Genomic DNA, 69,642 nt, shown 5'->3' with positions numbered 1-69,642 from the left:
AGAATATACTTGGTGTCAATAAAGAGAGAGACAGACTCATTCCCAGTCTGGAGAGTATCTTCTCCAAACTGATTAAGAGTGAGGATTGGGAAGAGCCCCTGCCCCTGGCAATTGGAAGGACACTGGAAAGACCCACCAGAGGGCTAACGTCTGTCTACTGGAGTGCTTAAATTTGTAACAATGTTTAAAAAACTGTCTTTTAATGCCCTGGTTCTTTGCAATAATAATAAAAACTAGAAGGTTTGAGGGACTTCATTTGCCAGAGTTGAAAATTGAGAATTTTTAGTGACCTTCCTTTTAGAGGACTCATCTAGGATGTGAGTGAGCCAGTCTAAATCTGGAATGGTCAGTTTTCCATTTCACCTTGGTCCTTCTTCTAACTGAAACAGAAAGATCCTGGTTCAGCTGTTAATAAATGTAGAGTTAAAATTTCCCCAGGTGGACTTAACATCTAAAGGGAGACCAGAATACTCGTTTTTTTTTTGTTTTGTTTTGTTTTGTTTTTTAAAGCCCAATGTGGGGCTTGAACTCACTACTCTGAGATCAAGACTTGAGCTGAAATCAAGTCAGATGCTTCATGGACTCAGCCACCCAGGTCCCCCCAGAATATCCTTAAAGGACAATTTGGAGTTGACTGTAATAGTTATGAACAGATTTTTGTGTGCAAGCCTGAATCTTGTTTCAGTCTGCAGGTGGCCACTATAATTGCTTGGTGGGGATTTCCGGCAGAATGTTCTGGCATCTTGCCAAAAGTTGGGGGTTTCTGTCTCGAAATCCCCTTCAGGATGTTACTTTCCAGTTTGTTTTATCCAGTGATTGGCCTGGTCCTCACCTACAGGCATGTAGACCGATTGATATAACTCTGAGAAACCAGGCTGGTAGATTTGAATAACTATGTTAGATTCTTCAGCAAGCTACCGGGGTCCTCAGTCACTTTAGGAAACTCTTTTACCTGAAGCTCGTAATCCAGCCTTAGTCCAGGGAATGCAGGAAACTGGAGGTTTATTTATTTATTTAAATATTTATTTATGTTTATTTTTTACTTTTAAAAGATTTTTATTTATTTATTCATGAGAGACACAGAAAGAGAGACACAGGCAGAGGGAGAAGCAGGCTTCTTGCAGGGAGCCCGATGGGTACTCCATTCCAGGAGCTCTGGAGGCCAATGAATGAATGCCTTCAGAGATTAAAAAAAAAAAAAATCAACAAAGACTAAAGCCTTAAAACAGATCCCAAGTAAAGCCTAGAGATTTTGAACACAAAGCACAGATCTTGAAATCCAGGAGAAAACGTGCCCTCAACCTCCATGGTCAGTGAGAACGCTGCTAGTTGGGCTCTATGGGTACAGGTGCCTGTCTGCTCACCAGCCCCAGAGCTGTTGGGGGTCTTCTTTGGATCCCACCTCTCATCACCAAGTAGTGCTGACCTTACTGCCAAATAGTTTACCAGCAAAAATGCATTTCTTTGGGAATACAGGGAATTGTAATCCAAAACAAGCCACCTACAGCAAAACCAACAATAGACAGGTCCAACAAAGGAGGAGAACATTATTTTATGGAGAAGAAGGAGGAAATTGGGAAGGCTTGTTTTGAACAAAAGTTCATTGGAGATAGGAGACAAACAGGAGCTCAGGACAATGATGGTATCTCATCTGTGGAGTTTCAGGGGTCGTGGATTTCTTTCTTTCTTTTTTTTCTTTCTTTTTTTTTAAGATTTCATTTACTTACTCATGAGAGACATAGAGAGAGAGGCAGAGACATAGACAATGGGAGAACAGGCTCCCTGCAGGGAACCCTATGTGGAACTCCATCCCAGCTCCCTGGGATCATGACCTGGGCCAAAGGCAGATGCTCAACCATTGAGCCACTCCGGTGTCCCAGGAGTCGTAGATTTCTTACAGGAGATGAAATATGTCATGCACCTCTTTCCTTGTTGAGGTCTGTAATTGAGGATTCTTCCTGTAATTGACACGGAGTGAGAGGCTCCCCCACCAGCCTCCCCTCCTACATGCCTGGTCTACTTCAGTGAGGGTTCCCTTTATTAATTGTAACACTCCCATTCTTGAGCTCTCCCTGACCCTGCTTGGAGCCTTTTGGCATTGGCATTGGTGGTATTACAGGATTTTTGTCCTCTCAGTGCCTGCCGTTCTTGGTCATGCCGCTTCGAACCAGACGAAGAGTGGTGGGCAGCAAAGCAAGGTTTATTGGGTAAGAGTATAAAGCTCCCAGAGAGGGCGGGTGGGGGGGGGGGGCGCATGGATTTCCCTTGGAGTCTCTAAATTTAGGGGTTTTATGAGCTTTTTTGCAGAGATTTTATTTATTTATTCATGAGAGAGAGAGAGAGAGAGAGAGAGAGAGAGAGGCAGAGGGAGAGGCAGGCTCCGTGCAAGGAGCCCGATGTGGGACTAGATCCCGGGACTCAATCCCGGGACTCTAGGATCATGCCCTGGGCTGAAGGCAGGCACTAAACCACTGAGCCTCCCAGGGATCCCCTTTGCAGAACCAAAGCAACCAAAGCAACTCTTAAAGCAACCAGAGTGTGCTAAAAGTTGTGCTGAGATTGGGGCTTTGGTTACGTCTCTGTCTACCTACTAGGTTAAGGTCAATATACAGGTGGTCTTTTGCTGACATCTGGGAGCTTAGGTCTTAACTGCCCATTGCCTATGATATAGACAAATGCTTTGCGGTTAACCATCTTACTTTAGGACATTTTGCCAAAGTCATTTCTGCAAAGGCTGCAAAGCAGAATGCTACTACGGTCCTGTCTAAGCTGCAAAACACGATGTTAGTGCTGTTTGATTGTAGCTGTCCTGACTCCATATCTTCTTCTCTAAGTGTTTGCTCCCAGCCAGGCCTTCCCTGACCACACTGTTTAAAACTGTGGCCACTCACCCCAGTCTGTCAGCTCCAGTGGGGCATCTAGAATGTCCTAATTTTAATTGCCCAACGGGAGCTTTGTAATCTAGTAGGAGCCAAGGGCAACCTCAGGTGGGATGAGACACTTCATGGAGCTGGACCTAAGGGTTTTTCTGATCGGTACACATCTTGCAAACCACATGCATGCAGCCTGTGTCCTCTTCCCCAAGTGCCCAGGTCCTGGGGTGATAGAAGAATGAGGTAACCAGGGCCAGAGGCCCATGAAAACTAGGGTCCTGCTTCTTGCTGGGGCAAAGGTCTGGGGCTGGGCCTGATGGGGCTGGGCTGGGCAGGGCTGGGAGTGCCCGGCCAGAGGACCCAGCTGGCTGCCCTGGAGGAACCTTGGGTAGCCTGGGTCCATTTCAGTGGACTGCTGGCTGCTACAATTTCCTGGTTTGTGGGGGTGGCTCTGATCCAGAAGAGAAACAGAGCCCCCAGGCAGCGTGGCTGGGTTTAGGGGGATTGACGTCAGATGCTTTTGGTCAGAGACTGGTCCCCAACTGCTGGTGCCTGGGTATGGTGCTGTGTGCTCTGTCTCTTGCTGGCTGTGAGGCTCAGGAAAGTCACCTTACCTCTCTTACCTGAGCTGCTTCTTCTGTATAATGAGGAAAACTGTCTGCATGATCTACCTCGAGTGGCTGGGATGAGAATGGATGCAACATGAGTGTAAAGGAGAAATGACCCAGGCAGGACACGTAAATGTGCAGTAAATTTGTGGAGGAAGTGTGGGGTGTAGTTGGATGGACCTCAGTGTGAGCCCAGCTGCCCCTCCCCAACCGTGTGACCTTGAGCAAGGGCTTTACCTTCCAGAGCCTCATGTTCCTCACCTGTGAGGAGGGGCTTGTTCTGAATTTCTTGGGTTAGAGGGGTGAGCAAGGAGAGGTGCCTCGCTCCTGACTGAGGGCGGGGGCGGCATGCTGGGCAGGGCTGTGAACCTATGAGGCAGCAGGACAGGAAGCTTCGTGCCCAGGGGCCAAACTTCAGGGACTCTGCAAATAAGACTTTGGCTCTGGGCAAATAGCTCCAATCAGCTTTGTACTTAATATCTACCACGGTTCTTACAACTCAATAATAAAAAGACAAACAACCCAATTTAAAAATGGCCAAAGGATCTGAATAGACATTCAAAATAGACAAAGGAGACATACAAATGGCTGAGAAGCACTTCAAGAAATGTTCAAAGCCATTAGACAAATGCAAATCAAAACCACAAAGACATAGGGCGCCTGGCTGGCTCAGTCCATGGAGCTTGAGACTCTTGATCTCAGGGTTGTAAGTTCGAGCCCCACGCTGGGTGTAGAGGTTATTTAAAAATAAAATCTTGGGATCCCTGAGTGGCTCAGTGGTTTAGCGACTGCCTTTGGCCCAGGGCGTGGTCCTGAGTCCTGGGATCGAGTCCCACGTCAGGCTCCCTGCATGGAGCCTTCTTTTCCCTCTGCCTGTGTCTCTGCCTCTCTCTCTTTTTCTCTGTGCCTCTCAGGAATAAATAAATAAAATATTAAAAAATAAAATAAAAAATAAAATCCTAACAAAACAAAACCCAATAGTCACAAAGAGATATCACTTCATTGCCACAAGGATGGCTGGAATCATAAAGACAGACTTGGGGCAGTCCCGGTGGCTCAACGGTTTAGTGCTGCCTTCGGCCCAGGGCGTGATCCTGGAGGCCCGGGATCAAGTCCTGCGTCAGGCTCCTTGCATGGAGCCTGCTTCTCCCTCTGCCTGTGTCTCTGCCTCTCTCCCTCTGTGTCTGTCATGAGTAAGTAGATAAAATCTTAAAAAAAAAATAGACAGACTTGGGAAGATGGTGCCAAGGAGCTGAAGAAACTGAACCCCCATACACTGTTGGGAATGTAAAATATCATGGCTGCTTTTGAAAACAGTCTGGAAGTTCTTCAAAAGGTCGAGTTACTATTTGCCCCCAGTGATTACACTGCTAGGTATTTACTTAAAGGAAATGAGCAATATAGTCATGTGAAAGCTTGAACACAAATGTTCTGTGCATAGCAGCATTACTCATAATAGCCAAAAAGTGGGACATCCCAAGTATCAGCTGGTGAATGGTTAGCCAAATGTGGTATACCTATTAATGGAATATTATTTGGCCATAAGAAGGGATAATGTGCTGATACATGGATATGATTTGAGAACTTTATGATAAGTTAAAGATGCTGGTCACAAAGCATGACACGTTATATGATTCCATTTTTTGTAAAAGATTTTATTTATTTATTCATGAGAGACACAGAGAGAGAGAGTCAGAGATGTAGGCAGAGGGAGAAACAGGCTCCCTGTGGGGAGCCCGATGTGGGACTCGATCTCAGGACCTCGGGATCAGGCCCTGACCCGAAGGCAGATGCTCAACCACTGAGCCACCCAGGTGCCCTGTACGATTCCATTTTGAAAAAATATCCAGAGTAATAAAATCTATATATAGATAAATAAGATTGGTGGTTGTCAGGGGCTCGGGTGGGGGTATTGGGAGGAAATGAGGAGTGGCTGCTAATGGGTACGGGGATTCTTTTGGGGGTGATGAAAATGTTCTACAGGTGGTGGTGCTGATGGTTGCCTGACTCTGTGCATATACTTAATAACCACTGAATACTACAATTTAAATTGTGAGCTGTAGGGCATGTAAGTTGTGTCTCAATAAAGCTATTAGAACAAAAGGCACGGTTGTGCTCAGGGCCTGCAGCATGTCTATGTGGTGGTGTATGTGCCCCAGAGGGTGGAAAGGGACTTGGGATGACACCCTCTTTGAAGGGAGAAGGCTGTGGTGGGGGTGGGGGCAGGGGGTGGGAGGAGGCTGAGGCTCCAGGCACAATGCATCCACTCCTGAGCCTCTAGTCCCCAAGTGGCAGCAAGACCCAAGGTGGGACTGATGTTCCAGGGATGGAACCCTGTAGTGCTGGGTGATGGATGTTAGGAGGGGAGTCCTGAGGCTGTGTTGATCCAGGAAAGCATCCCATAGAAGGTTGGGGAGGAGTGGGTGGAGGATTTGGCTGCTTAAGACACTAGGTGAGATTGGGTAGAATGGGGTGTGTGTGTGAGACAGAGAGAGAGAGAGAGAGAAAGAGAGAGAGAGAGATTCCAAGGAGCAAAGCGCTAGGAAAAGAGGAAGGTAGAGAAGAGTGCCTGCAGCTAGATCAGCCTGTTCCTTATCTCCTGCCCAGTGTCCAATCCCCCATCAAAGCCCCAGACCAGGTTCGCCCTACGGCGGCCTCAGCGGCAGGCTCTGGCCCTTCCTCTACCCACCGGCGCCTTGGTATTCAGTCTCCACTGGCGCCACATTCTTGCAATCTCCAGCCTGGGATGCCGTGAGAGCTGTGCAGAGGTGTGTGGGGGAGGGGAGAGCCTAAGGCTTGAGGACTTTGGGAGCCCAGATGCCCTTGGTTGGGGGCAAACCATGTGGAGCCCAGGGGCAAGGGTACACAGGGGGCCCGTCTGTGCCACTGTGGTTGCTGAGTCCTTACAGGAAGTGTCACTCTTTAACTGGCTACAGTATCTAGGTGTCAATGTGTGGTGGAGGGTGTGTGTGTGGGTGTGGGTGTGCAGTATTTGTGTGTGATGTGTCCGGATGTGTGAGGATGAGAAATAAACAGTAATGATTATGCCTATCACTAAATGTGTGTGTTTTAAACTTTATTATCAATTTCACTCGGTCACAGTCCTGATATATGTGCCCAGTGCATGGCCAAGGGTTGCAAACCACAGCCCAGGGGCAGAATTCAGCCTGCAGAGTTGTGTTTGACCAGCACAAAGATTTTCTGAAGCCTGAATTAGAATGCTTCTAAGTGGGGCATCTTACAGTTGCTGCCAGTACCTATCATCTTTGTTTCATTAACCTTTTTATTTTGAGACTATTGTAGATTCACAAGCAGTTGTAAAAAACAATACATAGATTTTCACATACAGTTGTAGAAAGCAATGCAGAGGCCCCATGCCCTCTATCGGGTTTACTCCAATGATGACATTTTGCAAAATCAAAGTACAATATTGCAACCAGGATATTTTTTTTTAAATTTTTTTTTTAAATTTTTATTTATTTATGATAGTCACACACACAGAGAGAGAGAGAGGCAGAGAGTCACAGGCAGAGGGAGAAGCAGGCTCCATGCACCGGGAGCCCGACGTGGGATTCGATCCTGGGTCTCCAGGATCGCACCCTGGGCCAAAGGCAGGCGCCAAACCGCTGCGCCACCCAGGGATCCCCTGCAACCAGGATATTGATATTGGTAGGATACAGAGCATTTCCAAACCCCAAGCCTCCCTCATCTGCTCTTCAATAGCCGCGCATTCTCCTTGCCCCTGGCAATCACTCACCTGTTGTCATTTCAAGAATGGGGCCCCTGGCTGGCTCAGTCTGAGCAGCTCATGACTCTTGATCTCAGGTCATGAGTTCGAGCCCTTAGTTGGGTGTAGAGATTATGTAAGTTAGAAAAACTTTTTAAAAGGAATGTTCTATAAATAGAATCACATAGTATGTTCTGTGACTTTTGGTCACCCAGCATGATTCTTCTGTTGGGTGTATCAATAGTTTGTCCCTTGTTTTTCCTGAACGATATCACCTGGTATTGATATAAATCTTTTGTATAACCATCTAGTGCTTGAAGGACATCTGGGTTGTTTCCAGTTTGAGGCTATTACGAATAAAGCTGCTGAAAAACACTTATGTATAGGTTTTTGTGCAAACATGTCTTCATTTCTATGGGAAAAATGCCTATGGATGCAATTTTGGGGTTATATGGTACTTCTATGTTCAACTTTTTTTTTTTTAAATTTTTTATTTATTTATGATAGTCACAGAGACAGAGAGAGAGAGAGAGGCAGAGACATAGGCAGAGGGAGAAGCAGGCTCCATGCACCGGGAGCCTGATGTGGGATTCGATCCTGGGTCTCCAGGATCGTGCCCTGGGCCAAAGGCAGGCGCCAAATCGCTGCGCCACCCAGGGATCCCTATGTTCAACTTTTAATAAATTGCCATGCTGCTTTCCTAAGTGGCTGTACCATTTTTAATTTTCATTAGCAATGTGTGAGCTATCCAGTTTCTCTGCATCCTCAGCAGCATTTGGTACTGTCCCTGTATTTTACTGAAGTCATTCTGTTAGTTGCGTAATGGTATTTTGCTATGGTTTTATTTTTTATTTTATTTTTTTCTATGGTTTTAATTTGCATTTCCTTAATCACTTAATGACGTTAGATATCTCTGCATGTGCTTATTTGCCATCTGTGTGACTTCTTTATTGAAATTTCTGTTCATAGTTTTGCTCATGTTGTAATTTGCTTGCTTTTTAGCTCTTGAGGTTTTTAAAAAAGATTAATTAATTAATTTATTATTTATTCATGAGAGACGGGGGTGGGGGTGGGGGAGAGGCAGAGATAGGCAGAGGGAGAAGCAGACTCCTCAGAGGCAGCCAGATATGGGACTAGATCCTGGATCCTGGAATCAGGGCCTGAGCCGAAGGCAGACGCTCAACCGCAGAGCCACTCAGGTGTCCCTAACTATGGAGTTTTAAGAGTTCTTTATATATCCTACATAGTAATCCTTTACTGAGTGTGTGCTTTACAACAGTTAACTTAAAAAAATAAAACTGCCAGTTACTTATAATTATGTTTTAATTAGGCTCCTTGCCTGATGTTAGGCTTGAACTCAACACCCAGAGATGAAGATTTGCAGGCTCTCCTGACTGAGCCAGCCAGGCGCCCCAAAACGACCATTTATTTTACTAGCAAAAATGGCTTTATTCGAGAATAATGGAGAATTGCAACCTATGACAAGCTATGCAAAAACCATAAGGGAGTCCATGGAACAAAGGAGAGGGACGCTTTTTTACAGAAGAGGGAAAATTTGAGAATGATGTAATAAACAAGTCCATCAGAGGACATTGGGAGCTCAGAGTGTAGTGCTTCTCATTGGCTGAGCAGTGACAGTCTCTCATTGGCTGGACTGTTGCCGGGGAGGAGGAAAGCCTTTCCTGCTCCTGCAGGTTTAGTGAAGCAGAATTAGTTTGCAAGTAAGTCTCTTCCTGGGATCCCTGGGTGGCGCAGCGGGGATCCCTGGGTGGCGCAGCGGTTTGGCGCCTGCCTTTGGCCCAGGGCGTGATCCTGGAGACCCAGGATCGAATCCCACGTCGGGCTCCCGGTGCATGGAGCCTGCTTCTCCCTCTGCCTGTGTCTCTGCCTCTCTCGTCTCTCTGTGGCTATCATAAATAAATAAAAATTTAAAAAAAAAAAAAAAAAGTCTCTTCCTGCTCTGTTTGCAATCGACCCTGCGTGGTAGACATGAGAGAACTCCCCCTGCTGGTGGCCTCCTGGCTCCATTTTAGTGAGGTTGCTCTTTATTAATTTTAACAGTTGTTGCTCCTACTCTAGCTTGTCCTTTTGTCCTCTTTACAGGGTCTTCCAAAGAGCAAAAGCTTTATTTTTATACATTTATCTTGTATCCTGAGACCTTGTTAAACTCCACTTATTCTAGGAGTGTTTTTGTAGATTTCTTGGGATTTTCTACATAGGCAATCATGTGGTCTGCAAGTAGGGAGAGATTTATTCTTTCCTTTCTGATCTGTACGCCTTGCATTTTCTTTTTTGCCTTACTGCTTTGGCTATAACTCTGGTCAGTAGCTGAATGAGGGTGGTGAGAGCAGTCATTCTTGCTTTGTCCTTGATTTAGGGTGGAAGCATCCAGTCCTTCACTATTGAGTAGAATGTTAGCTGTAGGTTTTTTTGAAGATGCTCTTAATCAAGTTGAGGAAGTTCCCCTCTATTCTTATTTTTCAGAGAGTTTTTTTTTTTTAATTCTATTTATGTATTCATGAGAGACACACAGAGAGAGGTAGGGACATAGGCAGGGTGAGAAGCAGGCTCCCTATGGGGAGCCTGATGTGGGACTCAATCCCAGGACCCCGGAATCACAACCTGAGCCAAATGCAGATGTTCAACCACAAGACGTTCTACAACTCTCTTGCAGGCAATCCCAAGATAGTTTTTTCTTTCTTTCTTTTTTTTAAATCATCAATGAGTGTTGAATTTTGTCAAATGCTTTTTCTGCATGGGTTGAAATTATTGTGTGTTTTCTTCTTTTGCTTGTTCAGGTGGTGGTTTACATTGATTGATTTTTGAATAATGAGCCAGTCTTGCATGTTTGGAATAAACTCCACTCGTCATGGTGTATAATTCCTTTTATGTACCCTGAATTCTATTAACTAATACTTTGTTGAAGGTTTCTGAATCTGTATTTATGTGCAGTAGTGGTCTGAAGTTTTCGATTTTTTGCATTGAACTTGTCTGGTTTTGGTATCAGGGTAATATGAAACAAAAAGTTTAAACTCCATGATGGGGTGCCTGGGTGGCTCAGTCAGTTAAGTGTCTGTCTTTGGCTTATGTCATGATCCCAGGGTCCTGGGATTAAGTCCCTCCACAGGCTCCCTGTTTAGCGGAGACCCTGCTTCTCCTTCTCCCTCTGCTGTTCCCCCTGGCTTGTTCTCTCTGGCTCTATCTCTCTGTTAAATAAATAAATACAATCTTTAAAATAAAAAAATTTAACAAATCTGCCATGATGACCGTTCTATGACCTGAAACCTTCTTGAGTACAACACCCCCCACTGCCCATTCTTTCCTTTTGTTTAAGCATACCCTTAAGTACACCCTTGGGCCATAATGTGCTTGATCTGAACTGGAGATATGACTATGACACACATGCTTTTTTTTTTTTTAGCATTTTCTTTTTTTAAGATTTTATTTATTTATTCACGATAGACATAGAGAGAGAGAAAGGCAGACACACAGGCAGAGGGAGAAGCAGGCTCCATGCCAGGAGCCCAACGCGGGACTCGATCCTGGGACTCCAGGATTGCGCCCTGGGCAGAAGGCAGGCGTCAAACTGCTGAGCCACCCAGGGATCCCTGACACAAATGCTTTTTAAACATTCTCTTCTTGACTGGTCCTCTAGCATGTAGTCCCAGCCTCTAGGGCTATAAAAGCAGGTCTTAATGGGATTGGGGGTGTGGAGTGGTTGTGGAGATCTACTCATCTTTCAGGAGTCCAAAACATCCTTCTGTTAGTCCTTTTAATAAACCCTTTCTGGTCACTGTACTTGTTGGCTTTTTTCTTCAATCTTACATTTCCTTTGGCCTTCGGAGGTTGTTTTACATATATCTCTTTTTCATAGAACAGAGATCCTTGTTCTCAGGCCTTTGGAATTGGACTGGATTATACCACTTGCTTTTCCAGTTATCCAGCTTGCAGATGGCTTACTATGGGACTTCTTGGTCTCCATAACTGGGTGAGCCATTCCTATAATCTTCCTCTCTCTCTCTTTCTTTTCTTACCCTCCCTCTCCTTTCTCTGGATAATCCTGATGAATGTAGGAATTCTCTGGTGAAAACTGGGCCTGGAAATTCTTTTTTAGGAGTTTTATTTTTAAAATATTTTATTGATTTATTTATTTAGAGAGAGCATTAGCAGGGGAAGGGTAGAGGGAGAGAGAATCCTAAGCAGACTCCGTGCTGAGTACAGTACGGGATGTGAGACTTGACCGCATTATCTTGAGATCAAGACCTGAGCTGAAATCAAGAGTCAGATGCTTAACTGCCTGAGCCACCCAGGCACTCCAGGAGTTTTAAAATTACAAATTTAATTTCTTTAATACTTACACGGCTATTCAAATTATCTATCTCATCTTGGGTGAGTTGTAGTTTGTACTTTTTTTTTTTTGAGAAATTGGCCCTCTTCATCTAAATTGTTGAATTTATATGTGTAGAGTTGTTCATAATATTTGCTTATTATCCTTTTGATGTCCATAGGGTCTGTATGATAACTCCTGTTGTATTCCTATTGGTAAATTGTTTTCTCTCTCTTTTTTTTCCTTTGTCAGCCTTACTAAAGGTTTGTCATTTTTATCATTTCTTTTGAAGAACCAGCTCTTTATTTCATTGATTTCTGTTTTCAAGATCATTGATTTGTTTTAGGCTTTATCATCTTTGTCCTTCATGTACACTGGGTTTATTTTGCTTCTCTTTTTCTAAAATATTTTTTTTTCTTTTTCTAAAATCTTGATGGGAGCTTTGATTATTGATTTGGGACTTTCCTTCCTTTCTAATAAATGCCTTTAATGCTATCAATTTCCGTCTCATTACTGCTTTTTGAGTCCTACAATTTTGATATGTTTTATTTTCATTTTCACTTAGTTTAGTGAATTAAAAAAAATTTCCCTTGACTTATGGCTTCCTTTTAAGCTGTGGATTATTTAGAAGTCTTTTGTTTAGTTTCCAAGTATTTGGAGATTTTCCCATTATTCTTTTATTGATTTCTAGTCTGATTCCATTATGTTCAGAGAGCACATTGTGTAATTCCAATTATTTTAAGTTTTTTGAGGTTTGGTTTTGGCCCAGAATATGGTTTATCTTCGTGTATGTTCTATGGGCTCTTGAAAAGAAACTATATTTTGTTGTTGAGTGGAGTGTTCTATAAATGGTGATTAGATCCTGTTGGTTGATGGTGACATTGAATTCTATTCCTTTGCTATGTTCTCCCGGTTGTTGAAAAGAAGGACTTTGAAGCCTCCAATATAATTGTGTTTGTCTGTTTGTCTTTTTGGTTATGTCAATTTTTGCTTCACATATTTGCAGCTCTGTTGTTTGGTGATGCAGCCATATTTAGGTTTGCCGTGTCTTCTTGATAGATTTATATTATCATTATATAATGTCCTTCTCTGTCTCTGGTAATTTTCTTTGCTGTGGTGTCTGACTTTATCTCATTAATCTAGCCAGTCTCACTTTCCTTTGATTAATGTTTTTATGTTATATTTTTCCATTTGATCTGCCTATGCCATTATATTTGAAGTGAGTTTCTCATAGCATATCATTGGGTTGTGTTTTTATTTTTATTTATTTATTTTTTAAAGATTGTATTTATTTAGTTGAGAGAGAGAGGAAAGAGAGAGAGCATAAGCAGAGGGCAGAGGGCAGGAGAGAAGCAGACTCCTCACTGAGCAGGGAGGCCAATGTGGGACTTGATCCCAGGACTCTGGAATCATGACCTGAGCTGAAGGCAGATGCTTAACTGACTGAGCACCCAGACGCCCATGGGTTATGTTTTCAAATCCACTCTGCTAATTTCTTTTAATTGGTATATTTAGACTATTTACATAAAGTATAAATTATAGATACGTTAAGGCTTAGTCTGATTTATTTTTGTTTCTGCTTGTTTTATTTTGTGTTTTCCTGTTTTCTTTTTTTCCTGACTTCTAGTGAGTTACTTAAATGGTTTTTAGAATTCCATTTTTGTTTATCTTTTTTTCTTTTTTTTTTCATTTTTGTTTATCTATATGGTTTTTGAGTGTATCACTTTGTATAGCATTTTTAGTGGTTGTTCTGGATATTACATTATGTGTATATAGCTTATCACAGTCTGTTGGTGTTGTCATTTTACCAGTTTGGGTGAAGTAAAGAAAGAAACCATAACTCCCTTTATGCCTTGTCACCCTCTCCCACTTATAATTATCTTAAATATTTTCTCTATACATTTATTATTTTATTTTTAAAAAGATTTTATTTATGCGTTCATGAGAGACACACAGAGAAAGAGGAAAAGACACAGGCAGAGGGAGAAGCAGGCTCCATGCACTGGGAGCCCGATGTGGGATTCGATCCTGGGTCTCCAGGATCGTGCCCTGGGCCAAAGGCAGGCGCCAAACCACTGCACCACCCAGGGTTCCCGTCCCTCTATACATTTAAAATCACATCAGATAGCCTTATAATTTTTGCTTCAACTGCCAAACATAAGTTAGAAAACTCAAGCAAAGAAGTAAATCTATTGTGAATATTATCTATATTTCTTATGTGTGTATTTTTAATTAGCTGAATTTGGCTATTTATTTAAATATAAAAGCAATACTTCTTTATACAGGAAAATCAAAGTGGAAAAGAAAGAACATTAGAAAAATTATAATCCCATCCACTTAAAGATACCATTATTGACATCTGGTTGTATAAGTCCCAAGACCCTATTCTAGTAATTTTTGTTCAAAGATGGGAATCAATGGAATGTAAACTTAATGACTGTAGGGATCGTATCTGTATGCTCCACCACTAATTTTCCCTTCATAGGAGAATGTCTTGATTTTTCCTTCATCCCCGAATGGTATTTTCACCAAATACAGGATTCTAGGTTCTTTTCTTTCAATATTTGAAAACTATTGTGCCACTTTCTTTTGGCTCCCATGGTTTCTGATGAAAACTTTGCTGTTATTCTAATTGTTTTCCCTCAAAGATGAGGTATTGTTTTTCTCCAGCTGCTTTTAAGAATTTTGCCCTCAGTCTTTTGTTTTTTGAAGTACATTTCTTTGTGTGTATTTTTGGGGTGGTTTATCCTGTTTGAGATTTGCTTTCCTTGAATCTTGCCCAATTTGGGAAATTTTCTTCAATTACTTTTACAGCTCTGCCTTCTTTTTCTTATCCTTCCAGGACTCTGATGATACAAATGTTAGATCTTTTGTTATAATCCTACAGATACCTCAGGCTCTGTTCATTTTTATTCCAATCCGTTTTTTCTTGTTGTTCAGATTGGGTAATTTCTGTTCTATCTTCCAGCTCATGGATTCTTTCTTCTGTCCTTTCCCTTCTGCCCTGGACCCCATCCACTGAGTTTTTATTATTTGTTTATTTTTTAAAGATTTTATTTATTTATTCATGAGAGACACACAGAGAGAGATAGAAACACAGGAAGAGGGAGGAGAAGCAGGCTCCATGCAGAGAGCCTGATGCGGAACTCGATCCCTGGACTCCGAGATCATGCCCTGAGCCAAAGGCAGACGCTCAACTGCTGAGCCACCCAGGCGTCCCCATCCACTCAGTTTTTAAATTTCAGTTATCATATTTTTCCATTCTAAGGTTTCCATTTGTTTCTTCTTTATATCTTATATTTTTTTTGCTGAAGATTTCTTTTTTATTTAAGTGCATTCGTAATTGCTCATGTAATTATTTTTTACCATGGCTGCTTTAGGATGATTTTTGTCAGGAAATGTTGACATCTCTGTCACCATGGTGTTGACATCTTTTGATTGCCTTTTTCATTCAGTTTGAAATCTTCCTGTTTCTTTGTATGATGAATGATTTTCAGTTTAGTCCTGGGCATTTTTGTACTATGTTCTGAGAGTCTGGGTCTTATTTAAACCTTCTGTTTTAGGTGTTTTATTGTGACACTACAGGAGAAGGGCAAGGGGCTTTCTCATAGCAGTAGAAGTTTCAAGTTCCCCATTTGACCTTGATTGGCATTTGGAGCAGGGAGGAAGGTGGCTTGTCTTTATTTCTGGACAGGGATGAAAGTTCTGGGTCTTCCAGTAGTTTCCACCAATGGCATGGTGGGAATGACCTCCTCTGATACAACCCGGTGAGGGAACACATGTGGTGTCTTTTTACTCCTTGGTGAGTGTAGACGACTAAATTCCCCATGTGGTCTCCACTGACACTGAAGGAGTGGGGGTTGTGACACCACCGTGGTGGGGGTGTTGCTTGTTTTGGTACAGCCTTTTGAGGGTAGAAATGGTGTGAGTATGGTGGTTGTTGTCTAAAATTTCTCTGTCTTGGCTGTCCCTTTCATGGTCCTTTGACTAGAATTTTCTTTGGGGCTTTCTTTGTCTATGTCCATTGGCATCTCCCAGTTGCCTGCTTCCTCATTTCCATGTCCGGGATACAGGAAAGAAAAAGAAAACCCAGAAGACTCACCATGTGTCCCAAGGAGCCTGGAGGTGGCTAGCAGGATGGTGACAATGAGGGCATAATATGTCCATGGGTCTATAGGTCCCTAGCTGATTTGCCTTCTCTCTACCTTTAAATCTTCTCACGTTTGTTTTACCTATAAAGTCCAGGGGTTTTAGTTGTACTTGGCGGAAGGAATAGGCAAATATACATTTACTCCATCTCCTAAGAAGTGGAAGTCCCTCACCTGTCATCTTACACCTGGCTCTGACTATGCATTTTCTTTACCTATCCATCCCCTGTAACCACTTTAGTTTGAGATCCTGACGTAGCTTTTATAGTTCTGTGTTTTGGCCTTGGATCCCTTACTGGCAACCACAATGAGAAAAACGGAAAGGAACCCAAGGGAAACTCAGTGGGGATAGGCTGAGGCTGAGGGTGCGGCAGTAGAGAGAGGGACGTGCTCTCCATCTTCAGCTTCTGCAGGATCTTGTGTCCTCACCTCGTGAAGCCTCCCTCTTCGGGGATGGAGGGTAATAGACTCTGTTGCCTCCTAAGTTTATATAAACCTTGGGGACCTTATCATATCTTTATCCAAGTAGCACAAAGTTAAACAAAGCAGCTTTTGAGGCCCAAGGAGAGAGAAGTTGATTTAAGATAGGGCTCTATCAGAGGTTACTCAACCCTTAGTGTTTCTTGCCTTATCACTGACAGAGGCCACGCTCCCTAGTCAGCATAGTCCTGGGGCACTGGTGCCCTGACTCTGAGCTCCAGCGCAAAGGACAGTCCTACTGCCAAAGATAACCTTCTCCCCCAGCCAGCCTAGTGCTGGCTTGATGGGCTTGTGCCTGCAAAGGCCACTATGGCAGGGAGGGAGGGGCTTCCTCTTACCAAGGCTTACCCCAGTGCCCACTGGCAGCAAAATAGCACCGATCCTGAATCCAGTGTGGCCCCCTCCTTCCTTAGGGACCAGCTAGCCTAACACAAACCCATAACTCCAGACTCCTGTTGGGGCGATGTCAGCAATTTGTCCATAACACAGTTGATGCTTATTTGTATTTGCTTTACTTGTATGTCATGCTTCTGCCAGTAGCACCATTTGTGAACTTATTAATGTCTCATACAACTGTTCTGGTGAATCCTGAAATATGGCTTCTGATCTAGAAGCTGCTTTAAGCAAAAGAAGCATGGGTAATGTCCTAAGAGTCCTGCTTTTATCAAAACACCATCATCTAGAAGCATCTGGCCCTGCAGGATGATGAAATGGCCTTCAGAAGACAGCAGTGGCTCCACCCAGGACACAACAGCCTGGGAGCTTGGACTGCCACCTGGTAGATGCTTTTACACCTTGTGCTGTTTCTCCTGTAGGTAGAACACAAGTGGGTTCATCGACTTCCTTCCTCCTGGTCTGCTAAAGAGGATTCAATAACTGAAATGGGATTTGCTCCTCCATCTCATCAATTGGAAGGAGGAAGAATTGCTTGCTGGGGGAAAGATGATGTGGATATACATAATAAAATGTTGAGATGAGCAGGACGGGGACAGAGCTCTTTAGACTGGGGGTGGAAAAGAGGTTCTGTGGGAAGCTTCTTGATCTGCTTAGGATCAGTTTGAGGTGTGAGGGAGGAAGAGAGGAGAGGAAAGGAGGTTCTCATCTGTTGCAGTAGACCACATATCTCCATACTTTTGGCATGTTTCAAAAGGCAGGGATGGGGTAGGGAGTTCCTACATACTTCTAGGTCATACTTTGTGAATGGGATATCAAACCAGGCCTGAATTAGGTCTCCAGGATTTTGGTGATGTATGTGGGCCCAGGAACTGAGGGGCAAACACGAGGGAGCATCACTCAATAGTCCACTCTTAACAGTTTTGTTTTCTGAACTCTGCCAAAGGAGGAATGCTCTCTTGGGGGACCACATGATCACAGGCCCACTACACTGGAAGGGAGGGGACTCCTGGCCATTTGGGATTCCTTGTGCCCCTATAAGAACAGGCCAAAGGGAATCTTTACGATGGATTAGGTAATTGACTCTGACCATGGAACGTATATCAAGTCACAGTTACCAGAGGGGCATTGGAGCAGTAATAGCTCAGGGACTCTCCTGAGCATCTACATTTTGCCATCAGCACTGATAAATGTTCAAAGAAGCCCACTTCCAAGACCACCAGAGGCTAGGAGGCCCAGGAACGAAGGCCAAGCCATCTCCATGGGAGAAGAGTGCTGGCCCAGCCTCCAAAGCTGAGCTGTGGAGGGAAGGAGGGAAGGCCCAGCCTGGCATCTGCTGCAGAAACCAAGTTTTCAGCCCACCCATTATCTTGCCACTATGCTGTAAAATTGCCCTCTTGAACTTCAAACATATTTTTGGAGTTATGAGATATTTCAAACACACAGGAAAGTACAAAGAATAATGTAAGAAACACCCATGGGCCTCCACCACTCAGACTTTGTAAATCTTTTTTTTTTTTTTAATTAATTTATTTACTCATGAGAGACACAGAGAGAGAGGCAGAGACTTAGGCAGAGGGAGAAGCAGGCTCCCTGCAGGGAGCCCAATGTGGGACTCAGGCCTGGGACCCTGGGATCACAGCCTGAGCCAAAGGCAGATGCTCAACCACTGAGTCACCCAGGCATCCCTTGCAAATCTTCTGCTAAAGCCCTTTTGTGTGTTCCTTCACTATCCCTTTCCCTTCTCTTCCTCCAGGGAACACTGTCCTAAAGTTGACATGTCATCTTCCTCTTTATGTTTTTATATTTTTGCTACTTAATTATACATCCACTTATAATGCTTAGCTCTATCTCTATTTTGTGCTTTTAAAAATTTTACGTCTGTGGTCTTAGATGATACATATCATTCTCCACTTGTTTTTTTTTCATTGACTTCATGTTTTCAAAATTGATCCACGTTTATGCAAGAAGCTCTAGTTTATTCATTATAACTGCTGTATTGCATTCTATCATGTGAGTATACCACAGTTTATCTCTTCTCTCCATGAGTATTTGGATGGTTTCCAACTGTTTTGCTATCACAAAGACACATGTCTTTATAAATGCCTATTGGTGCCTATGCGTGAGAGTTTCTTTGGAAGTGAATTGCTGAATCACAGGGTATATGCACCTTCGACCTTACCAGATATTGCCAAATAATTCTCTAAAATGGTTGTGCTAAAAAAAAAAAATGGTTGTGCTAATTGGTGCTTCCTCCAGCACATTGGAGAGTATCCCTGCGATACTTCATAGAGTCAGACTTTTTATTTTATTTTTATTTTTTATTTATTTAGTCATCCTGTGTCAAGTGGCATCTCATTATTTTGCGTGCATTTCACTGCCCATGAGAAACCTCAGTATGCATGCTATCACCATTTTCCCCAGTTCTCTCACTATTTTTTTGTAAGATTTTATTTATTCATGAGAGACACACAGAGAGAGGCAGAGACATAGGCTGAGGGAGAAGTAGGCTCCCTGCAGGGAGCCCAATACAGGACTCGATCCCAGGACCCTAGGATCACTCCCTGAGCTGAAGGCTCAATGAGGTTGAGCTGGATGCTCAACCACTGAGCCACCCAGGCATCCCTCACTATTTTTTTGACTTAGGTTAAACATGGTCAGTTTTTGTTGCTTTCAATAAAAAGAATAATCATGTCAATCAAAATAATCATATCTAGCATACCTGCTATCATCAGCATGGGGGTGTGGGTGGGGGCCCTGGTCCAATTAGAGAGATGTGGCCATGTCTTTGGGAAGAATTTTTTTTTAATTTTTAATTTTTTTATTGGAGTTCAATTTGCCAACAAAGAGCATAACACCCAGTATTCATCCCATCAAGTGCCCCCCTCAGTGCCTGTCACCCAGTCACCCCCATCCCCGCCCACCTCTCTTTCCACCACCCCTTGTTTGTTTCCCAGAGTTAGGAGTCTCTCATGTTCTGTCTCCCTCTCTGATATTTCCCACTCATTTTCTCTCCTTTCCCCTTTATTCCCTTTCACTATTTTTTATATTTGGGGAGAATTTTCTGAGGGGACACAGGCCCAGCCCTGGGAAGCCTGTTTGAAGTGGGAAAATATGAAGGAATCATAGGCACTAGAAGCTGCCAAAGAGATCAACAGATACCACAAGCTGGGAGGCCTGGGCCTGTAGGCCAGCACTGGGCTGCGCTGACAGAAATAGCCAGTGTGGTCAGGTGCTGTCGATTCCAGGGATTCTTGGAGGGTGATTTTGCAGCCGGCTTTTGTTGTGGACATGTGAGCTGGGATATAAGAATTTATGATAGGAGACCTAAGCCCAAGGGGGGGAGACTTTGGGGGGTGGTCAGTGAAGGCAGTGAAGGCGGGGCACCTTAGTTTCTCGTGGTCAAAAGATGCCTGGCCCTGGCTTGTCTAAAACCCAATGTGTGTCTTCTTTCCTCAGCCCGGTTTGGCCTCCCCTCCGCCTCTGCTGCCTTATCTCCTTCCGTGTCTTTCCCTAAGGAGCCTCTGGCCAGCTGAGAACTGGTTTGGGGGCCAGCCGGGGTGCCCCCCCCTTCCCAGGTCTCATTGTGTTCTGAGCCGGGCTTTCCAGTCACTCACTGAGGGCTGTGAGCTAGTGATGGTGGGCTTCTGGGTGGGAACCTGGGATCGCCTGTATGTACACCCAGGTGAGTATCTGTGGGTAGTGAGTGTTTACTTTGGGGTGTGTGTGTGTCTGTGTCTGTGTGGGTTTGTGCTTGTGTGAGAGGGTGAGTGTTTCTCATCCAAGGAATCTACTGTTCCAGGTGTGGTCTGTCCTTTCCTGTGGGTGGCGGTGGGAGGTGAGAGTGGCCAGGGTGGGGTCGGAGCTGATTTCTCTTGGCCTGGCCTGGTTGGCTGCTTTTGGGTGATTCCTGGGCTCTGCAGTGTCATAGAGCCCGGGAGGGAGGAATGAGTCACTCTCCCTCCCTACCTGCTCCGGAAACTTCCCTGTCTTCAGGGCCAGGTTTCACCAAAAGCCATAAAGAGGCCCTGCCCTGCCCAGGCTTCTTCCGTTTTTTCCTGGCCTGTCGAAACCCAGCCTGGGGGCTGCCTGGAAGTGGTGCCGCGGGTGCTGCCTGGATGGGACCCAGCCTTTCTGGCACTGGGCAGCCTGAGCCCATCCCTCAGGGCTTTCCCCTCCTGCACTGAACCTCCTATGCTGTGCCTTGTCTCTTCACTGAGCTCTTTCTCCCCAGGGACCCAGGGAGGCTGCAGGTGGTATCCAAGGCAGGGTCCATCCCTCCCCACCGATCCAGGACAAAGTGCCAGGGCTGCAGTGTCACCTGCCTCCCTTCCTTTGGACTTCACAGCCCTGCCCTGGATGGTCAGCTCCCCACCCTCTCCTTCAGGGCCTCAGTCAGCCACACTTGCTGTGCCCTCTGAGACACCCAAGGGTGCCCACTCCAGGCCTGGCCGCTGGATCCTACCCCTACCCCCCGCAAGGCACCGATCAGCTTTTATTTTCCATCATGATGAAATATCTGTCAACCCCACCTACGGCTCACCATTTTACTGCACGCCCTCCCTTCCCTGAACCCCACCAGGGGCACTTTGGGCGGCCACATCGCACCCCTGCGGGGCACAGCACTCCCACTGCCCTAGAGCACAGGAGCGGTTTTCCAAACTCTGCACCCGGGGCGCGGGGTGGGGGGGGGCACCTCGGGGGGGAGGGGCACCCCCCCCCCCCCCGCCTTTGGAGGCTGCAGTTCCCACAGGCCAACACACGGGGGCGACTCCGGGAGGGAGGCCACAGGCCGGGGCTGGCCCCACCTGGCCGGAGGTGGACAGCCCGCACCTGTCACCTGTCCGCGGGGAGGCAGCGGCTCCGGCTCCGTGCTGGGCGTCCCCGCGCACTCCGGACAGGGGCCGTGGGCGGGGGTGTGCAGAGGCACCTGGAATTTCGGCCCTGCTGCTCTCCCGCACCCTGCCCCACAGCCCCCACCCTTCCGGCGGGCCGGACCTGCTCCTCGGCGTCCACAGCCCACCCGCAGCCCTTGACCGCAGGGCCCTGGGCTTCTGAGTTTCTCCCCAGTTCCAGCGAGCTGGGGGCTCCATAATGTCTCGGAAAGAAGCTTGAGCAGACCTGAGGCTTGTGGTGGTGGTTCCACACTCCGACTTTGTGTTTTGGTCGGTTCTGAGTTCAGATTCTGCCTCCACCAGCTGTGTGTCCCCGGGAAGTCTCTGTAATGCCCGAGCTTCGGCTTCTTCATTGGTGGACCAGCCCGGTATTACCAGATGGGAGTCTCCTGAGGGTGAACAGCAGCTATGTGGGGGTGCCTGGCACTCGACAGGCTTTGGGAAAGTGGTAATTATTACTCTTTTTGAAGCCGTTTTATTATTATTTTTTAAAGAGTTTATTTGTTTATTTGACAGAGAGAGAGAGATATTGTGCTCAAGCAGGGGGAGCGGCAGGCAGAGGGAGAGAGAGAAGCCACCTTGCCCACTGAGCAGGGAGCCCGATCTGGGGCTCGATCCCAGGACTCCGGGATCATGACCTGACCCCAAAGGCAGATGCTTAACCAGCTAAGCCACCCAGGTGTCCCCTTAACTTTTTTATTTTGAAAAATTAAAAGCCTACAGAAAGGTTGCAAGAATAGTGCAATGAACACTCACCCTCCGCCCAGGTTCACCAATTGCTAGTCTTCTGCTCCATTTGGCTCACTCTCTCCCCTCCCTACACACATACTTTTTTAAATTTCTAAACCATCTGAGAGTTCCATGAATACACCATGACAGTTGACTGCCCTCTAGTTCAGCATGCATCTCCTAAAACATGACGGTCCCCGTGAGAGAGGTTCTGGAACATGAGCAGTACTGAACACTGAGTCCTGCCCGCTGGCAACCTCAATGCCCCTTCACTGCCCAAGCAGAAACCAGGAAGGCTCCCTGGAGGAGGTGGGGCTTGGGCTCAGCTAATTGGCTTGCTCACTTTCTTTCTTTTTAAAACAGACTTTATTTTTTTTAATTTATTTTTTCAGTAGGCTTCACACCCAGCCTGGGACTTGAACTCAAGGCCCTAAAATCAGGAGTCACATGATCTACTGAATGAACCAGCCAGGCACTCCAAAATAGACTGTACTTTCTTGAACAGTTTTAGATTTACAAAAATTGAGAAAATACTACAAGAGTTCCCATATCATCCCCACACTCAGGTTTAACAGTTTTATTTTAATTCCAGTTCTCCTATTATTAACTTCTTGCATTGGTATGGCATATTTTTTCAGTTAATGAGCCAATATTGATACATTATTGTTAACCAAGACCCATACTTTATTTTGATTTCCAGGTTTTTAAAATTTTTTTAAAGATTTTATTTATTCATGAGAGACACACAGAGAGAGGCAGAAACATAGGCAGAGGGGGAAGCAGGCTTCCTGTGGGGAGCCCGATGTGGGACTCGATCCCAGGACCCCAGGATCACCACCTGAGCCAAAGGCAGACACTCAACCACTGAGCCATCCAGGTGCCCCAATTTCCAGTTTCTACCTAAGGGTCTTTTTCTCCTCTAGGATCCATCCAGGACACCACATGACGTCTAGTCGTTGGTCGTTGTGTCCCGCGAGGCTTCTCTTGGCTCCGACAGTTTCCCAGACTCTCCTTGTTTGGGGGGACTTTGACAGTTTTGAAGGGTTCTGATCAGGTATTTTGTAAGATGCACCTCCATTGGGATGGGTCTGATGTTTTCTCATTATTAAACTGGGACTATTTTGGAGGGAAGCAAGATCACAGAGGGAAAGTACAATTTTTTTTCACATACTATCCAGGATATAGACGACCAACATGGTTCATGGCTGTTGGTGTTGACCTTGACCACCTGGCTGGGAGAGTGTTTGTCAGGTTCTTCTACTCTATTAATTTTCTCCCCCTTCCCGGACTGTTCTCTTTGGAAGGAAGTGACTTTGCAGCCCACATTTGAGGCAAGGGGGTTATGCTTCCCCTGAATGAGAATGAAGCCTTTACATACATTTTTTGGGAACTTTTCTGTTTCTCTTTTCCTCCCTTTACGTATTCAATCATTTATTTCTTTTTTTAAAGATTTATTTATTTATTTATTCATGAGAGACACAGAGAGAGAGAGAGAGAGGCAGAGACACAGGCAGAGGGAGAAGCAGGCTCCATGCAGGGAGCCCGATGTGAGACTCGATCCGGGGTCCCCAGGATCACACCCTGGGCCAAAGGCGGTGCTAAACCACTGAGCCACCCAGGCTGCCCCAATCATTTATTTCTATTACTATCTGCCTTGTTTTTTTCACTCATGTCCGGTGATACTAAGAATTCAGTAGCTAGCCATTGACACCTGTTCAGACACACGTGGGCTCCTCTTGGGAGAGTCAGAGAGCAGGAGGTGGTCATCCTGTTCTCAAGGAGCTCCCGGCCTAGTAGTAGGTGGGTGGGTGGGGGCAACAGAAGCCACATCCACACGCAGCGTGGCAGGCACTCCAACAGGGGTGATCACAAGCATGCGGGCAAGATCGCGGGCCATCCCTGAGCAGCCCTAGAGCTGGCATTTGAAGGATGAGATGGGCTTTGCCATGTTGGCAAAATGATGGTGTGCTCCTCTGGCAGAGGCCTCCATCTGTGCAAAGGTAGGAGGCTTGAGAAGGATGTGGTATGCTCAGAGCGAGGTGATAAGGGACAAGTGGCCAGTGGACATGGTGGCCGGCTGGGACATCAGGACATTAGGATATGTGGCAGGAGAGGAAGGCTGGGTCAGAGCCTGGGTAGACTTTATGGTCTGCTACCGGGATTGGACTTCTTGTAGCTCAGTTGGGGCACCCGGGAAGGCTTCTGCAGTGAGGGCCAGCAGGTGTCTCAATGTCACCGTGGCCTTGGGTGTGGAGGATGAGGCCGCCAGAGGCCAGTGAGGAGGCTGGGGTGGGGGATTCTTGCCTACACCAGTTTGTGCTGTTCCTTCTCCTATCCCGGCTGCCGGCCTCCACTGGCCAGGCTGGGACTAGGGTGGGAAGGGAGACAGGAGCCTCTAAGAGGCAGAAGCCCTCCCTAAGCTTGACCCCGACGTAGAAGCCAATGTCAAGAAGAGCCTGGGTTTGGAGTTCTGGAGTAGAGACAGCCTGAAAGGACGGGGAAGAGGTGCCTCCATGGGGAGGCCAAGATTTAGGGGGCTGTGGGCCATGACAGGGAAGCTCCCACTGTGTGCTCCTGCTACACGCCCGCCAGTGCTATTCTCAGGAACAGGTGATACCTTTTAGGTGATGGCCGTATGGTTCCTGGCCAGTGATTTCTGATTCCTCCATGTAGCTGGGAGGCCACTGAGCCCCAGGCTCTGGGAGCCAGGGCCTGGCAATTGCTGATGGGACAAGGAGGGACTCATGGGGGTCCTGGGACGGAGGGGATCCCTGGGTAAAGAAGGAGCTGCAGAAAGGAGCAAGGTTCGATTTCCTGCCAGCCTGCCAAGATGGTAAAGGCTGGGAGAAGGTGATTGAAAGCAAAGAAGGGAAAACTAGGGAGCCTGGCTGCATGCCCAGGTGTGTGTAGGGAGCTTCTTACTGCCTGGGTGGCAAGGCCTGGCCTAGGTCGCCTGCGCGGGGGTGCGGGTGGTGGAGCCATGGAGGGAGGTTGGTGAGACCCTGCCCCCTGGGCATCTGTAGCTCCCCTGGCCTCACTGGAGAGAAGCAGGAGCGTGTGTGGAGAGAAGAGGGGAGGGCACGATTGAATGCTGTGGGTGGGTACTTGGGCACACCTCTGAGATTCAAACCATGCAGGTGAGGCCCTGCCATAAAAACAATATTGAAAAAGAAAAAAAGTTCAAACCACAAGTGTGGCTGCCCCAGGCTTGACCCCACCTTCCGCTCCCCAGCTGTTGGGGCAGGTCGGTCACGTGCCCTTCCTCGGGGCTAGATCTCTCAGGGGCCAGGAGCCACAGGGAATGAGGGCTGCTGGCTGGGCTGGGTCCATGAGTGCACCTGGCAGGAGGACCAAGATCTGGCAGCTGGACTGATGGGGTCCAAAGACGCGGGGGTGGTGGTGGTGGCCAGGATCTGTGGGTGGGGTCCACCCCATCCGGGCCAGAGGCATGCAAGTGGGAGAAAGGCTGAAGGAGGCCCGGAAGGCCAGGCCTGGGGGCCTCTGCACTGGAAGGGTAGTGCAATGTGATCTCTGAGTCACCTGGGCTTGGGGTGAGATGCCACTCAGGATTCCTAGACTATGGATAGTTTTGTCCCTGGCCTATCACTGCTGACTCACCAGCTGCCAGACTGGGAGTCCCCAGGTCCGCCTGTTGGTTTCTCTCTCCCTCTCGATGTGTCATAGAAACAAAACAGCTTCTCTGCTCTGTTGTCAGCAGGTGTGTGCCCTGCCCCAGCTGCTTGGAGGGCAGGGGTGCTGAGTTCCAGGGTCCTCTGAGGCTCCCACCAGCAGGGGTGGAGAAGAAGCAGGTTGGGACGACCCCAGCCCCTGGCTCTGCCCACTGGACACAGGGCCTAGCCTAGCCCAGGGCCAGTGGGCTGCTCTGGGGGTCCAGGCTGGTTCTGGGTCAAGATGATGCCCTCCTACCCCCATGCAGCCTCATCTCCTCTGCCCTGAGGCTCCTTCTTCTACCTGAAAGCAGGGCAGCCCTCCTGTCTCTCATTCTCCAATTAACCTGCCACACTGGCCCAGGTACCTCCCCACCAAGTCACAGCTGGCTGGGCCTGCCCTTGTTCAAAGCCTGTCTGTGGCTCTGTGGTGCCCCCAGAGTCCTGGGCTGGGCACTCAAGGCCTCCCCTGATGGTGCCCAACTTGGTTTCCAGCCCAGCTCCATCATCTGTTGGCTCCAGATCCCACAAACTGGCCCCCACCCCAGGACTCTCTCTTCTACCTGCCAACTTCTCCAGGAAGCCTACCCTGGGCCCCCAGGAGGAGCTGGCCCTTTCCTTTGCAGAGTTCACACAGAGCTGGCCTCTCTGGTGTAGGAAATCGTCTATTCAGATCTAGGGGCCTTGAGGGCAGGTGCGAGGCAGATTCCCCACTGAGCTCCATGTCCAGCCCTGGGCTTGTCCAATGCAGGAGAGAGGGTGGACTCAGGGGACAAGCCCCAGAATCAGGCAGGGCTAGCTGTAAATTCTGGTCTTGTCATTATTCTGGTGGCCCTGCAGGTCACATCAGTTCTCGGAGCCTCAGTTTTCCCATCTCTAAAATGGGAATGATGATACTCCCACAGAGTTCTGTAGTAAGAGAAGATTATTTCTCATAATACTAAGGCCCTCAGGGATCCCTGGGTGGCGCAGCGGTTTGGCGCCTGCCTTTGGCCCGGGGCGCGATCCTGGAGACCCGGGATCGAATCCCACATCGGGCTCCCGGTGCATGGAGCCTGCTTCTCCCTCCGCCTGTGTCTCTGCCTCTCTCTCTCTCTGTGACTATCATAAATAAATAAATAAATAAAACAAAAAACAAAACAAAAAAAAAATACTAAGGCCCTCAGCCTAATGCCTGGCCCATGTCGGGTCCTTGAAAACTATTTGCTGACCAGCTGACTGCAGGAGTCTGGTGGAAGCAGGTTCTCCAGGTGGGGAGGGGTGGGGCTGGGGAAGACTGACTCCTCCATCAGAGTAGAGTCCTCAGGAATACGCTGGCCTTTAGGATCCTCCTTCCACTGCTTCTGGAAAATGAAGACATGTTCCACAGAGACAGGGGTGCCCTGAAGGGAGGAGGGGGCACAGTGGGGAGGGACAGGGGTGAGTGGGAAGCAGGTCTCATGTCTGGGGCCCGGGATGGACCTGAGGAGTAGGGCCATAGCCAATGGATGGCTGGACAGTGGGGTGGGATGGTGAGGATGGCCAAGGTCCCCATAAATGGAGGGCTCTTTGAAACCACCACACTGAAGCGGGGATCCAAGGCCCAAATTTAATGGGAAATACTTAAAAACTCAGCCCCGTCCTCTCTCGTAAGTCTTCCCCTCACAGAATCCTCGCCCCCTCTGACCCTCTAAGCACGGTCAGGGGGCCTCCAGCCCCTTCCTCTCTCTGAACCCATCCCTGTCCCTCTGCCGCTGGCAGCAGGCAGCAGTGTGGCCTGGCCTCCCTCCCCTGGAGCTGCCACCCTCCACCCCCACCTTCTCCCTCAGCCCACACGGGGCCCCAGCCTGGGGGCAGCACAGGCTCAGCCAGTCTGGCCAGGCTGGGCAGTCAGGTCTCCTGGGCAGCCAGGCCTGTCATTACCCCATCCTGAGCCGGTGGGGAGGATGGCCGCTGGACTGGGCTGCCAGGCCAAGGGCCAAGGGCTACTCACTCAGCTTGGGGCTCGGCCTTCACTTCTGAGCCTGGGAACTGTGGCTTTCTGGGGCCTGTCCTGGGTCCACCAGACTCCTGTTGAGGTGGCCAGAAGAATCTCAGTGGCCTGACTGAGGAAGGAAGACTCCATGTCTTCCTTGAGCCTCCCAGTGCCTGGGAAAGAGGCATTATATTTCTCCTTACCCAGATGAAGAAATCAGTTGAAAGAATTTAATTCTGTTGCTCAATGTCACAGAACGTGTAATGGCAGACCTGGGACTCGACCCAGGGAGGGCTCGGGTTATTTCAGATGAGAGCCACAAAGGGACCATCACATCCTCCCCCAGATTCTGAAAGTGCTAGTGGAGTGGGAGCCACCCTGGGGAGATCCCTGTTGCTGCCAGAGCCATGCAGGAGGTGGCCAGTCCACCCCGGCCCAGATCTAGAAGTGACCACCTGTTGCTGGAAGCCTCCCGGAGATCTGCCTGGAACAATTCAGGGAGATGGCTCTGAAGTGACCTGGTGACACTATCTGTACACTCACCAAAGACTGTGACCATTCCATTGCAGATTATTTACTGACATTTAAACATTTTAGAACTTAATGGCATTGTCTGTGGTTAAAAAAACAGGATCTTGGGCGCCTGGGTGGCTCTGTGGTTGAGAGTCTGCCTTTGGCTCAGGGCGTGATCCTGGGGTCCTGGGATCCAGTCCTGCTTCTGGCTCCAACTTCTGCCTGTGTCTCTGCCTCTCTCTCTGTGTCTCTCATGAGTAAATAAAATCTTAAAAAATAAGCAAGCAAATAAAACACAGGATCTTAACTTGGCCATGGGCTGAGAAGTTTGTGAACTTCTGCAGAAGTAAATAGTTTTTTATTTTATTTTAAGATTTTATTTATTTATTCATGAGAGAGAGAGAGAGAGAGAGAGAGGCAGAGACACAGGCAGAGGGAGGAGCAGGCTCCGTGAAGGGAGCCCGTCATGGGACTCGATCTTGGGAATCCAGGATCAGGCCCTGAGCCAAAGGCAGACGCTCAACTGCTGAGCCACCCAGGCGTCCCAAGTAAATAGTTTTGGACCAACTTTCAGCTAGACTAATTGAGCTGTGAAGCTGTTTCCTTTTTGTCTTAAAAAAAAAAAAAAAAAACCCTGCTTGATTTTATAAGGATTGAAATGTTATGTTTGGGGTGTGTGGGGAAGGGGTGGGGGAATAATTTTGAGCTGGCTCTAGGAAACAAGGAGTAAAGGTCCCAGGATCCTGGTCTGGTCTGCTTGGCCCATAGAGATTCTTCTGGCCATCCTGGTAGGGGTCTGGTGGGCTGGACACAGTCCCTAGAAGGACACAGGCTCTGGGCTCAGTAGGCAGCAGAATGGCCAGGTTTGGGTGGGAGACTGTAGCTGTCCTTTTCCTAGGGATGCCCCAGGAGCGGGAGCAGGGCACAAGATGTGTATGTGTGTGTGGGGTGGTGGTGGTGGTGGTGGGGTTGTAATCCTGGGCTTGCTGAGCTCCTCAGGCTCTGGGGACCAGGAGTCTAAGAAGTCCCTGCTCCCACCTGGTGTGAGTGGGACCAGAGCCGAGGGATGGCTTGGTCATCCTCACGGTACTGCACTTTCCAGCTGACAAGGCATTTTCACATCCTCATTCACTTGACAGCTGTCTTCGTTAGGGGAGGAATGCCGATGTCCTCATTTGACAAAGAGGGAAGTTGAGGCTGAGAGGGAACCGGTCTCTCCAAGGTCACATGGCTGGCAAGATGCTTATGGGGTGGACAGGAATGGGTGAACCGATCTGGGGAGAGGGCTGACCTTGATAAAAACCAGCATGTCTGATACAATTCCATGGGCATAAAATTATGCAGTGAATATTGGGAGAAAGAAAACGAAGTGAGTGCCAACCCTGCCCTCCTCACCCCAGAGGCAAAGATGACGGATGGCAGACCCATCAGAAGATGGCACTAGAAAGCGCTAGCCACGCTGTTGGGGGTGGCAAGCTCAGGGAGCCAGAGCATGGGCAGGAAGTGTCTGGTCTCTGTGGGGTTTTTCCTGCAACAGGTGGGTGGGACCCCGCCAGTGCCTCCTGGCACCAGTCAAGCCTCCACAAATATTTCTCCAGCTCCACTCATGTGCAGAGCTGCTCACGGTCCTCGGGGACCCCCTCCCCCAGCTCCCATTCCTTCTGCACACCTGGGCTCCCCGTCCACCTCGTCCACCTTGCCGGCTCTGGGCCCCTCCTGCACCTGCCCTTCCCCTGTGTGCAGCCCCTCCCCCACCTCTGATGTGCTTGACTGAACTGGCCAGGGAAGGACAGCTTCTTAGTCACTTCTTTAGGCCACAAGTGGAAAGTTCTAGGGCCCGTATGCCCCCTCCCCCACTCCTATTTCTCCAAGTGCCAGTTGGCTGTGTCCCAAGAAAACAAGGGCAGGAAGTCGGCAGGGGTGGGGTGGGGTCTGTCCATTTGGCCAGCCCACTTCTGGACTCAGCTTACCGAAGGCCTGGGACCATGGGTAAGGGGCACCTGAGTAAGTAGGCTCTGATGATGGAGTGCCCATCCTGTCCTGGGCAAGCTCTTGGCCTTCTCTGGGTCTCAGTTTACCCATCTGTACAAAGGCTGTAAGAGTCCCTGCCCTAGTTACTCTCGGGAGGCTGTGATGAGGTCATCACAGGAAAGCACTCATTGTCAATCTCGAAGGGTACTTATTTCTGTTGTTCAGCCCACAGGCCTCCACGTGTGCTGTTCCTCTGAGCCTTGTAAGGAAACCCCAGTAGGTGTGGTCCAGGCAGAAACCATCCCTGTTTACATTGCTTGCTGTGTATGCCTGTGGGGGGTGGAGAGGGGAAGTGTAGGGGAGGGTGGGGTGGGAATTTGGGAACAAGAATGCCTCCTGCCTTCCTGAGTGCCTTGAGCACCCCTGCTTCTGTTCTCGGGGAGCCCCCCACCTCACAGACGGGCCAGCTGTGTTTACTGCCAACCACAATGCAAGACCTCAACTTCCCCACCGTGCCAGGTGGTCCCAGCCAGCCCTGTGATTTCCCAAGCCATCCACACGGAACCTCCACGGCCTCCAGTGTGCCCAGGGCCCACAGATGACTCCAATCGAAATCACGCAAGCTTGCTGATTGTCCCGTAAGAAACTCTAGGACACGAGGACATGTGGCCACCCCAGGGTGCCGGGTTCGGTGCTGGACAATGCTGGGAGCTAAGGGATGTGTTGGAGCCCTGGTACCTGAGGAGCCCCCAGTCTGGTGGTGACCATGTGGAGGGTGAGGGGTTCCCTTGATCTAGCCGGGGTGAGGCCCAACCACTCTCCCCCATAAAGACCCCCGTAAACCCCACCCTGCTCTCTTTTGCCTCTGTTCAGTTTCCAGAGATGTCTAAGATGTGTGGACACCTCTCTGCCTGGCATCCAATGCCCTTGCTCATCCTGGGGCTTGGTGACACTTGGGACAGAGATTTCTGGCCCTTTCTCCCTCCCCCCACCAACCCCAGGTCTGGTCTGACTGGATTCCTCCAGGTTCCTAGAACTAGCTGCATTTCCCTAGCTCCCGTACCTTTGCCCTCCATGTTTCTTCCCCCCAAATGTCCTCCTTCACTCAGCCCTGCTGCCTTGCAAAACTCCCAGGGGACCCATCCGTGGTGATTCCTGCCCTCGATGACCTGTGCACAGAACCCAAGACTATAGCAGGGCTCCTCTCCCTTCCAAGCCCCCTCCCCCTCTCTCCATGTGGTAGGAGTCCTGCCTCCCCTTCCAAGTCTTGTGGGACTTTGCCCCCAACCTGGTTTTATCTGACCACTGCTCTGTGTGTCTTCACAGAGTAAACAGCTTTTTGCTGGGCTTGTGCTCCCAGGGTCTGGGCCACGGCTTGCTCTGGGTGACCTCCCCCAGAATCTGGCCCAGTGGCCTCCATCCTGGCAGCAACCAGCCGAAACTCTCCTGGTGGGGGGAGACAGGCTTCCTTATCTCTTCCACCAAAAGACCTCATCCCTCTGGCAGGGCTAGGAAGCCTGGCGGTGGTCAGGGAAGGGCCAACAGGTGATAGACCCAGGAGTCCTGCCCTGCCCCCCCAGCTGAGTTCCCCAAAGTGCCCTCATTAGGCCAACACCAAAATCGCTGGTGAGGCAAGTGCATAGATGATGAGAGTGATCAGGCCAGAGGGGAAGGTGATAAGGATGGGGCTACAGTAATCAGGGTGGGGCTTTTTGACATTCCCAGGACTCTGCCCTCAGATCCTCTCTCTGACGGTTCCCCACCCTGTCTACCCACCCAAGCCTAGAACAAGGGTGCCCCTAGGGCTGGGGATCCTGGTCTTTAGGACCCGACCCTGACTGGGGCTGGCTACCCCATGCGTCCAGGGGCCTGTGGTCTGTGACTCAGTGTCTTTCTCCAGGCTGACCTCAGCATGGGCCTGGGGGCTGGGAGACAGGGCAGTTTCCTCTGAGACTGGCTCTCCAGGATCTTGACTCAGGGGCCCAGGGCTGAGGTCCTACAGTGCCTTTGTTGGCCTTGGCTCAGGAATCCAGATAAACTGGTCAGGGGGCAGGCCCCAGGGACCGAAACCCCTCCCTCTGCTCCCGCCCACCCACACAGCCATATAACTGCTCCTGTCTTGGGGCGAGAGCCACTGGCTAAAAGGAACTGGTCTGGGTACACTCACCTGGCTTGTCCTTCTGACTCCGGAGAGCTGGGGAGCTGATCCAACCGCCTCTGCCTCTGGACTCCCAAGTGAAAGTCTTCCCTGTGGACGCAGAGTGTCTGTCCTCACCGCTTGGATTCCTACAGCCCTTTGGGTCGGACCCGCATAGGCTTCCAGGTCGTAGACCCCAGCGGACGGCGAGCCATGGCCTCCATGGGGCTGCAGGTGATGGGCATGGCGCTGGCCGTGCTGGGCTGGCTGGGCACCATCCTGAGCTGCGCACTGCCCATGTGGCGCGTGACGGCTTTCATCGGCAGCAACATCGTCACGTCGCAGACCATCTGGGAGGGCCTGTGGATGAACTGCGTGGTGCAGAGCACCGGCCAGATGCAGTGCAAGGTGTACGACTCGCTGCTGGCGCTGCCGCAGGACCTGCAGGCGGCCCGCGCCCTCATGGTCGTCAGCATCATCCTGGCCGTGCTGGGCGTGCTGCTCTCCGTGGTGGGTGGCAAGTGCACCAACTGCGTGGAGGACGAGAGCGCCAAGGCCAAGACCATGATCGTGGCAGGCGTGGTGTTCCTGCTGGCCGGCCTGCTGGTCATGGTGCCGGTGTCCTGGACGGCCAACAATATCATCCGGGACTTCTACAACCCGCTGGTGGTCTCCGGCCAGAAGCGGGAGATGGGCGCCTCTCTCTACGTGGGCTGGGCCGCCTCGGGCTTGCTGCTGCTCGGCGGGGCCCTCCTCTGCTGCAACTGCCCTCCCCGCACGGACAAGCCCTACTCGGCCAAGTACTCGGCCGCAGCCCGCTCCGCCCCAGCCAGCAACTACGTGTAAGGTGCTGCCACTCGCCACTGCGCTCTGTCCCGCCGGCTTCGTTTCTCCCCGGACTGAAGGTGCAGCCCTCGAGCCCAGGATGGCCCTGCGTGGGCCACAGGCTGCCTGGGGCTGGGCGAGCAGGGACTGAGCCGGGCCCCATCTAGTCCCCTTGGACGTCTACCCGAGGCCCCCTCTACGCCAGCAAGAGACTCCTGTGCCACCGTCCACCCGCAGATTCGGAAAGGGGACAGAAGTGACAGGGTGTGGCTGGGGAGGAGGAGCTGGCTCCTGCTGGTCAGGACGGCTCAGCCCTGAAATGGCTCAGGCTCTGCCTCCCCATGGGGCCCTGCCCACTCCTGTGTTGGCCAGGATGGCTGGGGCCTCACTTACCCACCTGACCATGGAGCCAGAGTTGACACAGAGTTGACAGACGGGTTTAGAGGGGAGGGGTGAAGGTGCCACAAACTGGTTTGGGTAGTGGTGGGGAGGAGGCAGGGGAGGCTGCCCAGACCGCCCGCACCCCTTCCTGCCCCCACCCTGCAGCCTCAGGGCTCTGCCTCAGCAGCAGGACCCCCAGGCCTTTTGTGACTGGGCGACATCTGGATCCTGCCACCCCTGCCAAGGTCACTGGGAGTCCTGGGGACCCGCTGTGGAGGGGTGGGGGGGATGGTCTTTCTCGGGCCTTCACTCCCAGGAAGTCCTGGGCCTCTTTGCTGCCTCCTCTGTAGTTGGTTTTGTAACTTATGTAGATCTGTTTGTCATGGTAATTACCATTATTTTCTACAATAAATGGGACCTGTGCACAGGAAGACTGTATTGTTTCTGATTTCTGCTGTGAAGGTGGGCAGGGCAGGGCTGGAAGCCTGGGCAAGGGGTCAGTGAGGAGCAGGACCACTGTGTGGTGGCCAGGACAAGAACACTTAAAAAAACAGAACTTAGCCTCACCTTTGGAACGACCTTGCTCAAAGCCGTTCTTTTGTTTGAAGGTGAAGCCCTACGTAGGAAATGCACTGTGTGCCCAGGACTGTGGTAAAGGGTTGGCGACCCCAGGAGGGAGGCCCAGTGAGAACACTCAACCTTGGGGAGTAGGCCACCTGCCGTTCTCCCCTCTTTGTCCAGGCTTTGTCTGGAGGCCATGGTGGTCCGCTCACCCTCCAGGTCCCCTGTCCTGGTCTTGGCCTAGGCTGTCCCTGTTGTGGGTCTGGAATGTCCCGTTCCCTTTCTCCAGCCCTCTGAATCCTGCTTGTCCTGAAGGCCTGGCTCTAGGGCTCCTTCCTAATGAGCCTCCAAGACACACCTGGAGCCAGGCTTCCCAACTCTTTTGGAGATGAGGGAACAGAATCCTGGACACGCGAAAGTATTTGCTCAAAGGCCAGAAGCACGGGCACGGGTTTCCTGGTCTTCCTGTTAGGGTGAGAGGACCTGCCACCCCGGGAGGAGTCACATCACATCTGCGGCCCTATCATGCCTGGCTCAGGGACAGCCTGGCATGATAGGGCGTCATCTGTTTTCTTGTCAACCTCTCTCCATCTCAGGGATTGATGTCATGTTCCTGGGTGAGAGAAGCAGACCAGAGTCCTGAGACCCCTTCTGGGGCTCATTTAATAGAGTAGAACTCCCGGAGGGGCAAGTGGACACAGGGGCCCCATTTTACAGACGAAGCACAGGAGGCCCGAGGACGGGCCTGGCTGAGGTCAGGTAGAGGGTCAGAGGTTGGCCGGGGGCTGAGGACTGGACCCCACTCCCTCCTCCTGGGCCATGTCCTGCTTTCGGTACAGGTAGATGATGCCAGAAATGAAGCCATCCCTGTCAGAAGTTCCAGGGCCCATCTCAAGCTCGGAGGTGGCCAGTTCCCACCGGTCCACAGGCCAGGCCATGAGGCGTTTCCATGCCCCGGCCTGCTCCAGCCTGTCCAGCACGGCCTCTAGTGCCTCCTTGTAGCGCAGGTTGGATGGGTTGGTCCTGGTGGTCAGACACACCAGCCCCCCTGGGGAAGGGGGCGGGCTGAGTGAGGGAGGGGCAGGAGCCATGGTTCCAGGCTCAAGGCCCACCCCTTCCTGGGGAGGGTGGTCCCTTTCTGCTCCTGTCCTCAAGGGTGTCCTCAAGGGCTATGTCCTCCCAGCCTTGTCCCTGGGCCTGCCTTTCCCCACCTCCATGCCTTTGGCGCTCACTGCTCCTGCCCCAAGGAATACCCTTTTGTTCCCTCAGCCTGACAGCCCCCTACACACCCTTCCAGGCTGATGTGTCCTTTACGCTGGGAATTCTTGGCTTAAGCCCTTGGATGGAGGGGACTCCGTCCTTACTGCTCACCCAGCCCCTTCTGTTGGAGGATGTGACTGTGTTTGGAGACACAGGAAGGAAGCACTTTGGGCCTCTGGCAAGTCCCCTCACCTCTCTGAGCCTATTTTCCCAGCTTATGGAGTGGGGCTGATTCCCCCGGGGTCACAGGAATGACTGCACCGTCATTAAATGCTGGCTGCATGAATGACTGACCTATGGCTATAGGTCTTCTCCAGACACCTACAGCATGCCCAGTGCGGGCTCAGATACACATAGGGACGATGGTATCTGGAGAGCTTCCTGGAGGAAGGGGTGAGAAGTGGGCCCTGTGGGGTGGGTAGATGGGGCTCTATGAGAGGAAAGGCTCCAAAGAGCCTATATGATGTAGCTGGACAGACAGGGCTCTGGCCAGCTGAGGGGCCTGACAAGCACGGGCTGAGCTGGTTCTGATGGGAGCTCCCTGTTCTCTTGAGCCCAGTTACTACCTTTCTCTCTGACCCCACTCAAGACCCTACTTCTGTCAGCTTCCACAGCTCCCCAAGGCTGAAACCTGCCCAGACCTGCCCAGGCTTAGCCATGGGCCCTGCTGGGCCCAGTGGGGGTGAAGGGGGCAGGGAGAAGATGCAGCCTTGCTGCAATCGGAGCACCTTTGGGGCTTTCCGATCCTGTCCCACAGCCAAGGCAGGGTCTCAGCATCTTCCTACTCCGCCATTCTCCCTCCTGCCTGTGACTTCCTGTGGCTGTCTTCCCTGTTTCTGCCTGTGGCTGCATTCCTGTGTGTGCTGCCCTCCGTCCCCAAACAGCTCCCAGAAGTGCCGTTCTTCTCTGGGTGCTCAGAGTGGCCTGGCCCTCTTCCTCAGGTCCCCACCTGGCTTGGCAACTCACAGAAAGCTCAGGTCTGGCAGTGGGTTGGTGATGGAAGCCCAGAGGGCAAAGGCCAATGAGGGACAAGGCACATGGCTGGAGCAAAGCAAATCCAATTCTCAGCTGCATATCGACCCCTATGGGGGAGTTTACAGAAAGCACTCACCCCAGTCCTGTGGGGGACGGGGCTCCGCCACTGCAGGCAGGTGGGTAGGCGAGGAGATAGAGCCAGAGAGGAGAGTGGAGTTGCCCAATGGATAAGAGGCAGGCTGGCTACCTACCTGCCCTGTCTGTTTGCCTGGGTCTGTTGATGGTGGCTGCTGGTGGCTGGGATGTGAAGCTAGGCTATGTGACCCTGGGTAGGGTGCTGCACCTCACTTTCCCTGGGAGGTTCTGAGGCTGGTGTCTCCTCATGTGGGGGGTAGGGGGAAGGTGTGTGCCTGGGGTTGAACAGATTGCTCCTCACCTGGCTTGGTTACTCGCAGAAGCTCAGGTATGGCACTGCAGGGCACCTGGCCATCACTGAGGGCCCCCACTATCAGCACTGCATCGAAGGTCCCTATGCAGAAAATGGAGATGCGGTGTGAGGGTTTGTCTTTGTTATGGCCTCATGATGCCCATCAGAAGGAACCAGGCCTGCCACTTATGGCAGGGGGATATGATAAGTGTGGCCGTATCCTGGGCTGATGTCAGATAATGGGGTGGAGGGCTCAGACAGAGGAGCTCAGAGAGGGTCTCAGTGAGGCTTTGGGGGGCTCAGTGTGGGAGGCAGCTTGTGGAGGGTTCAGCCAGGGGGCTGGGGGCTGGGCAAGAGAAAGGGGCACTGTCAAGTTGTCTGGTTGGGAGAGGAGGTACCTTCAGAACTGGGCAGAGGCTCCTGGCCCAAGGTGCAGAGGCTGAGGTGCTGGTAGAGGCCCCGGGCTTGGGCCTGTTCCAGCATCTTTGGGCTCCCATCCACTCCATGCAGCTGGAGGAAGCCCCGAGCCTGCAGCTGAGATGGAGGAGGGGGAAACTCAGTCACAGTTCACACCTGTCATCTCTCAGCTGGGTCCCTGCATCTAGGGAGGGCAGTGGGCCCACAGTAAATTATAGTCCAAATGTTTGGGAACAGTGAGTGTGATGGGGGAGGCAGAGTTCTGGGGCCAGAGGTGAAAGGAAAATTTTGAGCAAGTGGGTACAGAGAGGACAGGGGATCTGGGGAGGCCTCACCTCAGCAGCCACCAGGCCGGTGCCACAGGCCACATCCAGGATCAGGGCAGCATGAGGTGGGACTGGAAGGGCTTGAGTGAGGCAGTCCACTGCGAGGCACGGGGCACGGTACTGCAGGGTGGCCACGTCCTGGGGACAGAGTGCTGAGCCAACTGGCACCCTCTGCCCCAGCATTTGGGGGACTTCTGTGTAAGATTGTCTAGGAGTCAGGCAGTCCAAACTGTGTGTGCATGTGTGTGGTGTGTGGTGTTATGTGTGTGTGCTGGGCTCACTAGGGCTCCAGCCCCATGGGGATACAGCACGAGGTGCTTTCCTCAGTCAAGGGGCCAGGATTAGAGAGTCAGCACCCAGCCCACTGCTGGGAACCGCTCTGCTGGCCAAGGTAGTGCTCTCTCCTTAGTCCACAGTGATGCCTCAAGTGGCACTCCCTCCAGGCAGCCCCTCTGGCTGGGCTGCAGTCCCAGGGTGGCGAGGTCCTGCTACCTGATTTCTAGGGGCTGCCAGTGTGGAGCCTGGGGTTGGCCAGAGGGCAGGGCTGCTGTGGGCCAGGGAGGAGGGGCTAGGCCTTGAGGGGGCAGGACCAAGGGCTCACCTCATTCTTACAAGCCACCGTCGGGTGACAGGAGGCTAACTGTTCCTACTTTGCAGATAGGAAAGTTGGGGCTGCGCGAGCCGAAGAGGTGGAAGTGAGGAGCCTGGCCAGTTTACCTGGTCATAGTCCGGAGCCCAGCGCTCATAGAAGTGCAGTTTGTGGTCCAGGTCGGTGATGCCGTGTAAGGCCCCCACCCGAGCCCGCGCCTCGGCCAGGTTCCCGCCCTCCGCCTGAGCCATCTCCTGCGGATACGTAGCCTGGGTGTCTCTGCCCACTGCGGCCTCTCCCATTCCCGCCCGACACCTGCAAGGCCACTGCATGGGCGGCCACAGCACAGAGGGCGAGACGCGACACGTGGGGCTCAGGGCTGGGCGGGGGGTGCTCCCTGCAGCGGGAGGGAGGACCTGCCCCCACCTGCCCGCTCCCGAGGCGGCGAACCTGACGCAGTGAGCCGGATTCCATCACCCACGGGATCTAAGAAGGTCGAGGGAGCCAGAACTCACCGCGGATCCCACTCGCCGGCAGGGCTGGGAGCCCCGGAAGTGGGGCGGGGCCTGCAGGGCAAGCCTGGCCCCTCCCCCGCCGCCCACGGTGATTGGCTTTCCGCTATGAGCAACTACCCAATCAAAGGAAAGCGCTGGCAGCCGCCCCTCCGCTATCAGCCAATGAGCTCAAAGTTCTTGGCCTTTCTCTAGCCCGGGAAGATCAGACTCAGACGCACTTGCGGGGTTTCCACTTTTAGGAGCATCTCTGTGGCTCCCTCTCGAGGTCCTTGTATGCCTTTACTTTTAGGAAGCGAGAGCCTCTGGAAAAAAAATTTTTTTAAAAACATTTTATGTATTTATTCATGAGAGACACACAGAGAGAGGCAGAGACATAGGCAGAGGGAGAAGCAGGCTCCCCATGGGCATCCTGATCCGGGACTAGATCCCGAGACCCTAGGATCACCACCTGAACTGAAGGTAGACGCTCAACCACTGAGCCACCCAGGTGCCCCGAGCCTCTGAAATCTTATGGACAAGAGGGGGACCTAAGGGATCCCTGGGTGGCGCAGTGGTTTGGCGCCTGCCTTTGGCCCAGGGCGCGATCCTGGAGACCCGGGATCGAATCCCACGTCGGGCTCCCGGTGCATGGAGTCTGTTTCTCTCTCTCTCTCTCTCTCTCTCTCTCTCACTGTGTGCCTATCATAAATAAATAAAAATTAAAAAAAAAAAAACAAAACAAAAAGAGGGGGACCTAAGATCGGCCTTCATTTTTTGAACAGTCACCTTGGTCTGGGCAACGCGATCCAGTAGAACTTTCTTTGGCCATGGAAATGTTCTATACTGGACGCTGTTTGATATAGTAGCCACTAGCTACATGTGGCGGTTGGACATCTGAAATGTGGCCAGTGCTCCTGAGGAACTGAATTTTAAGTTTTGTTTTAATAGTTTAAATAGCCATCTGTGGCTAGTGGCCTCCATATCGGACAGTTTGGGGATTCTTGTTACCTAAAGTCAGTCCAAACACTTGCAGCCTCTGTCCTAGCATCTTTAGCTTGGGTTGCTCCAGGGGATGCCCTGAGGTGAGCTTGTTAGGCATGCAAATTAATGAGCCCAACCCCAGACCAAGTGGATCAGAATCAGATTGTAAGGGGGTAGGGAGGCCCCAGAAAATCCTCTTGAAACAGATTCACCAGGTGAGGTGATTTCTCTTTTTCAATTTTTTAAAAAAAGATTTTATTTATGGGCAGCCCCGGTGGCGCAGTGGTTTAGTGCCGCCTGCAGCCCAGGGCGTGATCCTGGAGACCCTGGATCTAGTCCCACGTCAGGCTCTCTGCATGGAGCCTGCTTCTCCTTCTGCCTGTGTCTCTGCCTCTCTCTCTCTCTGCATCTCTATGAATAAATAAATAAAATCTTAAAAAAAAAGATTTTATTTATTTATTTGAGATAGCACACAGGCACGATGGGGAGGGGGAAAGGCAGACAGAGAGGGAGCAGCAGACTCCCTGCTGAGCGGGGAGCCCAATGCGGGCTCCATCCTGGGCCCCAAGATCATGACCTGAGCCTAAGACAGATGAGAAACCAACTGAGCCACCCAGGTGCCCCTCTTTTAAAAAAATTTTTTTAAAAAAAATTTTTGTTTATTTATTTGATGGAGAGAGACAGCATGAGCAGGGGGAGCTGCAGAGGGGGAGTGAGAAGCAGACTCCCTGCTGAGCAGGGAGCCCAACGGAAGACTCTATCCCAGGACCCTGGGATCATCACTTGAGCCAAAGACACATGTCTAATTGACTGAGCCATCTACATGCCCCTCTCATGATTTCTGTGCCTCTAGGTTCAGAAGCACTAGGTTAAAGAACCCTTGGGGCATCTACATGCCCCTCTCATGATTTCTGTGCCTCTAGGTTCAGAAGCACTAGGTTAAAGAACCCTTGGGGATCAAAGTTTGGGCAGATGGAGTCTGGGAGTCTGTGGCAGTTGTCCAGGAGGGAGGCGATGGTAGCATGACCTTGGGCAGTGGTCATGGCTGTAGAGAGGAGTGGATGGAGTTCAGAGATGTTTTGGTGGTAGAAGTAGCAGGGCTTTGGTGATTGAGAGTGAGTGGTGTGGGGAGGGGAAGCAAGCTGTGGGGAGTTGAGCCTTTGGGTTGATGTGGTGCCATTCACAAGGGAAGCTGGAGAGGAGGAGCAGATTTGGGGTAAAGAGGATAATAACAGTTTGGGGGTGTTGAATTTGAGGTGTCTACGTGAAGATGTCCAGGAGGCTGTTTGATGCCAGTCGTGGGCTCAGGAGAGAGATCAAGCTGGAGATAGATTCAGGGTCATGAGTAAAACCGGTGATGATTGAGGCAGCCAGTAAAGGTGAGATGTGTAGGGAGAGAAGATAAAGAGAAGAAGATAGGGCTCAGGGTCCAGCTTGAGAACTCCCAACCTTTCAGGGAAGAAGAGGAGTGTCTGGGAGAGCTGGAGAAAACCCAGCAAAGTTAGGAAGGATGCCAAGAACAGAGTGTTTCAAAAAGACAAGGAATGGCCAACTGAGGTGGTTAAAATGAGGCTTTGGAAGTGAGCACTGGCTATAGGGATGTGGAGGTCTTTGGGGCCGAGAGAGACCTTGAAAGTGTACACTATTTACCTCCTCTTCCCTAGTTAGACATCGTGTCCCAGCCTCCCTTATCTGTAGGTGTGGCTGTATGGCTGAATTCTGGCCAATTAAAGGCAGATGGTGATGAAATGCTCTATTTCCAGACATGGACCATAAACATCCCCTATCTGATCCTCTGTGGAGGGGCGCCAAGCACCCAGAGGAGAATGGGGTTCCCAGATAACAGAATCTGGGACCCTAAAGGACTGTGCATAGCCGTGCCCTCTCCACCAACCTACATCGGACTGTAACATGAGCAAGAAATCAATTTCATTGTGTTGAGCCATGGAGATTTCAGGATTGTCTGTGACAATAACTTGTCATTTCTCTCAATTAATACAGTGACATTGGCAAGAGCAGTTTTGGGGGAGTGGAGATAGTGGAGGAAACCCAAATTTCAGCTGTCACCTCCCAAGATCCAAACCCAGATCTGTTTCAGTCCAAAAGTGTACAGTGAGTGTGTTGTGTTCAGCTGCAAATAACAGAGCGTGGGCACAGCTACAGCTGAAACACACAGAGAGAGATTGACTGGGTTCATCAAGGAAGCGGAGACTGGGCAGTCTAATCAGAGGCTCAGTTATGCCATCAGCGACCCACACTCTTGTCATCTTCCTTCTCTGCCACCTTTTGCACAGAAGCCTTTGTGCTCATGACTGTCATCTCATGGCTGTTGCACCTCCCGACAGGACAAGAGGCAGAGGAAAGGGCAGAAAGCTAGGCCAGCTCAGACTACACATCATCACAAAAGCTTTATTGGAAGCACAGGATCGTGAATCTACTTCATCCTATTGGCCACTCTGGGTCACATGGTTGCCCCTGAGCCATCACTAGCAGGTGAGTTGGGAGGGAGAGGTTGGGAATGGGGACTGGCTCAATCAGCTGAGAGTGTGGGCCCCATCTCTACAGTCTCATGTTCTGTTTAGGCCCATAAATATTTATTGTGTACCTACTGTTTATCAGGCCCTGGGCAGGGCACTTGGAGTCAGAGATGAGTCAGAAACAGCCCCCACTCTACCCTGGTCTAGTGGGGTGGGGGACATGGGTGTCTTCTCCTCTTCAGGCTCTAGTTACTATCTCCTCAGTATCTGAATGCAGGCTTTTCCTTCTAAGTCACCTGCCCCCTCCCTGGTGTCCAGGACCCCTCTTTTGTCTGGTGGTAGGGGCTGTGGTGTTGAAAGATGTTATTGGAAGGATTGACTCTTTTATTTTTAAAGATTTTTATTTATTTATTCATAAGAGACATACAGAGAGAGGCAGAGACATAGGCTGAGGGAGAAGCAGGCTCCCTGGGAGCCCGATATGTGACTTGATCTCATGATCCCAGGACCCCAGGATTATGACCTGAGCCGAAGGCAGACTCTCAACCACTGAGCCACCCAGGCATGCCAGGATTGACCCTTTATGTAAAGTGGATAGCCCTAAAGGCAGTCCTGCTGGATCATCAGAGGGTGGCCTGTCTGGCTCCAGGATAGAACCTAGGGGAGGCCCTAGAGGGACTGCATATCTGTCCCCAGAGTCCCTCAGTGCCTCTGCTCAGTGGTACTCCACTCATTGATGGGGTGCTGCATGGTCTGTGGACACCAACATGGCTCCTATAACAATGGCCCTGGTGGAGAATGAGACTTGCCATGCGGGGTCCTGGTGGGAGCTGGTGGTCTCAGGATGTGCTCTGCTACTCCCAAGCATGGACCCCAGGCCCCACTGACTTCTTGCCCCAGAACCCACTCCATTTCTTCTCCTCCAGAGCCCCAGGAAACTATCCTAGCCTCAGGGAAGGAGGTATTTTTCTGACCTATTGACATTTTCTTTTTCCTGTTATCAGTCCCCTTAAGTCCTAAACTTTGGAACCCCAAAGCCTTTCCTGTGTCTTTTGCTGACAAAGACCCTCCCCCGAAACACTGGACACCATCCAGTCTGCCCCAAAATCCAGGGTGTGAAAAGGAGCAGTTTATTTTTCAAAACTATTGCATGACCTCACAGATGGGCAAGCCAGAGGTCAAGGACTGCAGGTGGCTGAGGCCAAGTGAGTCACCCTGTGGCCAGAGTGAGTGACAGGAAAGGGTCAAGTGGACAAAGGTGAGGCGATGTTATGTCAAGATGGCCCACAGGCAAGACATAGGGATGCCAATGGGCAAGAGTTCTGAGGGGGATGGCATGACTTTTGGGAGCCAGGTGTGGGAGGGTGGGATGTTTACATGCGTGAAGATGTGCGAATCAGTTGGGATGCTTCTAGATGCAAGTGCTGGATTGGGATTGGAATCCCAATCCCAATCCCAAAAAATTTTTAAAAAAGATTTTATTTATTCATTCATGAGAGACACAGAGAGAGGGAGAGAGAGAGAGAGAGAGAGAGAGAGAGAGAGAGAGAGAGGCAGAGACACAGGCAGAGGGAGAAGCAGTCTCCATGCTGGGAGCCTGACATAGGACTTGATCCCGGGTCTCCAGGATCATGCCCTAGGCTGAAGGCAGTGCTAAACCACTGAGCCACCGGGGCTGCCCCCAGATGGTTTAAATAATTGGGGTTTGTTGTTTAGTCATATGAGAAGTCTGGTGGTCCACAGTACAAGGCTGGCTCTGGGGCCCACTGATTTTTCTTTTTTAACGATTTATTTATTTATTTGAGAGAGATCGAGGAAGCAGGGGGAAGGGCAGAAGGAGAGGGAGAGAATCTCAAGCAGACTCCTCACGGAGCATGGAGCCTGATGAGGGCTCAATCTCACGACCCTGAGATCATGACCTGAGCTGAAACCAAGAGTTGGATGCTCAACCGACTGAGTCCCCCATGCGCCCCGTGGCCCACTGATTTCACCAGGGACCTAGGCTCTGGTGTCTTATTTGTGTGTTTGCCACGAGAGTTCCTTCCGGTCACAGGATGGTGGCAGCAGCTCTGACATTCGTGTGTCCTCACATACAAACCCCAAGGCAGGCTGGGCCCTGTCTCCTTGACTCTCTCTCATTTTCTTTCTTTGGAGGGAGGATGCTTTCCCAGAAGCCCCAGAGGCTGGGAAAGCCTGGTACTTCCAGGCTCGGGCGTGGGAAGCGAAGCCCTGCCTGTGGGAAGCAGGGAGAGGGCAGGCCAGGGTGGTGGTCTGGCGGGGGGTGGGGGTGTGGCTGCTGGTGCAAAGTGAAGACGCTGCTCACGGGTGTGTGCAAACACGTGTGCTTCCACCTGCATCTGAGTCTGATGGGTGGGAGCATCCCCAGGGTACGTGTGCAGGGCCCGGGCCTCAGGGCCCGAGGTCACCAGGCTGGGACTGGCTTTCTAACCCTGCATGGGGCTGCAGGGAGTTATAGCGTCAGATCTATGTTTCAAAAGGCACTCAGAAGGCAGCCTAGGAAGTGCGTCCTGGGTTCCCAGCCTGTTGTAATGATCCGGGTAAGAGCCGAGGCTGCCATGGGATTGACAGGTTGGAGGGTGGTTGGGGACAAGAGAGCAACTTCCCTTCTTCTGGTCTCCTGTCTCCTTTGCTGCCTTTTTCTTCTCTCCTCTTCCTCCTCCAGTCAGGGAGCACCCCTGACTCAGTCCTGGGCCCTTTCTCCGCATTTAGCTCCACGCACTTCCTATGTGATCTCATCTTGTCCTGTGGTTTCAAATACTTTTTATATGTCAGCGATCCCCAAAGAGGTGACTCCAAGCCATGACTCTCCCCTGAACTCTGGACTTGTGCCCCTGCTATCTCCCCATGGAGGCCATGAGCCTTTCTCTGGCATCGCTTCCAAATCCAGTTTTCCTTGTTCTCCTCTTCCTCATCCTCCAGAACCACTGTGCACCCAGAGGCTAAGCCCAAGCCAGCTTTTTCCCATCCCACTTTCTGTTGTGTCTGCAAATCCCGTGGCCTCATCCCTCTACCTGGGCCTCTGCTACCCTTTCTTCTCACTCTGACCCCTGCTGCAGCCTCCTCACTGGCCTCCCTGCCACCCTTCTGGGCCCACCCGCAGTCCATTTTCCTCAGAGTAGCCAGAGGTAGTATTGATTATTGTTTTTCAAAACTTTAATGGAAAATTACAAACACATAAGAGATTAGCCCCATGTTTTGGTTCATCACTCAGTTTCAAAGTTTTAGTTAACAAAATACACCCAACCAGAATGATGTTTTTACAGTACAAATTTGTTGAGCTTACTCCCCAGCTTAAAGTCCAAATTCCTGGGCTCCCTGGGTGGCTCAGCGGTTTGGTGCCTGCTTTTGGCTCAGGGCATGATCCTGGAGTGCTGGGATTGAGTCCCATATCGGGCTCCCTGCATGGAGCCTGTGTCTCCCTCTGCCTATGTTTCTGCCCCACCCCTCTCTCTCTGTGTCTCTCATGAATACATAAATAAAATCTTTAAAAAAAAAAAATCCAAATTCCTTACCAACCTCATCCCTAACCTCTCTCCTCACTCCACCATCCTTGTCTCTGCTGTTCCTAGAACATGCCATGGTTACCTCAGGGCTTTTGCACTTCTGTTTTTGGGCCCAGATCACTCTTCCTTCAGATCTCTGCTTGATTGGCTTGTTCTCAACCTTCAGGTATCCTCTACCTAGAATGAACAAATATTAGCATTTTGTCATTATTGCTTCAGAATATGTGAATGTAGAAAAAGACAAGATAACAGATTAAACTGTAATTCCTTCTGAATTCCCCCCTCCTCCCTCTGCTGCTGCAGGGACCCAGCTACCACCCTGAATGGCTGGGACCTTCCAGGTCTTGTTTTTATATTTTTACTATATATGTCTGGAACGTATTATATTGCTTAATGGATTTGAGAACATGTATATGATCGCTATTGCTTTATAGCTATTACTCTGTAAATTCCCTCTTTTACTTAACTTCCTCCCTCTTTACTATGTTTTTGAGATCTTTCCACATTGGTGTGTACAGGTTGCATTGATGGTAACCACTGCTTAGTCATCCCTCAAACAGATACACCCAATTCATTTATTCATTTTCCTACTGATGGAAAATGATGCTGCCACAAATAGCCTTGCACATTTTTTTTGTTGTTGTTATTGTTGTTCACAAATGAATACTTCTGGAAGTAGTGCTTTACAGAATGGTGTTTGCTTCCTGGTATGGGGTAACGAAAACAATTCAGTTCATTGTAAAAGAGAATGAATAGAAAATTCACGTTGCACATAGTAAGGGCAATTATTGTCGTGAGCTCATTTCAGTTTCACATATGTGTGCAACGGGCAGCTGTGAATAATACCTTTCTTAGCATGGTTGGCTCTCAGAGTCTGAGAACTAACATGAAAGTGCCAGGTGGGGGCACACATCACATCAGATGCTCTGGTTGCCTCCATGGACTCACACACTTTATCAGACTTTTTGGTTTTTGCAAATGAGTAGGAGAGAGTATTTCATTTTAATTTGCATTTCCCTTGATTACTAATGAAGGTGCACAAGTTTTCATAAGTTTATTGGCTTTTTGGGTTTCCTCTGCTGTGAATTGTCTTTGCCTACGTGTTCTATTGAGTCACTTGATTTGGTCTTATTTATCTTTATGTTTGTAGGAGTTCCTTAAATGTTTTGTGTATTCTGGATACTGATTCTTGGACTGTTTCTTGAGTTGCAAACATTTCTCCTAGGCTGATGCTACCTTCTGGCTTTGCTCATGGTGTCTCCATACCAGGTTCAGCGGTAAAGAGCTTATCAGTCACTTGGACCAGGACAGTGGTGGTGGGGATGTAAGGGCAGAAGCTAGATGGCCAGTGGCTGGTGGTGGCAGTAAGATGTCTGCAGAATTTATTTCAACAACATGGTTTAAGAGGTCCTTGGCATCCTCAGCTGTCTTTTCTACATAGTAGCCTGTTCCCACATTGATGAGTACTTGTTCCACATCATGTAGCTTCCCAGGACACACATAGAAGTCGTCAGTGGGACGAGTATCTCTTTCCCCTTGTTGTTCTTGTTCAGCACGTTCAGACAGTCCTTGGTCCCACGGACTTGGTCTGTACCACCTTGAGCTGGGCAATGGACGTGGACAGGAGCTCCACTTCCTGGTCCAGCTGGTTCTTGAGCATTTCTAGCTGTGGCAGTTTCAGCTCGGTGATGTTAACTGACTGCACCATGTTGGGAAGGAGGCTTTTTTTTTTTTTAGTTAATTTTAAGGTATCAAGGACCCTTCTTTATATTTGGTCAGATTGTTCTGGAATTTCAAAATGTAGTCTCAGCCTCCAAGTAAATCGCCAGAAAGTAGTTTGGTTGAGATGAAAAATTTCCACATATTGCCTTATGAATCAATACAATTTGTGCACTTGGAGGCCGTTTCTTTTTACACATTTGTGCATGTTTTAAAGCATTTTTGCCTAGCCTGTAGCTTATTTTGTTTTTAAAAATTCTTTTTTTATTTAAAAAAATTATTTATTTATTCATGAGAGACCCACAGAGAGAGAGGCAGAGACACAGGCAGAGGGAGAAGCAGGCTCCATGCAAGGAGCCCGACAGGGGACTCGATCCCAAGACTCCAGGACCACGCCCTCGCCCGAAGGCAGGCGCTAAACCCCTGAGCCACCCACCCAGGGATCCCTAAGAATTCTTTTTTAAAAAAAGATTTTATTTATTCATCAGAGACACAGAGATAGAGGCAGAGGGAGAAGCAGGCTACCCTCGGGGAGCCTGATGTTGGACTCGATCCTAGGACCCTGGGATCATGACCTGAGCCAAAGGCAGACGCTCAACCACTGAGCCACCCAGGTACCCCTTGTTTTTTAAAATTCTTGAGTTAACTTTCCAATCCACAGGGGTTGGCTGCATTGACTCATCAACCCCAAAGCGTTGGTGTGGGGCCGGGTGCTGCTCCAAGCACTTCCCAGACCCTGTTGGAATGACTTCTCCCCATAACCTCATCCATTTGATTCTACAAAATGTATCCCAGTTTTCCAGATGAGGGAACTTGGGGCCGAAACAAGGACCTGTGATTAAATGTCAGAGGTCAGTTCAAACTGAGGGCAAAACGTTTTCCTTTAACCAGGATAGGCTCCTCTTGCATCCATCAGTTCTTAATTATTACTTTTGTATTTAAGTGGCTCCGATAAAGCCATTTTTGGAAAGTCAAAAATACAAATTGCAATACATATGAAAGGGATATTTATCATTTTTATGTACTTCTGGGGTGGGGGGAATATAACGATTTAAAATAAAGTGAGATTTTAACACTGGTATGTGAAAGGAGAAAAGTGGTCTGGATCATTCCCCGTGGTTTTGCCTCCAGTAACCCAGACATGACGTGACTCGCACCAGGCCAGCTCCTCTGGATGACGCACGGTTGTTGTCACAGGGAAACCAGCCTCCCAGACTGGCAGGGGACAAAATAGCAAATGAAAAGTTTTCCAAGTCCAGCAGCGAGCGCAGGTGCGCTGGGCTCCGCACCCCCGGTGTGTGCTCCCCTGCGCAGCCACACTGCTGTCCTGCACCTGCAGAGTAGCGCACCTGAGCGCACCTGAGAGCCTTTGGGCTGCCGGCAACGGGAGCAAGCCCGAGGTAGACTGCCTGCCCTCCTCTAGCGCTGGGTCCTGGGCTGGGGAAGGAGTCTGTGCAGCGGGGCCACTGATAACTGGGTTAACCCACCTGGTCCTCCCTGTTACCTGCAAGGTGTAGACAGGGCCAGGGAGGGGAGGTGGTTATTGCCCAAGGCCACATAGCACATAGTGCACGGATGGCCTTGAGCCTAGGTGTTGAGTAGGAAAGAAAAGAGGATGGAGGGTTCCTAGCCTAAGAACCCACATCTAGGGGCTCCTTATGCAGCAGCTTGGCCTGGCAAGGGGCTGAATCTCCAGGCAGTTACTCCCTTATTCGTTGGTTAATTCAACAAATACTTCTGGAACTCCTGCTGTGCACCTGGCACTGTTCCAGGCATGGAGCACTGTCGTGAACAAGGCTCATGGTCCTGGCCTTCAGAGGTGGCTTGGCAGGAAGGTAACGAAGGAAGATGACAGGGGTGACTCTGGGGCTTCTGGTCACTGGTACTGCATGGCTGAGGCTAGGTTATGGGGCGACTGTGTTAGCAAGTACAGAGCCACAAAGAAGACTTCCTGAAATTTTGCTTGGGGGCCAAGCTCTGGAGGGAGGGAGGGCATAGCTGATGGAGCTGGGACTGAGACCCAGCTTGGTCTTGAGAGATACCCCGAGGGGCTGCCCTGGCAGCACTGGGGCAGAGTGAGGTCCTTGTGACCCCATCTCCTGCCTGGACCACATGACCAGGGAGTTTGGTTGATGTGAGATTGAAGACCATCAACTCAGCTTAGTGATAGTAGAATTCTTGGTATGGAGGTGCTGGGTGATAGCTTGGAGGGGGGGGGGCAAGCCAAGAAGGGGAGGAGACAAAAGAGGGGAAAAAGAATCACAAATCCTAATTTCTGTCCCTACCATGTGATTCCCAGCAACCTGTCAGGCCCTTCCCCAAACCCACCATTCCTCTCCACCACCACATTGGTGGACAGCTTCACCAACCACCCTTCATTCAAGCCTTCTGAGGGGTCCCTTGACCCCTGCTTTGCTTTTTTTTTTTTTTCAGGATATCTGTGTGTCAGACAACCTTGGAATAAATATATGGTGTCCCCCTCTGGGGCAAAGCACAGGCATGCTCCAGTGTGATGAAAATGATGTCTATCCCAGGAGCAAAGGGCTGACTTGCTTACTGCCCATTAAAAAGATTTGGGTTCTGTATGCTTAGATTTACTCTCTCATAATATACCTGCTGGGTGGACAAGGGTCACATCCCCCTGTGGGATTTGGGACTCTGAGGAATCAATGCTAAACCCTTGGCAGCTAGTGCTGTGAGCAGTAGATGGTCCTTCCTCTCTGACCCAGGAATCTCATGCTTCTGCCAGCAGCCAAGGCACTCGGGGAGGCTGGCTGGTCAGCCTGCAAGTAGGGTACCACCTTGGACCTTTCCTGGTACATGACAGCTTCCCACCGTGTTGCTCTACATTCTATGTGTCTTTGGCATCTGTCCACTTCTCTCCATTCCCAGGGTTTATTGTTGTGGATTCCTAGCTGATCCGTCCCCTGCCCTACCTCCTCCCCACCCTCGCCAGCCCAGACCCCTTCTCCCCAGTCTCACCTCCTCCCGAGGAGGGACAGTCCTAGAGCACACAGGAATCTCCTTGCTGCCTCAGCTCTTCCACGGCTTTCATCGTGTGATAGAATATTCTGTGGCTGGACGCCTGGGTGGCTCAGTGGTTGAGTGTCTGCGTTTGGCTCAGGTCATGATCCCAAGGTCCTGATGATCAAGTCCCACATCGGGCTCCCTGCATAGAGCCTGCTTCTCCTCCCACTGACTATGCCCCTCTCTCTTTGTGCCTTATGAATAAATAAATAAAATCTTTTTATTATTTTTAAAGATTTGGCATTTGCCGACCTCACCACTTGCTTTGTGCTCCTCTCTGCCTCCCGCTTTCTGCTCTCAGAAGTGTTCAAATCATGCTGTTTCCCCTGTCCGGACCGTCCTTCACACTTTCTATGGGAAGTTCCTAGCCATCCTTCAAAACTTAATGCAAGGAGGCCTTTTTGAAGCCCTGGTGACCCCTTAGTGCCACAGTGTCGCAGGTACAGAGGGAGGGTGGGTGATAGGAAAGGCAGAGGACAGAGTGGAGGGACTTTGCACACTTCACCCTCCAGACCCCAGCTGTTGTCCCAGGAGAGGAAAGGAATTGGTGGACAGACTGGGCTGAGGTCATCCTTGATGTTGCAGGGACTGGGTTCCCACGTCCAGTTGGGCAGGTTACATCCTGCACAAGGGTGCCTGGCCGAGGTGCAAATGAGGACTGAAGACATGGTGTGGGTGAGGGCTGGGGTGGCAACCACCCTTTCCAACCTGCACCAGGGTGCCCTCTAGTCACCGAGCCCCGCATTACAGTAGCCTTTCCAGCAGAGGGCGTGCTTCTAAAAATTTCTAAAAGGCTGTGAGAGCCTCCTCTTGTGGCCTCCTGGGGCACCTGCGGGGGGGGGGGGGGGGGGGGGGGGGGGAGGAGTGTGGGGGTGTGGGGAGGTGGGGGGATGGGACCCAGACAGGAAAGCAATCTGAGGCACTCTGTGCTCAAAGTTCTGGATTCTCCCAGAAAATCCTAAGCCTTTGATCCTAATTGCAGCCTCGGGCAAGCTTTGCAAGATGCTCCAGGCAGCCTGTGGCCTCCGAGGAGTGGGCGAGTACAGCCAATTGTTGCCTTTCTTTCATTTCCCCTCCTCTCTCCAGAACTCTCTGGAGCATTCAGGTCAGCACACTGTCTCTCCCCTGCTTTGCTGTAATGGAGTCTTAGGTGTCACTAAGATCTGAGGGGAAAACTAGCAACTTCATTTCTCTGCTTCGTGGTGGGGTGTGTGTGTATGTGGGGATGCATAGAGGGGCTTAGGTAGGGGTCTGCAGGTTTGGGCAGCTGAGGCTCCTATCTGTCTCCAAATACAGTGCCCCTGTGGCCCTGGGATGGTGTCAAGATATCTATTTCCTGGGCCTTTGATTCTTTGGGATTTCCACAGACGTGGGCAGGTGCAGCCCCCAGCCACCCTCAGCCACAGTTTCAGTACACAAGGACTGCCTCAGTTCCCACTGCAGGCCCCGAGGCTGTCCCTCTGAGAACCTTCTCTGGCGCTTGTGTGGGTGTCTGGGCAGTCTCCAACCAGGAAGGGGACAGGATGTAGAAGACAAATACCTTAGTTTTTGCACATTGCAGGGTGGGGGAGGCAGGTAGAAGGGGGTCTTTTATGGCAACTGGGTCACCACGGTAACTCAGCCCCACCCTGCAGTATCTGTGAGGTCACCCTTCCTCTCCCAGCTGGAGGAGGGGGAGAAGGGGCAGATATGGAGGCCGTCCCTCCGGTCAGATCCAGCCTCTTGGAAATTCTACTGCTGGTAGTGAAGCTTTCAGTGCTGGTGAGTGGGAAATGGGGGCCCCCAGGCCTTCCCAGTTACCTCAGAGCTGTTGGACCCCATGGACCTGTCCCATCCGGTGGAACTAGGTGACTGCCTCCCTCAGAAGCCTCACCCACAAGCCACAGTGCCCGTAGTGGGGTACATAGCCAGTCCCAGATGGCCGTCTCCCACGCTGCCCCCTAGGGCTCCAGGTGGTCCTCTGGACAAAGGTGTGTGGGGTCTAGATGGGGTGCTTTAGGGCTCTGATGAGGGCCCGTTCAGCCCCAGGAATGGTGGAACTTTCCCATTATAGTCTCTTTCCCCACTCAAGCTTGCACTTTTCTTCCATTAGATGGGAAGCATCATATCCACCCTGTCACCCAGGACAGAAGCCTGGAGATCTTGGGTCCCACTCTCTCCTTCACCCCTCTCTAGAGGTCACTCAGTCACTGCCCCTGCACTTCGCATCTTTCTACCCCAATGCCACTGCCATTTGTCCCCAGCTGCCCTCATGACACCAACAGGTAGCCGGTGGGCAGGAAAGCCCAAGTGCTTGGGAGAAAAAACCGCCTGGGGTTCAAATCTGCAGGATTAGAGGGCTGAGGGGGGATAGTCACTCCTTCTATCATCATAATGAACCACTTTCTTTGCCTAGACTTCTTTTTTTTCAGTCATTTATTGGCAAAAGAGGTTATAGTAATCATAGATTATCTAAATTACAAGATATTTTCTCATATAAGCATAAATATTTGCTTAATAAAATTTTTAAAATTGGGGTTCAATTTGCCAACATATATCATATCACCCAGTGCTCATCCCGTCGTGCCCCCCTCAGTACCCGTCATCCAGTCACCCCCACCCCCCTCCCACCTCCCTTATCACCACCCCTTATTTGTCTCTCATGTTCTGTCTCCCTTCCTGATATTTCCCACTCATTTTCTCTCCTTTCCCCTTTATTCCCTTTCACTATTTTTTATATTCCCCAAATGAGTGAGACCATATAATGTTTGTCCTTCTCTAATTGACTTATTTCTCTCAGCATAATACCCTCCAGTTCCAACAACGTTGAAGCAAATGATGGGTATTTGTCGTTTCTAATGGCTGAGGAATATTCCCTTGTATACATAGACCACATCTTCTTTATCCATTCATCTTTCGATGGACACCGAGGCTCCTTCCACAGTTTGGCTATTGTGGACGTTGCTGCTAGAAACATCGGGGTGCAGGTTTTCCGCTTTGCCTGGACTATTATCAATAATCACTTCAAGGGAAAGAAAACCAAGATAAAACGAAATACTTTCTAAAGCGAATGGACTGAGAATGGAGTCCTTAGAAGTAGGCAGATAAAGATCTTTCTTGTTGGAGAAGTTGAGACCTCCAGAGAGGGGGGACCTGGCCTATGGTAGCCTGGCGGCCCCACCCCTACAATAAAACCGGGGACAGGTAGGGTGCATGACTGACAATGGTGTGGCTCTCCCTCCTGCAGCTGGTCCAGAACCGAGTCCACCTCTACAATTTCCTCCTGCTCAAGATTCTCCTCTTCAACCACTGGCTGTCGGGACTGGCCCAGGAGGCTTGGGGGTCCTGCAGCGGCCAGGTCCATCCCCCCGCTGGGCTTGCAGCCAGCCCCTTGGGCCGGGTGCTACGGGCAGGGCTGGTGCTGATGGAAGTCCCCATGTGGCTGGGGCTGCGGGCACCCCGGCTAGTGGGGGTGGCCGTGCTGCGCTGTGCCCGTGCCTTGGGCCTGGCCCCGAAGTGGCTAGGCCTGTCTGCAGCCACCTGCATGGACCTGCTTCTGTCCTGTCTGCATGGCCTGATGCTGGCGGTCCTGCTGCTGTCACTGCTGACCTGGAGGCTGTGCCGGAATGCCCATCGCCGCGGCCTGGGCTGGCTGCTCAGCAAGGTGGGTGGGCATGGCTTAGGCCAGGCTGGAAAGGGCAGGCCTGGGACACTGGGCCTGGCAGCCGGGCAACGCCACTGTGGGAGCTCCTGGTGGCCACCTCCTGCCCCTCCACTTATCCCCTCCAGGCTTTGCTGGGCAACCGTGTGGTGCCAGAGCTCCTGACACTGCTGAAACGTCTGTACTGGTGGGTGGAGAACACAACAGCGTTCACCTCCTGGCACCTAGCCTATCTCATCACCTGGACCACTTGCCTTGTCTCCCACCTGCTGCAAGCTGCCTTTGAGCACACGGCCCAGCTGGCCCAGGCCCAAGAGGCTGAACCCCTGAAGGGCTCAGGACCCTTGTCTGAGTCCCCGCTGCCTGAACCTCTGGGCCCTGAGGCCAGGCCAGCCCTGCCAGAGCATGGGATCCCTGGAGAATAAGTGTGTCCCCATCTGTCTTTCTGGATCTGGTCTGGCTTGGGGTCTCACTCTGTGTCCCTCTCCTCTACTGGCGTATGTGTGCATGTGTGTGCGCATGCATGCCCTAGGACTGCCTCTGGAAAGGAACTCAGATGCTGTGGGCCCCTGATCTGTGCCAGATAACTCTCCCAGACACTTTCCATATATAATTTTGTTTAAATCTCATAGCATTACGGGCATCAGGTTTGATTAGCTCCATTTTCCAGATGAGAAAATTGAGCCTCAGGAGGTTGAACATTCCCAAAGTCTCAGAGTAAGTCAGGGAAAGAGCCAGCACCAGACCCTAGATTTCTTGTTTCCCCAAACCCCTAACTTTCTCTAGGTCTGTGCCTTTGATTCTCAGGACTGTCGGTGCCCAGGGCTTTAAGGGAGATGGGTCGTTAGAAACTCTGGCCTCTGGGGGGTGCCAAGGCCTCACATTTCAGAGATTCAGAAAGTTCCTTTGAGAACTAGTGACTCCTGAGCTAATCTGCAAATAGCCCAACCATTCATTTACACTCTTAGCCATTCACTTTACCACTCACTTATCCATCCAGCCATCCATTCATTTGCCCATCTATCCACCCATCCACCCACCCACCAACCCATCCACTCATCTATCCATTCAGCCTGTTTACCCACCCACCTACCATCCATCCACTGCTCACCCACAAATCCACCCATCTATCCATCTCCTCCAGGGAGAGAAACAGCCCAAATCTGAGCCAATGGAGCTAGGCAAGCTCAGACAGCAGTGGGTCAGACTTCCCCTGCCCCTCAGCTTAGTGATTCTGTGAGAGGAGGGGGAAGGGATTGTTTCATGGGAGTTAGCAATCACCTGCCATTCATTCCCAAGCCCAAGGATGGTGTGAGTGTGGGAAGATGTTCCACAGAGTCCTGCCCCATGTTCGCCTTCTGTATTTTGGTGCCTGGGAAAATTAGGGCCAGATTCCTGCCCTGCTTCCCATATGGACCTGCAGATGGCCCAGGGTAGGTTTGGGGTAAACTTCTGGACCTTTGCTCTGAATCTGAGGAGCAGACCCGCCTGCCCCTGCGGGGAGACATCTGAAAGATTCCCATCTGGCCAGAGGCAGAACATCTGCTGGGAAGGTGCTGCACTAAACGCTGAGATTCCAGAACACCCAACTTTTGTAGGGAAAGCTGTGTGCTGGTGTGTGGAGTTGGCCCATTGCTGAGGCTTGGGACAGGGGGACTGGGAAGCAGGCCCCAGGGCAGGCATTTGGAGTTGCATGGGTCCTGAGGTGGGGAGGAGGCACACCAGTGCTTGACAGGACTGTGGCCTGAGGGGCCCGGGGTGCTGGGAGGGAGGGAAGGGGTAGATGGAGAGGGGCCTCAAGGGCCGAGGGGGGCAGGGAGGGTGATGGCCTGCGCAGGGTGGGGGGCAGGGAGTGGGAAAGGAGCCAGGACAGAGCTGGGGGCTGGGCTGACGGCTGGGCCCTGCCCTGGGTGGTGGGGCTAGAGGTGAGACTGTGTATGTGATGCTAGTATCTTTGCTTCTAGTAACTTCTTTAAAAATTACCCACAATACAGACATGTTAAGGTACCAGTGTTTCCTTCCTCTCTGTTTTGAAACTTAAGAGAAGCAGGGTGGTCTGTGTGCTGTGTCTTTCCAGCTGAGACTCTGCATCTATGCAAGCCTGCAGGTATGCTCTGAGTTAAACCTGTAGACCAGTCTCTGGCGGAGACCAATCCTACTATGACCATCGTTCGAAGAAAGGCTTTTTTGCCTATGATGACATGCCACCCACCCATCCAAGTCAGTCTCTGGAATGGCTGCATTGGGGTCAGCTTCCAATTCTGCCCGCCCCCCCCACAGGAGATGCAAAGCATTGGAGGGGGTGGGCCCCAAATAAATTGCCTGGGGGCGGGGAGGGGTGCATGTTGGGAGGCAGCCCCTGCCCTGGGGAGCCCCTTTGTGACCCTCCACCTGCCAAGCTCCCACCCCTCCTGCCAGATCCCTAGGGGTCTGGGGCTGAGACCTCTGGGCATGAGGGACCAGGACTGGGGAAGGGGCTGCACTTGCAGAGGCAGAGAGCTTAGCCTGGCCTTGGGCCGGAGGTGTGGTGTGGGATCAGCAGACCAGCTAGGACTCAGGATGCTGCTGCTCTTGAGTATGCACCTGCTTGACTTGCCCCCTCAAACAGCTGGCTTCTGAATCCTTGGCTGCTGGCGGGAATGAGGACACAGCTGGAAAAGGCCTAGCCTCTACTTTCCACACTGGGGCTTTGCATGGGAGGGGGGTGGGGGGACATTCCAGTGTGGCTGCCAGGGCTAAGTGCCCACTCACATGACACACTAGTGAAAGAATACCTCAAGGCCTGGGAGGCGGAGTAGGCCTGAGAGCAGACTAGGAGCCCATCCTTCAGGGCCAGGGTGGCTGGAAAGGCTTCCTGGAGGAGGAGGCATTTGAATTGGGTTTCCGAGAGAAGAAATGCACCATAGCTCCTGGGTGCTGACCCCAGATCTGCCCCATGCTGTGTGAATGTTGTCAGGCTCTGAACCTCTTTGGACCTGGCTTTCCCTAGCTGCTGTTGCTGACCTGTGCCTAGAGGAAGGCCCCTGACTAGGTTCTAAGACACAGGTTGACACCTGAATCCACCCTGGGAAGTGTCCAGGCCGGGGAGCTGGGGTGGCACTGAGCAGGGGGAGGCTTGTGAGAGGGTCTCCCAGGGCGGCAGACACTTGGCTCCCTGGCTCTGGCTTCTTGCTGCGGCCTTGGATGGAGCTCTGCCCTGGGTCTCAGTTTCCGTGTCTGTGCAATGTGAGGTGACCAGGTTATCCCCAATGACAGATAATCCCTAGATTATCCCCAGCCAGCACCCGAGGACCTTAGTGACCTGGATGCTCCTGCTGGGAGGTGGTCTGGAGCAGGGGTGGGGTGGGGCAAGGCTGGGCCTGCATGTGCATCTTACCCAAGCTGGGGTCTGGCTATGCTTCCAGGCCTTGACTGTAAGTCCTCCAGGACCTTGTGAAGGTTTAGGAGGAAGGCAGGAGGGCGGGAACCTACCCCTGGCTGCCCCTCACACACAGTGGGCAGCTCAGAGGCCTTGAGGTCAGAAAGCCTCGGGTTTGAATGCTGGATCTGCAGCCTCCTGGCTGTGTGGCCTTGGGCAAGTCTCTTAATCCTGTGGGCCTCAGTTTCCCTACCTATGAGCAGGACTGATCATAGCACCTTAGGCCTCACAGGGCTGTTAGGGGGTCTATGCATGAGGCAGGAGGGACGGGGAACCCCAGCTCCCTCTCTTGAGCCTGCTGCCTTCCCAGGGGCTGCAGAAACTCAATTCTGAGGCCAAGGGCCAGGGTGGTCAGTCCATCCGCTCTTGAGCCTGTGTGTATGGAGGGGCCCTGGCCTGCCTGAGGAAAACAAGTAGGGGGCAGTGGGGGGGGGGTTTGCTGCGGGCAGGGTGGGGGGAACTGGCTGAAGGGCTGGCCAGCAGCTCCACGCAATCTGTCTGCTATGCAGTCTTGGGCCTGGCCTGTATTTATTTATGCTGAGCGTATATTTATATCAGCCCCTTTCTCATTAATAGGGCAGGAAATGGCTGGAATTGTTACATACCTGGCCGCCCAGGGGTCCCGCTCCGCCAAGACACACAGGGCCCTGGCTGCCCAGCCACAACTGTGAGGGCCCCCCTCCTCGGTCGCTGGCCTGAGTTGCTGGCCTTTCACTGACCTTGCTTGCAGTGAGCGCCCCCTCCGCTTCCTTGAGCTCCCACTCACCCCCTGAGCCCACAGCCCTCAGAAAGGGGTTCATTTGCTGGCTTCTCCCTGTCCCCTGGCTTCAGACACCATCCTGACCTCAGGAGAAACAGGGGGTGTCAGGTGCTGTCTAGGTGAAGCTTGAGGGAAGGGGGAGCGCTGGGCAGATGCAGGCAGAGCCTCGGAGTGAGAAATTTGGGTCCCCTGCCTGGGCGATGGGGTCCTAGAGCCTGGGGTGGGGTGTGGGCAGCAGCAGGGGAAGTGAGGGGCTGGCTAGCAGAGGCTTCCCTGCTAGTGGCCCAGCAGCCCCCTCCCAGGCCCGCATGCTGCACTCAGAAACAAGCCAGCGTCTGTCTCTCCAGGCTCTGAGCTCTCTCTCGAGGGCGGGAGTGGGCCCCAAGTGGGTCCCCAGAGCTGGGAGGCATGGCCGCCTCCCCAGAGCACTCCCCTGACATAACCTGTTAGTGCTTTTGTCTCAGCTTGCTTCCCTGGCCAGCCTCCCCACCCAGGCCCGACTGTGCTGTCCTGCTGTCCCTCCTCCCGGGGGCTTTGCTGAGGCAGGGTTAGAGGAGCCTGCAGGGTGCCCACCAGCCCTGCAGGCCCACCATGCCCAGCAGCTGGGCCTGCTTACCCTCCTCCCCTCAGGGGCGAAGGGGAGCCTACCCTGAGGCTTCTCCTGGGCTGAGTTTCCTGGTAGCCAACCCCCCCCCCACGCCCCGTGGTCAGTTGGGTCTGGCCTCTGACTCCTGCCCTCTGTGGCCTCCATGCCCTCTTGGCTCAGAGCTCAAGAGGTGGCAGTGTGCAGAGATGGGCCCTGGACCTGCTCTTTGCCCTATCCCTGTTCTCTCAGCAGTACATCTAGGGTCTGGGGAAAGGGGGTGGAGGGGCAGCTCCTGACACTGAGGAGGAAACACTGAGAACTTCCAATTTTCTAGGCTGAGGGCCCCCTGGGTGGAGGGAGGGGCTGCTGCATGCCTGAGGCTCAGGCAGGGCTCTCTGGGCTTCTGGGGTGGCCTCACCATACAGGGCAGATTGCTCTATGGGTACAGGAGGGCTAGGACATCACCTCACCTGGGCTTCTTTACAAAGGTTCCCCCAGATGCCACATTGAGACACGGCCTACAGAGACCCAAGTCCATGACCAAGCCCTGGCCAGTGGCAGGTCCCTGATGCTCCTCTGGCCCTGCCTGGCTCTGCCTGGCCCAGCCCGGGGGTCTTAGGCAGGCTGGCTCCTCTGAGAGCTGTCCCTTTACAAGATAAAGACCCCACATCCTGCATGGGAGTTGTGGGGACCCAATGAGGCAGGTGAGGGGCTTGCACATAGTGGGTTCTCAGAGAATAGGGACATCTCTTTGATCATGATGCCTTGTGGCTAGGTACCTGGGGCCTGGTGGCCAGCGGTTAGCCCAGGTCCTCTGCCTGGCTGTGTTCCTGTCCCTTTACTTCCAAATGGAAAAGCCCTGTGTGGCCTGGGGAGGGGCAGCCAGGTCCAGAGCAAGGCAGTATTCTCAAGGGGCTGGACTGTGTCCCCCACCCCAGATTTTGCCTCGATAGGACAGAGCCTCTTCTCAATGCTTGGACAAGGACGTCTGGGTCACCTAACTGTGTGGGGCTGAGTGCATCCGTGTAGGTGGGGACAGGCAGGCAACTGTCCCCCAAGCACCCTTCCCCCAAGCTGCCTGTGATTTGAGAGATGTCAGACCCTCTGCTCCCGTTGGCATCCTGCCTGTTCTTGGCTTGTGTGTACCCAGGCAGGTCTCCGGGTTCAGTCCCTGCTCATGCAAGGAGGCATGACCCTTTGGGCTCCGTGGTTCCCCATCAGTGTTTTTTTTTTTTTTTTTTTTTAATTTTTTTGTTTTGTTTTTTTTTTTGTGTGAGCCTGGAACCCGCCCTGGCCCTGGGGCTGGGGGTGCCTGAGAGGGCAAGTGCGGAGGCCCTTTGTCCCGGTCCTCAAAGCCCCAGACCCCTATGGCCAGGCGCTGTGGCTGAGCCCTGAAGCGCTCCTGCTCAGACTGCATACATCTGGAGCTGTGTCCCACCCCCAGCCCAGACCCACATCTGGAGCCCAAAGCCGGCTAGCCGGCTAAACACGGAGCATCTGGGCCCCAAAGAGCCTGCTCCCAGGTTAACGCGGCCCATCTGGGCCTCTGGCTGCTGCTCCACCCTGTCTCCACAATGGAATGCTGGCTGCACATCTGGACGGCTGCAGCCCTGCAGTCCCTCTGTCTTGCCCGTGCCTGGCAGGTCCAGGGTTCATGCTGCCTGGGGTTTCCTCCTGGAGGTGGGGGTCCTGTGCACAAGGGGTTCACTCTTCCTCTCTTGGATGACACAGCTCATGGGGCTTCTCCTGGGAGTTGCCTTGGGAATAGCATAGTTTTGACATAATGTGGACACATGTCCCTTGCCAGGAGTGGTGACAGCTGCCACTCTGCACCAACTCAACCCGGCAGCCCTTGGCATTGCTTGAAAGGGCTTCCGGGGCCCCTAGTGTCGCCGGCCTGCCTCCCACCTCCCCCAGCGTGCTGAGGGTACCACAGGGTATGGCATCAGCTGTGGGGGAACCGTACTGGGTTTCTGTCACGAAGCCCACCTCACACGATGCGTCCGGCTGTCACTTCTCATCTCTTCCCCAATTCCTTGCCAATCCCTGTGCTTGGCAGGATGGGGGTAGAGGTCTCCTCAGAGACCCCAGATTCAGAGAAGAGGGCCTGGAAAAGGAGGCTGCTCAGGGGAACCAGGACTGGCATGCAGGAACGACTTTGTGGGGCAAGGAGCTTCTGTGGGGGGCCAGAGACAGACCATGGGGCAGTCAGGGGAGGGACACAGGTCTGGGTTGCAGGAAACTTGTGAGCTATGGGAACTGCCCAGTGATGGCCAGGATGGGTTCATCTTCAGACTGCCCATCTGACCTCACTGGGGACACAGGGCCCTACTGAGTCAAAGCACAGGAGTCTCGCCATTGTAGTAATGGCAGTAGTGAACTCTCACTGCACTTAGGCCCTAGAATCCCAAGATTCTAGGCTTCTGAGATTCTGCTTTGTCAGACTCTGAGCTTTCTGCAACAGGAGGTATAAACAGCCATTGGGTGGAGGCCAGATATTGGGCATAGACGGTGGGGGAGGCCGGGGGTAAAAGAGCATTGGGCATGCAAAGAAGGGTCTCCAGCCTGTGGCCTCCCTGCCCAGAATGACCTCAGCTCGGCTGCTGGCCCAGCCTCCCAGGCCTGGGGTGTGAGCACAGAGCCTGCCGACTCTGCATCCCGTGGTCGCGCTTTATCGGAGCATCACTGGCCCAAATTGAAAGGAATCCTTTATTGCTCTAGCCTCCAGCCCGGAGGACCTGGAGCAACAGGCAATTGAAACCACAGAGCCTCATGCCTCCTGCTCTATCTCCTTACCCATGGAAAATTTGACTCAACAAACATGCAGGATGGAGACATAAATAAAAAAAAATCACAAGGACTAGAATTTATTGAGTCTTCACTATGGGCCAGATACCGTGCTGAGGGCTTCCCTTGTATTTTTTTTCTAAGATTTTATTTTTTCATAAGAGACACACAGAGAGGCAGAGACAGGCAGAGGGAGAAGCAGGCTCCCTGTGGGGAGCCCGATGTGGACTCATCTTGGACCCCGGGACCATGCCTTGAGCCAAAGTCAGGCACTCAACCGCTGAGCCACCCAACCACTGCTCCTCATTGCCCCTCTCCGCACATGGGCAGGGGAGAAGGGGTGGAGGCAGGATGGAGAAGAGACGGAGTCAGAGACAGGGTGGCTTTCAGGCTCCAAGGAGTGATGCTGCCGTCCCCACAGTTCAGGAGGAGAAGGATAAGCAGCACGGTCACAGGACTGCCTTGTCCTGTCCCTGCTCCCTCTCACCCCCCAGGCTTTTGCATGAGGTGTCCAGGTGTGAGGAGCGGTCCCTGCCTTGTCAAGGCCTCTAAAGTCAAACAGAGGCTTTGCCTTAATCTGTGTCCTTCTGGCCAGGGAGGGAGCCAGTTCCCTGGCTCTTCTAGAAGGCCCATCTGCTGTGCTCTATCTTCTGGGGGAACACCTGGTCTTGAGGTAGGGGCACCGTCTGCAGGGCCTGATCGTGTGTGGAGGGTCACTTAAAGCTTCTAGGGCTGTGCTGGGGGCTGTGCTGGGGGTTGGGATATGCATGTGTTGGGAGGGGGGCCTCCCTCCCACCTTCTGCTATCAACTGACCTGCCTGGGGAGTTAAGTGGACAGAGGGAGGAGAGGGCGTTCTGCGGCCTCACCTCTGGACTACGCTGACTGACCCTCCTCATCCCACAGCTACCTTCTAGCAACCTCTCCCCTCAACCAGAGCCCCTTCCCTCTTCAGCATGAATGTGGCAGCTGACCTCACTGGGTGCTTCCTATGTGCCAAGCACCACAAGGAGGACTTTTTTTTTTTTTTTTCACATGGTGTAATATCTCAATCCCCACAACGTGGCAGGAAGGTGTCATGCTCATTCCCATTTTACAGATGAGGAAATTGAGGCTCAGTGCAGGTAAATTACTTGTCCACAAAGCTGACAAGAGATTTAAATCCAGACTTGTCCAACCCCTCTCACTGAGCCCCTAACTCCCACCCTTGCCAGGAAGGCTGAGGAGAGACCTCCAGTTCCCAAACTCCTGGGGTAGACCCAGGCTTCCCAGAGCCCCTGCTCGATGCCCCCATTCCCTAGCTGGCTGGCTTGGAGGGGGCTGGCCGAGGGCCAAGGGGTAGGACAATAGGAATGGGAGGAGCAGAACCCCTTTCGGAAGTGAAGGGGGGCAGGTTAGGCCAGGCCAGCAGCGCTTTCTAGACAGACTGGGTCCCAGGCTCCACAGGCAAGGGGCAGGAGGCAGTGACTGGGGGGAAGGGGTCCCCAGGCCATGTCTCCTGCATGCATTTGCAGTTCTGTGGCCCAGGCCAGTGTGGGGAGACCAAAGCAGGAAGGACAGATGCTGGTCTTGTCCTGTGGTCCTAGGGGACTTGGCTCTCTCCGAGGGGGGCTCTGGTCTGGGGAGAAAGGAAGTGGAGGAGGTTCCTGCTAAAACCCAGATTAACTGGACTCTACATGGTTGAACTTGGCAAGAGGAGGAAGCTGCTAGTTCAGGCCGGACAGCTCCTCCCTCGTCTGCCCTGGGCAGGCTGTGAGTGCCAGGAGGGGTGGTAGACTCAGTGCCCATGCCTTGGGCTGCCTAGAGAGCCCTGGCTTGACCCCCAGCTGGCCCAGCATCCCTCACAGGCTCACCAGGTAGACTTCCTAGGGCCCTACCTGGGATGCTGTCCTCCGATGTCCATCATGTTACTCGGGCCTCACCGAGTGCCTGAGTCAGATGGGCAAGGTGTGGCTCAGCTAGTAGCTTGGGGGAGAGCCCAGAACCATCTGCTGCCACTTGCCAGGGTCCCAGTGCCTGGATCACTTATTCCATGTCCATCCTGCTCCCCAGGACCAAGTCTCCTTGGGCCTCGGTGCTCTGGAGGGACACTCTGGTGCCCAGCATAAGAGACTGGTTCCCCAGGTGGCCTCTGTAGGTCTGTGGTTCTGCAGCCCCGCTCTCTCAGAGCCAGTGCTCATTGGCTGCACCCCCCCGCCCCAGCCTGGCAGGGTCCAGCCCTGGTCCAGCGCACCTGACTTTGGACTGGCGGGTCAGCAGCTCTGTCAGCTGGTCTAAGAGACACTGCTGCTGAGGGCTCTGTCCCCATCCCAATGGCGCCTGGCTTCCCCATGGGTGCCTCTCATTCCCTCGGGGGGCTGCTGTCCCACAGGCCCTGGTGCTGGGTCTGCAAGGGCATCAGTAGCATCCCTTCCCCTTCCTACCCTCAGGAGGGGCCCTTGGGAGTGGCTCCCACCATTCCCATCTGGGGAAGGGGATGATCAGTGCCCAGAGTGCTAGAGGCTTGTCCACCTTCTAGGTCTGCCCCGGGGTGTCCGGCTCCCCCTCTGTCTCCTTCCTCCCAGCTGAAGCCTGGGGCAAAGTGCTCTGAGCATCTCTCCATCCCCCAACACCCTGGATGCCTCCTTGGTGCCATGCCCTGGGCTGGGAAGCAGAAGTCCTTGCTTTGGGGTAAGTCCCGGTTGTGCCGTTAATAGGTTGTCATAGGTGATTCCTACCTCCTGCCACTGGCCTCTCTCCCCTTCTGAGAGACAGGGCTGGATTTGAGATGTTCACAGAACCTTCTGGCTCTTGCTTGCTTAGTGAAGCCCAACTTCTCGCCCTTGTGTCCGGAGCCTACCGCCCGCCTGCATTCCCAAGGTCACAGGGCTCCCTGACCAGTCCCCAGGGCTGTGCCCACAACCATCCTTCCGGCCTCCAGCCCCCTGTCCCCAGCCCAGGGCCTTGTTACCAACAGGGAGAGAGGGTCTTCCTGCCTCGCTCTCTCTTCCAAGCCAAGCAGCGGGGAGCTCGTCAGGGAGCAACTTCTCCCAGACGAACCTGGCCAGTTCACAAACAGGCGACCAAAACAACAAGAAAAGATTACGAAATCCAAATTCAGGGAAAGAGGCCACTCCAAGCGTCTCTCCGGGACAGGGGGCGGCGAAATTGGGCCAGGCCTGTGGGTCAGAGCCTGCCTGGCCCGGACTATTTTTGTACCGTCTGTGGGGGGCTGGTGGGGGCTGATGAAATCCCAGCTGCATTTCACCAAAACACTTTCCCCCTTAAGCCCGAGCTCCATGTGGTTCAAATTCATTGTCACTTAACTCATCACTTGAGGCCCCAGCCACACCCCTACCCCCCACCCCCCACCAAGAAAGACAAAAACACAGCCTCTGGCACAAGGGCGAGGTGGGCGTGAGGGGTTGCGACAAGCAGGCTGGCTGCCTTGACCTTAGCTGGCCCCCGGCTCCTTCCATCTGGGCTTCGGCCTCCTCCCAGCTAAGAAGAAGAGGCCAGCCGGCCGCTGTGCAAGCCCCATTGGGGCTTGGGGTCACTGGCTCTCTCCCTTCCACTCCCCTCCTCCCCACTGCTGGAAATGGGAAGCTGATGCGCCCCAAAGCTCCGTGCACAGGAATGCCCAGAGGTCACCCCGTGGCAGTGTCACGCGGGACAGGTCCGGCACACCTGCCTTCTCCTCTCTGCTTTTCCCAACGTCCTTGGTGGGCCCGCACCTGGTGTTTGTCAGCTCAGGGCTTGTTGGGGTTGGTGAGGGCAGAGTCTGAGTGGATGGGCAGGGCTGAGGGCTGGGGAGCCACCAGAAGGCATTTGAGTCTTTACCAAACACCGGGACGATGGCCTCTACTTTTACGAGTGGTGCCGGCCCGTGGCTTCCCGAGCTGGGTGGCCACAGCTGTGGGTGCATTCGATGACGGGCCCACTTGCCCCCTGTTCTCTCTGGGTGCCCGTGTCTCCCCCTCGACCTCTCCAGGGCACGGAGGGGCTAAGCCAACCCTGCATCCCCAATGCCCGGCCCCGGGGCTTGGCACAGGCCCCAAGGGCTGCAAATACTTGTCGAATGAATGAATGTATTTCTCAAATCAGATCAAAGTGCTATTTTCATTATCTCCGGGCCAGATTAATCCAGGGCTGCAGCTCTCCAGATAAATATTGACAATCTGGCTCTTGCATACCCCACAGGCAGGGGCAGAGCTCTCTCTGATGTAGGCAGGAAGGAAAGCCTCGATGCCTAGAGAGAGGTGACCCGGGGCTCGGCTCCTGCCCACATTGGGGATGCTCAGGACCCCTTCTGCTCTGCCGACCCCTCTGCTGGGCCACCCTGCCAGCTTTGGTCTCTGGTCACCAGACCGAGGGGGCAGAGGGTGGAGCTGCAGGAGTGCGCTTTCCTGGGCAGGGTCGGGCAGTTCCTGAAACTGCGGAGATGTTTGGGTGCAAACATTTCCCTGCATTGTCCGGCTTCAGGAGGCAGCCAAGAGTCTGGGCAGGAGGCCGGGAGGCTGCCGCAGGACTCTCTTCCCTCCGCCCCAGAGAGGACCCCTCCAGGCACACGGGTGGGGCCTGGGAGGTTGGTCCCAGGTCTCGGGGGATGCAGAGGAATTGGCACCAGATAGGATGGGGAGCCCAGCTGGGCAGGAGGGCAGCGAGATAGAGACATGAACTGGTCTTTGGTTCAAGTCCAGCCAAAGGATGCCATTGGCCTGCTCCAGGGGATGCTGGGAGTTGCGTGTCATTGTCATGCTGGCTGGGCACTCCAGCCGACCCATGCCTCTATTCTATGAGCAGCAGCCCCTCCAACCCCCCTTCTCAGCTAGGCTTGCCCTTCTTTTGAGACTTCTGCTCAATGACACCTTTTCTGGGGACAGTGGTTCTAGACTTGGGGTTTCCTGGAGGTTGAGAGAAGGACATCCATGCTGATCCCTCATGGGTCTCCAGAGTCTCCTGCTCTCTCCGCCACGGGGCCTCTGAACAAGGTACTCCTCGACTTCTGCTTTTCCTCCCTGGAACTCCAGAAGGAAGCTTGTGGTGGGGAGGCTATGTCACCTTGCACTTTGGATATGTATCCCAGGTGATGTTCCTGTAACATTGTTTGGGGAGAGAAAAAAAAAAGATTCTGGATCCAAGAAACTAGGGAAATACTGAATTTGACAGGACTTATCAGAGCCTTTAATTATTAACGGGACTTTGTGGGGCACCTGAGTGGCTCAGTTGGTTAAGCATCCAACTCTTGATTTCGGCTCAGGTCGTGATCTCAGGGTCATGGGATCAAGCCCCGAGTCGAGCTCTGTGTTCAGCAGGGAGTCTGCGTGGGATTCTCTCTCTTTCTCCCTCTGCCCCACCTTCACCCCCACTTGTGCTCTCTCTCTCTCTCAAATAAATAAATACATCTTTTAAAAAATTATTAACAGGGACTTGATCCCCTAAGAAGAGGCCCTGGTACACAGTATCTCCCAGGCTTATTTGATACCGATGCCATTTTTCCTAATAGACTCTTTTCCAGGACAAGTGGGACATACTCTGGGCCATGTGTGTTTAGAGGACACCTTATGGACTTGAAACTTCAGGACACCCAGCAGAGATGGTGGCTGTGGGTGAAGATACTTCTCTTTTTATGTCAAGTGGGAAATTATCCTTATAATGTTGGATGAAGTTGGCCACAGGAGGTTGGCCAAGCTAGTGTGGAGATCTGGCCACAGGGTTTGTCCTCTCTTCCTTGGCACTGAAGGGAGATGAGCTGGCAGGTGGACAGAACAAGGGGATAAGGATAGGCCTTGCCCATTTCTCTAACTGACTCTGAAAATGTGAGCCACAATTAGGTCAGTTGTGGTCAAGGTTGGGCAAGACCCAGGCAGCAGGGAAAGCTGGGAGGGCTTCCCTCAGCAAGCTGGTATGAAGTTCTAGAAAGAGCAGTCCCAGCTTCAGGAGAGATCTGAGTGCACGACCAGATTTTGAGATGAGTTAACAAGACTGGTACCACTGCTGGGTTCTCATCCAGCAGATCCCTGCCCTCTCCTCACAGCTGGAGTCCCCGGACCCCACTCTGGGGGACTGGCCTGACTTCAATTAGGGAATTTCTGAAGGAACTGAGTTCAATCAATGCTCAGGTAGTGGGCATTTGATCTGATGTCCCAGTTCTCCCCCCCCCCCCTTTTTTTAAAGATTTATTTATTTATTTATCATAGACATAGAGAGAAAGAGAGGCAGAGATACAGGAGGAGGGAGAAGCAGGCTCCATGCCGGGAGCCTGACGCGGGACTCGATCCCGGGATTCCAGGATCGTGCCCTGGGCCAAAGGCAGGCACCAAACCACTGAGACACCCAGGGATTCCCTTTTTTTTTTTTTTCCCTTTTAAAAAAAATTATTTATTCATGAAAGACACACACACACAGGCAGAGACATAGGCAGAGGGAGAAGCAGGCTCCATGCGGGGAGCCTGATGCGGGACTAGATCCCAGGACCCTGGGATCATGCCCTGAGCCAAAGGCAAACACTCAACCACTGAGCCACCCAGGTGCCCCTGATGTCACAGTTCTGATAATGGAGGCTCAGCTTTGCTCCTGGGGCCCCTGTTGTCTGTCTGCTGCTGGACGTCCCCAACCCTGCCCCGTTCCTAAGTCCCAGATTCCTGCGGCTACATCCCACTGACCTGCTGGACCCCATCTTCCTGTCGACTTTGGCTCGTCATCCACTTTGAGTCTGCCTGGGCCCCAGGCCTGACACACTGGATGGGCTCCTTGCAGGTGACATTGTCTGAGAGCCTGTTCCACCTCCGAGGGAGTCCAGCTGGTCAGTCCTCCGCTGTCCCAGGCTGTAGCTCTCAACTTCCCTGAGGCTTGGACGCCAGACAGGAACCATTCTACTCCAGCCTCTGCTCAGGTCTCTTGAAAGTCATCCAGTCCATGTTCATTCACTTACCTATTCTTTCCATCAACATTTGTGGAGTTGACCTTGGTCACACCCTAAGTCAGTGGTCCTCAAACTTGAGCATGCATGGGAAAGCCCCCGCAAGGGCTGATTTTGTAGGTCTGGGGTGAAGCCTGCTAATTCGCATTTCTACCCAGTTTCCGAAGGGTGATGTCGATGCTATTAGTCTGGGGACCACACTTTGATGGGTTAAGTCTAAGCTATTATCAGCTACTAATGTGTACATATGGACCAGCTTCTCAGGCCATTGAAACCAGAAGCCTCCTCCCACGGGGAGGTCTGGACAAAGTAAGGCTATGGAAGGTCACGGACCTCAGTGGGGAGAGGTGACATGTGCCAAGAGATAGACAAAGGCCCGGAGCTGGTTGGGAGCACGTAGGACAAATTTGTCCTCTTCCTAGGCTGGGCCAGGCCCCGGAGGTCAGGGTCTGGGACAGGAGGGAGGCAGGCGGGCGTGGGGAAGGCTGGGGCCACGCGGAGCAGAGGCTGGGATTCGGCGGCGAGCCCAGTGCACCTGACCCTTGGGGCTGGGAACAATTGCTGTGCCGGTGCTGCCTGGCCTGCTGCCCCAGCACATCTCTGTTTTCCTTCCCGCCCCGATGTCCCGGAGCTCTCCTTGCTCGCTCCCTCTCAGGCAAGCCCATCCTGTCCGCTGGCCCCCAGACAGCACATTCCTTCGTGCTGATTTCTTCTCTGCGGCTGCAGGCGCATGTTCTCACAGTGAGGCGGGAAGGGAGGCCGTGGCCTGGGGTGATGCAGAAGGGGGCTCAGGCAGGCCTCCTCTGGGTCTGGCTCTGCGTTGAGGCCAAAGGGCATCGGGGGGAGGAAGGAGCACCCCTCAGGCTGGGGGGTTCTCCAGTACCTAGCCATCCCGAGAACTTAGACTGCTTCCCCCCTCCACCCCCGGACTCTGCATCTCCTGCTGTTAGGCAGGGCCCAGAGATTGGAGGTTCCCACACTGCTAGGCTTTGAACCCCTGAGCCTGAGCCTCATGCATGACCGTGCCTGTTGTATCCATGGCTCTGGGCACGCTCTGTTCTTCGTGAAGGAGGGCTCGATGCCATAGCGGAATGGTCCCTCCTGGAGCAGGACCTCCCCGTGGCAAGTGGCTCAGGCCACCATTCC

At 52.0% G+C, this 69,642-nt stretch overlaps 3 protein-coding genes and 1 pseudogene across 3 annotated transcripts; 2 read left to right on the top strand and 2 right to left on the bottom strand.

Annotated features, from left to right (window-relative positions):
• The first annotated feature begins 31,956 nt into the window (after positions 1 to 31,956).
• Positions 31,957 to 34,060, top strand: CLDN4 (claudin 4). Its single transcript, XM_041749769.1, has one exon. The coding sequence runs from the start codon at positions 32,637 to 32,639 to the stop codon at positions 33,267 to 33,269; it is 633 nt and encodes a 210-aa protein (XP_041605703.1). The 5' UTR covers positions 31,957 to 32,636; the 3' UTR covers positions 33,270 to 34,060.
• A 767-nt stretch (positions 34,061 to 34,827) lies between these two features.
• Positions 34,828 to 38,747, bottom strand: METTL27 (methyltransferase like 27). Its single transcript, XM_041749768.1, is given in 7 exon segments — positions 34,828 to 35,116; positions 35,118 to 35,238; positions 36,862 to 36,954; positions 37,251 to 37,386; positions 37,605 to 37,733; positions 38,313 to 38,438; positions 38,611 to 38,747. Coding segments are annotated over 7 exon segments (921 nt in total). The 5' UTR covers positions 38,659 to 38,747; the 3' UTR covers positions 34,828 to 34,848.
• An 8,206-nt stretch (positions 38,748 to 46,953) lies between these two features.
• Positions 46,954 to 47,371, bottom strand: LOC121487053 (annotated as a pseudogene).
• Positions 47,372 to 52,095: 4,724 nt separating this feature from the next.
• On the top strand, positions 52,096 to 54,471 carry TMEM270 (transmembrane protein 270). The gene is made up of 3 exons (XM_041748507.1): positions 52,096 to 52,167; positions 53,633 to 54,049; positions 54,175 to 54,471. The coding sequence occupies exons 1-3, from the start codon at positions 52,096 to 52,098 to the stop codon at positions 54,469 to 54,471; spliced, it is 786 nt and encodes a 261-aa protein (XP_041604441.1).
• Positions 54,472 to 69,642: the final 15,171 nt, after the last annotated feature.

Source organism: Vulpes lagopus, chromosome 3 (genome assembly GCF_018345385.1).
Source record: "Vulpes lagopus strain Blue_001 chromosome 3, ASM1834538v1, whole genome shotgun sequence".
NCBI classification, from domain to species: Eukaryota; Metazoa; Chordata; class Mammalia; order Carnivora; family Canidae; genus Vulpes; species Vulpes lagopus.
This window is presented reverse-complemented; position numbering and strand designations above follow the sequence as displayed.

Excerpts from the sequence above, each read along its gene's own strand:
- TMEM270 (XM_041748507.1), top strand. The coding sequence starts at position 52,096 with ATGGAGGCCGTCCCTCCGGTCAGATCCAGCCTCTTGGAAATTCTACTG. Across the intron at positions 52,168-53,632 it reads TAGTGAAGCTTTCAGTGCTG|CTGGTCCAGAACCGAGTCCA; the intron begins GTGAGTGGGAAA and ends TCCCTCCTGCAG. Across the intron at positions 54,050-54,174 it reads TGGGCTGGCTGCTCAGCAAG|GCTTTGCTGGGCAACCGTGT; the intron begins GTGGGTGGGCAT and ends TATCCCCTCCAG.
- CLDN4 (XM_041749769.1), top strand. The coding sequence starts at position 32,637 with ATGGCCTCCATGGGGCTGCAGGTGATGGGCATGGCGCTGGCCGTGCTG.